Source organism: Platichthys flesus, chromosome 21 (genome assembly GCF_949316205.1).
Source record: "Platichthys flesus chromosome 21, fPlaFle2.1, whole genome shotgun sequence".
In the NCBI taxonomy this organism is placed as follows: Eukaryota; Metazoa; Chordata; class Actinopteri; order Pleuronectiformes; family Pleuronectidae; genus Platichthys; species Platichthys flesus.
Window position 1 is genome coordinate 18,653,890 of NC_084965.1, and position 72,089 is coordinate 18,725,978.

At 40.4% G+C, this 72,089-nt stretch overlaps 1 protein-coding gene across 5 annotated transcripts; it reads left to right on the forward strand.

Moving 5' to 3' along the window:
• The first annotated feature begins 15,051 nt into the window (after positions 1–15,051).
• LOC133932523 (polypyrimidine tract-binding protein 2-like) lies at positions 15,052–36,953 on the forward strand. Of its 5 annotated transcripts, none has more exons than XM_062379233.1 (14): positions 15,053–15,199; positions 16,565–16,592; positions 18,307–18,367; positions 24,095–24,267; positions 26,474–26,614; positions 28,196–28,351; positions 28,432–28,542; positions 28,666–28,864; positions 29,233–29,348; positions 31,317–31,350; positions 31,933–32,025; positions 32,303–32,519; positions 33,481–33,558; positions 33,722–36,953. In XM_062379233.1, the coding sequence occupies exons 1-14, from the start codon at positions 15,192–15,194 to the stop codon at positions 33,849–33,851; spliced, it is 1,545 nt and encodes a 514-aa protein (XP_062235217.1). In that variant the 5' UTR covers positions 15,053–15,191; the 3' UTR covers positions 33,852–36,953. The 5 variants fall into 5 exon arrangements, with proteins under 5 accessions (XP_062235219.1, XP_062235217.1, XP_062235216.1 ...); XM_062379232.1 differs by having other exon boundaries at positions 15,054–15,199; positions 28,666–28,876; XM_062379234.1 differs by having other exon boundaries at positions 15,054–15,199; positions 18,307–18,325; positions 28,666–28,876.
• Positions 36,954–72,089: the final 35,136 nt, after the last annotated feature.

Genomic DNA, 72,089 nt, shown 5'->3' on the forward strand with positions numbered 1-72,089 from the left:
CTGCTCAGCCCTGGAAGTCTTTACTTTAAAGATCCCCTTAAAGGATCTGGCTTTTTTCCTTTGTCAATATGAATGTTTTGGCCTGACAGTGAAAAGTACAATATTATAAATGTACTACAAAATGCCACTGCAATTTAGTTGAACATGAAAACTGAAAGATGTTTGCTGTACTAATAGTGTATAAATTACATGTACCCTCACACCGTCCAGTCATTTACAGTTGTGGTTTGTTGGGATTGACCCTTTACAAAATGATACTAGGTCGACCTCATTACATCTCAAAAACTATGGCTTGGTGCACACTAGAGGATTTTCACATCCACAGATTTATTAATGGATAATGTTTAATTTATTAAAGTTTAATATTGAAGGTACAAGAGCGCACACACCAGATGCTCTCAGAGTGGTGACTCGAGGGATGTGGAAGACACTTACAGTTATTGAAGTGACCTCAGAGCAAAAAAGCGGATTGAACGTATGCTTTGCCCTGAAACAAAAAAATATGAGGAAAATAAACTGGATAAAGGCATGGCTGAGAAGACGTAATCAGTATGGCTTACACAAACAAGTTTTTATTGATAGTCTCACACAGGGCTAGTGCAAGCTACTGCTACAAGCTAGAAAGCTGTGATCATTAGAGATGTCATTGCTTTATACATGCTCTGACCTTCTATTGCCGTAAATGGCTATGTATTTATATAGTGCTTTCCTAGTCTTGATGACCACTCAAAGCGCTTTACAGTACAGTTCTACATTCACCCCCCATTCACACACACATTCATACAGTGCATCTATTCGCAGCACTTAGTTAGGGGCCATAGAGATGCTGTTCCACTGTCCTCTGGTTATGGTGAAGTGCTGGGTAGAAAAACAACACATAGTGTCACATTTCTTAGTCATTGGCTATTGACTGTTTCTGGGCACAATTCTATTGTTTTTCTCATACAAAAGGTTTTATTAACAAATGCATACTCTAAAATGCACATACACCAGAAGGCATTGGACAAAAAACTTTTTTATCACAATGGCAGTGGATTCATTGTATTAAGGCAGCGTAATCTTATCTTACACTCCTCTGTTGTGGTACATCGGTGCAAAGGACCCTGTGGACTAACAAATGTCAGATTACACTGTGTCCAGTTCTGGTGTGAGTGGTTGTAGCTGTTTGGCCAAACAACAGTCCATACAATGAAGTCAGTTTTCAGTCAGGACATGTCGCAACACTGAGGGGTCGCATGTTGGGGTAATCAGTCAAAAGAATAAACTGAAAACGCAATAAAAACAAAAAAAAACGGTAGAATAAAAAGAGAATTAGGGGAAATAGTTTTGACAGAGAGCGAGAGAGAGAGGGGTGATGATGGGCCCCAGGGGACAGCAGACAGCTTGCAGCTCTCAGTTTCACCTCATCTTCTTAATCATAAGACACCCTGGGTAATGCTGCTGTGCCAATATTGTACGAATGGGCCCCATATCAGTGTGTGTGTGTGTGTGAGTGTTTGTCTCTGTATGTGTGTGTGTGTCGGGTGGGGTTATATTACTCTATAAGCCTCAGTGCTTGGGCGTCTCTGCCTGTCACAGACTGGAAAAGAGAGTGGGGGGACCTCTGAAAACAGGAGGCTTGAGAATTACGGAAATTGGATCAAATTTTGAAAAATGGCTCTCCATTCGAACACCGCGCACCCCAACTCACCTGCCCTCACTTTTCATTCACCGCCACTGACTGCTCGGTATTCAGTTCCGCTGGTAAACAATGTAATAAAAAAGAAAGAGCCAAGAGGAATATGAAATGCAGCAGCCGTCAGCCCAGCCACTCAAAAACACATGTTCACACACCAATGCACGTACAGTACATCACCAAATACTGTACGCTCTGAAAAACCAGTGACTACAGATGGATTCTATGCTTTCAGGTGAATTTCTATTGCCTTCCTAGTGAGATTAGATATTTGGAATCATTTCAATATGAATTTGAGGGGCTGGATATGTGCACAAACGTGGTTATCTGCCCATAAATATATATGAGAGGCGGTGGTCTAGTGGCAGAAACTTGGACTATGGGCAGAGAAGGTCTCTGGTTCGCCACGGAGAGAGAACAAAAGACGAACCTGGATTGATCTGTCCAAAAATCCAAGAGTCTCTCTACCCTGTCTAGTGCCCCCTGAGCAAGGCACCTTACTCCCCCAACATCTGCTCCCCGGGCACCGTACATGGTCGCTCACTGCTCTGTGTGTCCTGCACCAGATGGGTTAAAAGCAGAGGTATTTCCCTACCTGCATGAGTGTGCATTTGCATGTCTGTGCATGTGTTTGGGACTAATAAATGCATCTTAATCTTAATCTTGATAAAACTTATATGCCATATATAGGGAAAATGGAATGAAATTTAGTCTATTTCATTTTTTCTAATGTTGCATGTACAGTGGGCATTAATGAAAATTTTGTTTTATTTATTCAATTTAGTTGGGTTCAACCTTTCCTCACTTTTGCAAAGATAAATGCTAACAATTTACCGATACCTTTGTATATCCAAATGCGTCCTGAAGCATTTAGTGTCTGTATCCATAGATAACGCCAATTTCTAGTCAGCCTGCTTTCATTGGCTGATGTGGGTTTCTGGTCACTATTTCTTTTGTTTATCACACTAAAGATTGAATCAAAAACATCAAACCGTTGTAATTCAATGAATGCACACCTTTTTTTTTTTACAATGGCAGTGGATTTATTATGATGAGGCTGTCTTTATCTTTTCTTATTTCCCTCTCTCCTCTGTTGTGCTACATAGATGCAATGGACCTCATGGACCAAAAAAAATGTCACATTACAATCTGTCGTCTTCGAAAAAATATGGAGATCTAGGCATTACTTTGAAAATATGTGGCCCTTGCCTGAAACTAAATATGGAAACTTGGAATGAATACGTGGTCCTTAAGAACTGCAGTGAAGAAAAACGTTTTAAGGGATCCACCATGCTTCATGTAACTAGATAAACTGCTTTCCATCTGCCTCAAACATGCCTTATCATTTATGGTGTAACCAGAAATTAAATCATAAAGAAGAAAAATATGACATGCACAAAATGCATCGGTCAGATCTGCTCTGTGCAGTTATGTAGGTGTGGCAAACCGTCTTTCCCTTTTCTTTGATTCACAGGATTCATTTTGCTATGTACACATGTTTGTAACAACATTATCCTGTGGAATTCTCTTTTTTGAAATCCGCAAATTGGGACTTCTCCATATTCTTTTACTTTTTGTTCCTGTTCTTTCAAATCGACAAGACTGAATTGATTTTAATACTTGTAAGGATACAACTTAATCACCCTTGTCCTTCACACTTTTCTCTTAACACTAATCTTTCAATTTCATCTCAGCTATGTGGGATTTTCTTCTTTCTTTCTTTCTGTCTTCCAGCTGTGGGAAAACATTTTATTTTAAGTGTGCTGTGATGTCTTCCCAGCAGATCATAAAAGCATTAGAAGCAAAGATCACTTTTCATCACACATCGGGGAGAAGATCATCAGCAACATCAGAATCACTTTCGCTTTAATATAGTGTCGTTAACTAAACAGTCCCCCCCATAAACTGTTGAGATTCTTACAGTTTTGCACATTTTGTTTATTATATCGCATTGCACTAATTATCATTATGTAGCTATTATCCCATGATGAGCACCACTTTAGGTACACTGTTACATTTCTGTTTGATGGCTGGTCTCTAACCCAGGAGTCCCACAAGCAGCTGCAAATACTTAAGGCCAACATTTCAGTGAAAGAATCCAAAAACTGGGCATTTCAATAGAACCAGTTGATCAGACACCATTGAATAATTCACACACAGCGGTAGTGGTCAATTAGATGCTGGAGAACATGCTGAAAAACCACAGCACACTTATCATCTTATAGAGTTGTCACTTCAAACTCACTCTGGCAAGAAGCTACCCTCAAATTCTTTCCCCCAATACCTGCAACTTTGCACATTCCGTGTTTAATTAGAATGCCATTGTCCCAGCAGTGAATTGTTCCTTTAAAAAGGACATTACGTATTAACAATTTTATTATCTATGGCCATTTTCAAAGGAAATCCTTTAGGTAAACCTAGTCCTGGCAGTGGAAACTCCGCAGCAGACACACTCCTGGTGTGAACAACAGAAGTGCACAAGACTCAGCAGATCACCTACACAGTCTTCCCATGCTGCAAAAGCAACCAGAGCAGCCCGGGCGTTTACATGGTGAAAACAGACGTAAACTCAATAAGCTTTTTAGCTCTGGTTTTGGTCTCCATCAATTCTTATAGAAAAATATCGGACTCTTCAGTTGCTGAATGCTCCACTGGGTCCACCTACTGTGTCTACCTGCTGTCTGGTCGTGTACAGAAGGTTAATCACAGCTTCTTCACTGGAGACATGTCTACTGCTTGAAACACTGCAGCATCTTACTTGGAAGACGAGCTCAATGTTTGATTGAAAAAAAAAAAGAATCTGTACATTCGGATGTAATTTGGCACAGTTGTATAGTCTATTGATTTTTATCTTTATATTTTTAAGTAGAAATCAATTATTGTGTGGAGACAGAAGAAACTGTGAGGAAACATGAGGGTGTGCAGTCCTCCTCAGTACCCAGAGGCCCTGCATGCACTCACAATAAATGCAGCACTGCCCCCACAGCCCACTGGCCAGTGGATAGACCTACGTCCCCACTGACAGCCACTCTCTGTGAAGACAACTGAAGAATGATGTCTCCAATCGAGCACCAAATTGGAAACAGAGCAGGGGAGAATATTGAAGCTATTGCCTGGATAGAAACACATTGATTCAGTACAGTGAGGAGCTAAAAGAGACAGCTCTCTCTGAGTCTCTGTCCCCATGGAGAGACATGGCGACTTAAATGCAGTCACATTGGAAATCAATATGTGTTTATAATCACATGTGGAATGTGAGGTTGTTTTAATATGAAAGTCAGGACAGAAGGCTGGAGCCATAAGATGTAAGCGTGAGTCCATATGATGTTGTTTGTATAAATAAATGGTTATCCTATAACTGTTCTGATGATGTGGCATTATCACATGATGCCTCAGTGTCATGAGCTTTTTCTGAATGAGATTAATATGTTTTATTAACCTTAACTGATTGGATTCCACCATTGATTAAATTAATGCTAATTTTCAAGTTCAGAATTTTGTTTTTGGTGTCCTGCTATAGTAGGTTTACATGGTTGTATGTTAAAAAAACACATACATCCCTCAAAGCCCAGTCCGTTCTGATTGGTCTGCAACCACAGGCCTTAGGAAGGCACTGCCTATACAGTTTCCAGTTAATGGTATAAATATAACAAATGTTATCAGTTTAGCTCAATGACCATAAATAAAGATGGACAACATGACAGATTCCAAAACGGGATAAACCCCACCCCTCCATTTTACAATTACAAGTATACCTACATTTTTTCCATCATTTTAGGAGGTTCTTCTAACACTGGTGTACGTGTAATTTTAATGCTTCTTTCAGGCTTGATTTTATTAGATATTTGATTACCCGGCTGAAACATCCTGATTGACAGCTGAGAGAGACTTGTTATTGGTCGGACAGATTTATCAGCCTTCAAAATAGTGCACTCAACGTTCAGTACTGAGCAGACTCTGGTTCAAACTGATTGGACCAGCATCAGGTGGACACAGGTTGTCCGTCTTTACATTCAGTCACTGGTTTAGCTGCTTCCACTGTGGATATTAACACAGTTACTCCCTACAAACTAAAAGCTTCACCACAGTGTGTAATGGAGCAGGAATCTGATCCAGGATTGGGGAGAAATTATAATGTGCAACAAGATGATTTTCTCGCGATTACTTTTCTCAGGTAACATTTTTTACTTGTATATCCTAGGTAACATTATCTATATCTCTCTATATCCTGAACAAAACTAAACCATTTTGGAGCTAAAAATCCAAACTATAATATAAAGTGGCCATGTGTGAATAAATAAATGTCAGAAGCAAATCAAGTAGGTTGCATCTCATCCTCTTCGAGAAATAAACAGCAAAGAATGGATCTGAATGTGTTAGAATAAAAACATAACACATATCATGCATGACGGTGAAGATTTTAGCCAATCAGAGCAGAGCTGTGTTGTCACAGAGGTAGTTCCCATTGCTGCAGCTGGAGGAGAACATTGTGGTCTGACTGCAGCCGTCTCACTCCTGCTGTGATTTAAGGTCATGTTCCATGATGATGTTTTGCTGTGCTGGAAAAAAGTCTTACCAGCGTGCATTGTGTTCAGACCAGCATGAATCCCATGCAGCACTGTGCAGAGCCACATGGAGTCATACACACCTGTTGGTACAGTTCTACCCTGTTACTAACTTTGCTCTAAAATCTCTAGTCTGGAACCTGATCAATCTACAACATTACTAAATTCCCACATATGTTGGTTTACAGCTAATACAGTCTTTTAAATGTTTAGTTACTTAATAAGATGTTTTTTGTTTTGAGCTAGGAGCTGCCATCCCGTCTGGGCCATTAGTTAATTGATGAAGAACATTCTTCTGCACAGATGTTTGATGAAAGATTGAATTTTTCCGATTGGTGAATAAAAGGATTTCCTTGACGAGCCTCAGTTGTCCTTACATAAAAACACATGTTTCATACAACATAGATCTGTCGACAGAGAAGGAACCTGGCTCAATGTGCCTGTGAACAATCAAACCAAATAGCCTGAAGAGCAATAGAGACATCTCTTTATTATTCTCTCCTGATAACGAGTCTGGCTGAGTAGAGGTCATGTCAGGATTGTTATTATCTTCTTCAGAGTGAAGACTGTCTCCAGGCATATCTTATGTCAAGGACAGGAGGACAACTTGTGGCACAGAGAATTAATCATCTTAATATTAGATTAGGATGTTTCCCACAGAGTCCTCCACACCTCTTAACTTTGGTCAGACATAATATATGTTATACAATTACAATTACACAATTAATAAAATATTAAAAAGACTATATAAGTATTAGTCAAAAAGTCTGAATAATATGACAGTATTAAATAGCAGATGTCGTGAATTGGTCAGGTAATAGTTTATGGTAGAAATACCACTTATTAACAGATCTAACAGCAGTGTGTGTCCAGACTTAATTACATCACCTTGATGTTAACACATTTACAACTGGAATGACACTCGGAGGTCATAGGGTCCCATTATGAAACCACATTTAATTAACTAAATCCAATTCTTTCTCTGCAGCTCTGCTTAAGTGTACAAGTCACTGCACACTGCAGCCTGAAATTGTTAAGACATACCAAATGGTTGGTAAGCATCTTTGTGAGATTATTGTCCAGAATCATAAATACAGGGTGACGCCCACCACCATATATTGCCTCTTTCCTGTCAAAATGAATAAGTTTGCTGTGTCAGGAACTTGATCTAATAAAGTGGGGATGTCTGCAGCTTCTCTCATTCTGCAGCAGAAAGTACAGTTTTTTTGGGACAGGCATTCAAGCAAACAGGTCAGTCCCACGCCATTAGTTATTCAGCACAGTGTCAAAGCACACAGGATTCTGCAACTCACCACAATCCATGAATGTTTGTGATATTCCACTGAGCACATTTGCATAATATCAAATTGACATTCCTTCTACAGTTGTTGACGGCAAATGATGGATCGCTCAAATACATGTAGACATGGAGAAATGCACTTTGAAAAGAGCTTTTTGGAGTTGATGTTTCCCCCATCTCTCTAGTGGCATCTCCCAGAAGTCTCAGCTTCAAACTCTCCACCGGGAAGCAGGGAGAAAGGAGATTAAACATCATGTGAGTGAAGTCTTCAATGGCAGAGGGGACATGTTCTTTTAAGGATGCCTGGCACGTCAGCCAGTCCCCTGTGTCACTGGTGGCCACGGTGACATCCTGACATTTCTTGCCTTTTTAGGATGGCCAGCTTTTTAGGCACATTTAAACACACATACGCACATGCACGCACAGGCATGCATGCTGTCACTCTGAGAGAAAACTGAAAAGGACAAAATGAGAGAAATGTCAAGCTGGAGGGTCACTGTGAAACATGACAGGGAATACAGTCTCTTTAGTAAAAAGGGGAGCTGGCGCCATGATTTTAATAAATGGGTTCTCCAACCCTGCAGAAATATTCATTCTCAGACAAGATGACATTTTATCTTCCTGCTGGTTGCCATGACACAAATGACATTTGATGACATTACTGCTCTCTATTTAAATGTTTCAATTTCAAACGTGCAGGGCTAAATTACCAACCTGAATACCGACTGTGCATCAGCAGAGATGACTTACACTGTAGCCGACTGTGTGTGTGTGTGTGTGAGTGCTTGTATGTGAGTTCCCTGTCCTGTGGAAGCAACAGCGTGCGTATCAACTCACTCTCAAAACTAATGTGGCTGATTAAAAGTGAGGAAGATATTGGAGGCGACACCCACTGACATACACCTTGCACCTCCAGCAACACATCCAGTCCCTCGACCCGGCACCGAGGGAGACAGCCCGATGGGATCGCACTGCCCTTATCCTCACAGGACACTCCGTGGTGACATCACCTCTGACTGAGCCTGTCACAATCCCCCTGGTGAAACCTCTGTCAACAAGAGATGAAAGCTGTGTGTTTGTGTGTGAAATAGAGACAAACACAAAGATTCAGTATGCATAGATATCTCCCTATTTATAACCAGCATGATGATGTAATAGTTTTGTCCTAAAGACCCAATAACTGGGTTCCGGGCCATTTATTTGCAAACTCCTTAAGACTTTATTTGCCATAACTAACAAACGCTAGTGCTTTCATCTTGAATATAAAGCCACACAATAAAGGGCACATTAGTCTTGGTGAGAACAAAGCTTTAAGAAACAATTTATTGATATTAAAAGTGCAAAATGTATTATCTTATATCAAAAACTGTCCATTGTAGTTTTGTCTCTGGTAGAAAATGCAAAACCTACTGAACCAATGGGTGCAGCTCTAGGAAATCATTTTTAACAATTTTGTGACTTTTTCTAAAAATAACTCATACAGTTTGCTGAAAGGGAATACTTAGAGGATCTACGACACAATTGAATATGTTTGATTGAATTTAAGGGAACTGAGTGACAGAGGTAGGCGCTCTACTTGGTCTTGTTTTTATTATTAATGTTTTATCCAGATCAGAGGTTTTCAAAGTGGACAAACAATAATATTAGACCATCTCATAGAAACTGAACTGTTGATTGGTTGGGATCACATAACATAACAGAAGTCACACATTGGCAACCAGTCACTGAACAAAACCTAGAAAGAATACTAGAATATGTTCAAGTGAATGTGACTTTCTTTGTCTTGATAAACAAGTTTGCCTTTATCTGAATGATCTTGAAGAGACAGTTGTTACATTGAATTAAAATGCCGGACCAAGCAGTGACATTCAGACACAGACAAACTTACAGTTGAAGATGATTGTTTGTTTGTCATTCCCTTTTCAAGGTATGGATAGCTTAAAAGAGCAGAGGACAATCAGGTGGAGAATAGCGTATACATCAACATGAATATGCAAGAACAACAGTTCTTGCATATTGCTTACATTTGAATTCTGTAATATTTAAAGTTGAAACACTGGAACCCCTTTCAGACCTTACATTAACATTCAGCCTCAGTGATTCAATCAGAAGTGGTCAACAATTAGAACAGGTCTGAATGCACCAACATGCGATCACTCAGATCAGATTCGGAGGTGAACTTGGACGGATGTGACCACATTCTTTTTGCTGTGTGAATGCAAATGTTCAGCTACAGTTTCATATAGGATCCAACATATTATTATATGCTCTGTCTGTATATCTGTCTTTTATGTAGACCTTTTCTTGATGACCACTCAAAGCACTTAAACGTAAATACAGAACTTGGAAAGGGCAGTTTGGGGCCTCTCTGAACTCTGCATGCTGTCGCCCTCTCGAGCTGATACAGGCACACAAACATTGTCATCAGATACAGTACTTCTGTTTTCTCAGACTGTAGTAAAACAACCTAATTTGGTCTTTGCACACATTCATGCAGAAATATCATCTGTGAGACCTATACAATCCTTTTTGGGGTAACAAAAGTAACCATACTGACTTTAAAATTAAATTAAAATGTTTAAATCACCTTTCTTTCTTGCAGAGCCAACAATTGAATCATTGGGTCAAGTATAATAACTCTTGGCCTCTGGTATCATGCAGCTATTGAAACGATGATATAAGTGAGAACTGCAGTGATTAGTTTGTACAAATACTTATCCAGTGATTTCACAATAACCAGTGAAACAGTGTATCAGCTATGGTTTGTTTCTGTCATTGCCAAGCAAGACTCAGAGTTTACTTGCTTTACCAGTAGCACTGATATAAGATAAACTTAGTAGGAAAACAATAGTGACATGTTATTGGTCTATGATCTGCTCTTACACATGCAAATCAAATATTACCAGAGGGCAATTACCAAGAAGACCTGAGGGACCTTCTGCTGGGGCCTGAAAACTTCCTCAGACAAAAGTGCATTGAGAGAAGCTGTGCATTTGTGTGGGGAAGGATTTATTGTGGAGTAATGAACGACAATAATAACAAAATTGATTTATTCTATGAAATTGATGGTGTGTTAACACCTGCCATCAGTCAGGCAGAGGCATGTATGAGCATTTCTGATTTGATAGTAATGACTGGGAGAATAAAGATTTTGCTTTTGGTCCAGTGATTTTTGTTTTGAAAAGTATCAATCATGATGAGGAGCTCTTTTAAAGTAAAATTTGGTCTTGGAATCAATATCAATCAATGCTAATTATTTCGTAACTTCTTTAGTGGTGTCCGGGTCTACAGAGGACCAGATTGCAGCCTACTAGGACCAGATTGCATAACCTATTGCAGATGTCCACACCTGAAAGGATCAGGACGACAAGCAACGCATACACTGCTATGTACACAGATGCCAGAGAAACAAGTGGTAGTAGGTTTCAGGCTGCTCAGCTATCTTCAAGGTTAAATAAAATGAAGAGGTTAGATGACGAAATAATTGCAAAAGGTTTTGGAATGGATGACGAGAGTGAGGGTCCTTCTTGCCACAGTGGAGGGCAAAGGGGAAAATGGTAGAACTGTGCTGAGGAATGAGTGTGAAGGAGCTGGCAGGTGGGGCAGGGGCTCGAGGGAAACTGGAGACCAGTGGAGATGGGCTGGCTTTTGGATGATGAGCTCAGTGGTGAACATAACAGGTGGAGTGGGATAAGCACGGGGTATTCCTTAGGCACAGGAAAACAGACACTTGTTCAAGCAAAAACGCATGAAGTTGAACTCATGCTGTGTCTCAAACCGAATACTTCAGTCAGTACACTTGCATGTGGTACACAGTTTGGCGTGGTGTGTGAATTTCAACACAGTAGTGGAATCCCAATTAAAACCGCTGCTCAAATGACGATCGCATGAGACCACGACTGTCACAAAATGAAAGCTATATTCTTTGACTTGACTACTGTCAACATTTTGGACGTTGACTATAGTGAGTACATACCCCTGAGATATATTAAGTGCTCTTGTTGTTGAAACCTTTGAACCGTCCAACTTATCACCATAGGTTTACACAATAAGTGTGCATACCTTTATTTAGTCAAGTTACTTTCTATATCTCGAAATGTAATTTTATACTGCATGTTTACTGTGGCAGAATATTTGTGTTGAGTGCTGCCATTTTCACTCATTTGAAAAACCTATTTGTGGTCCCTTTGCTGCCATTATGTATCCAAGACGGGGACTCTTGAAGGCGAGAAGAGTCTTTTGTTTCCAGATACGTAAAGGGATGTGCTTGTGTCCAGCGTGAACACACATTCAAAATTGCAAGTGTTTGCAAACTGAGACACAGAATGATTACAATGTAAAATATATTATGTTGGCTTTACTTTAAATAAACGTATGAAAAATCATTGCCTCTTGATATAACACATAATCGTACACTGCGTTCTCAACCTGAGGGAATGTTGATGTTTTTGTGTTCATTTACAGCACATGTCCTGTCAAACTGATGAAGAGGTTTTTGTTTTTTGTTGTTGACTGCTTGCATGTGTTTTCTTAAATTACAGTGAATCGAGCTCTCAGGGCCACAGTAAGGATTCCTTTGTCAGAGGTAAAATATGTCTGTGCTGAGTCAAGAGCTTATTTCAGCAACCTATTCCTGTATTTAGCCCAAACACATTGTTTGTCTCCGTATCACATTTGACAGACTTGTTTTTTCATGCCCTTCCCTCTTGTTAATAACAATATGACTTGTATCAGTGGTGCAGTGGGCACCGGGCAGGATGTCAGTCCACTGTTATTTCCTGAGCAGCGTGCAGGACTGATAAACGGCGGTGATTTGCCGAGTGTTTGACAGTTTGCTTATTTCCCTTTGGCTCAGAGGGCCCCTCATCAGCTAATTTCAACATGGCAGCTTCAGAAGCGCAAGTCTTTGGGGAAATGTCATTTTTAATTAAATCCCAGGTCCTTTAAGATAAGCAGTTAGGCGTTAATTTTACCCAGGGTGTGACGTTGTCAGGAACCCAGGAGCATGACGTATGTCTGTCAAGATTAATCATTATGCAAACACCGTCCTGTTTTTCTCTTTTCTCTTGCTCGAAGGAGTCTCTAACTGCCCAGCGAAAAAGTCATCTGAATGGACAAAATGAGCAGCCCTTCGTGTTATTATGTTATTGTGTATGGCTTCCCTATAGTTTTTCATGATGTTAATCAACTTTTTTGTAACATTCTAAATGACCAGGAGACATTTAGTAAATCAAAGTGAATGAAATGATGTCATATAGATAATAAGGATAAACACATGCTGCAGTGTAAAATTACCTTTATACCCTGAGAACACCTTATATCATTCAGACACTTTAAAGCTGCAATAATCATAGACTATATATCAAGCCTTTGATACACAACTTTTGCAATCCCCTTCTAATGCACCACATGGGTCAAAAATGACCCGCATTTGTTTCCTATAGCTTTGGGTCAATGTATTTTATCACGTTCCAGGTATTCAATGAATATATTGTTTTTGATTATCAGAATTTTTTTTTCCTTTTGTATTTCTACATCAATTTTACACAGGTGGGTCAAAAATGACCTGTGCAGTATGTATTCACTGCAAAACACCTGTTATAAATTTCACACCGCTGCTTTAAAACATCCAATGCATGTACATCTTATTTTACAACCTTTTACTTGTGAGAAAGAGAATTATGCACAATACTAGCTAGTTGACATATTCGTAAATCAACCGCTAGATCTAAGAATATGCAGCCATTGTAGGTTCCCCACCATATTTGGAAAGAAACCAGTGAGGCCCAGCATAGTAGCACTTAATGACAGCGCTCAAAATATGAGGACATAAGAAGAAATATTTTCAAAATAATTTTACTTTACACACACACACATAGCTATATATATATATATGTCATCTTTGTGCTGAGTGCAACAGGCAGATCTCTTTCTCCCGTGTATCGGTGCTTACTCTAAATCTACAGTGTTGCCTAAAGAAATATAACTGAAACATCACTGCTTCCAGCGGCTGTAGCTGAGGGGGGAGGGCAAGATACTGAACCAGTTACCATGGCTTGGTTGCTCCTCTGATAAATGTTCTCCTTGTCCGTCTGTTTGGGTGGACGGCCTTGTCTTGGTAGGTTTGCGGTTGTGCCATATTCTTTATATTTTCTGATGATGGACTTTATGGTGCTCCATGAGATGTTCAAAGCTAGGGATATTTGGGGGATAGACCTAAGTAAGGTCTAACACAGAGTTTGCCAAATTTTTACTTTCTCTGTAAGCTCTGGATGCAGCCCTCCATTTTTTTACATAAACCGTTGTTTCTGAGATATTAGAGGAAAAATACTCTTTTTGCATTGAAATATTTCCAAATAATAATAAAATAAAGTACTTTGTGTATATAAATCATTAATTTAATATAAAAAAGCACAAAAACTCTCAATCTAGGACATATATCTATCATGTAAAACACTTACAACATGGTATTCGTTCGCACCACATGATATTTTCAAGTTCAGTGTAAATCTACAGGCACAGAATTAGCCACCTGAAGAAAACAAGCTAAGTCAGCACAAAAGGTCACTATGAAATTTATAAATCAAAATATGTATTTTAATAACTTTTTTCAGGTCATACCACATGATATCCAAATGTAGAAACTACACACTAGCTGTGAATTTATGGATGTCACACCACATGATGTTAAATAAAATGGACATCATCGGACAAAGTCTGTGTGTATACTATGATGGGAATATAAATGCAAATGCTTTGCAATTATTTGTACACAACTACAAAACAAATATGGCAGAAAATTTGAATACATTTTGAGTAATTTCAAAGAGGTTTTCACAACAGCAATCATGGCCGGACGGTCGCACCAAATTATATTCTGTCATTTTAGAAAACAGAAACATTGAAACACCGAATGTTTTTTGGGAAATTTAAAGTGTGTACATATACGGGACAGGTACTACATAAATATGGTATTTCTTAATGTATTTAAACCTCTTTTTTTTAACAGAAGAAAATGCAGTCCAACAGAAAATATAGGCTACTCGTCAATGACCCACCAATCGTTTAAAATTGATTTGCTGTGTGTTAATGGCGCTATTCGCTTGCTCGTTTGCAATTGAACAAATAGAAAGCCGAAAACATTTCTGCAGATGGAATCTACTGTTATCCAATGTCCAAACATCTTAACTGTGCATATATATAGACCAGGAAAAATTTCCCAGAAATTCTGAGGGGATTTTCCTCTGGTCCTCTTTTCCTTTGTGATCGATTTATTTAATTTGTATTGGAGATGGTTATGGATGGTCTGATGAATGGAGGCTTGTCTCGTATTCCCTGCATGTGTCCCTTACAAAGGAATGACACCGTATTTCCATAAGAAACCAACACAGCGGTTGCAATGGTGAACATCCAGTCAACAAACAGCTGATACCCTACACGTGTCGACCGGTCGCTGTTGCTCGATCGCCACCGCGGTCGTTCAGGGCTTCGGAACTCGTCGGTAATTTCCGACACTGCATCGTCTAGCCTCCATTTTGCTCTCGTGTGCGTGCCTGTGTTGTGTGTGTATGTGTGGTGCGCGCGCAGTGTAGGTGTAAACTGGAAGAGAACACAGGACGGGAAGCGGACGCGCTGTGAAAGCTCTACAGAAATGGACGGGTAATGTTTTGATCAGCGCCGTTACCTTCCTGCCGCTACAGAGGAAGCACCGAGTGCCCTCGACAGTGTGCATGCGTCGTTCAGTAGGAACGAGGACGAGTGTACGGGTGCGGATGCGAGGTTTCCATAGCCACGCGCTCTCTTCAGGGAACTGCTTAGCATGTTAGCATAACTTAGCCGACGCCCTGTGTCTGACTCGTTTTTTGCGCCGCAACGCAACCTCAATAGAGTCAATTAGCGTACAGAGTGACGTAAGGGGAAAACGTGTTGATAGTCGCTACTCTGCTTTAATTCGCCCCAATCGTATCTGACAGCTGCGTGCTAACGAAGCGGCTAGTGGCGTTTAGCTAGCCGCCATGCTAACGAACACACAGTGTTGTTGACCCTTTGTGTTGTAGCTAACGTAGCTCTGGATCACCGAGCGGGTCCTGGAGCTGTAACCAACGTCATTTCAGTCTCTTATGACGCCTTCGACCTCAGTACTGATTATATCATAACTGCTATAATGACGCGTGCGTGTGAACAAACACTTCTCCAACCCAACGTTAGCGAAACACTACAGGTGCCGTTTGTAATGAATGACACTGATCTGGCCACAGCAAATGTTATGTTCAGTACTCCAGGGTGTGTCAGTCCAAAGAATGAAGGATGGTCATGCATTGGTGTTGAATGAAGCATGACTTCAACAGTATTTGAGTGTGTGCCCATTGGACATGTTTTGGATGGAACCCAATAATATCACGAACCCACCCAGAACCCTCTGACACCCAAGAGTTTCATAATGAGTGGAAACCTAATTTTACAATTCTCAGTGTTTCCCATTAATGTATCTATTTGTGGCCACCACCACCACAATATTCCCATTATAAAATCTGACTTCATTACAGAGCTGCACCCCTGATCTCTCCCTCTCTCTTGCACACACGCTTAAACAGATTGACAACAGTCGTCTATTACAGTTGGGTTGTGTTTGGACTGTTGAAACATCAATGATGGACATGTTAATTTGTAAACAGCAGAGAGCTGAGATCCATGATCACCCGTGACTGTTGACAAATTCTAGTGTCAGGTGTGAAGTACCATATTTAGAGCTTTACACTTATGATTGGATCAATCAAAATGAATGTTATTGCAAAGCATGAAAAGGGGTTATGGAAAATAAGTAATAACATTAAGAAACACCATGGGTTCTTAGTGGGGCTGATAATGTTATGGGGCTTGTATGGGCACTCAACAAACATTTCTGTCAAATCAGTTAAATGCATAGACACTCAAATAGTGTCTTATCTTAATTTTGTGTATTTTATAGTTTTCCCATTTAAAATCCATTCATTGTGAATAATTAAAAAATATTTTGTCTTACAGCATCAGTGATGTTGCAGTTGGCGTGAAGGTGAGTCCTCTTATGTTTATTTTTTCAAGTGTTCAATATACAAGGGTCAAGTTTTTGCTTCAATCTGCTTCAGTTAAACAAAAATAGCTTGAGATTTGATAAAACCAGTTCAAAATGTTTTCATTCATTTGCTTAATAATTAGTTATACCTTTACGTTTGGACAATTCCCCTTGGGCAAAAAACGTCAATTTTTGTTTACATAATTGAACAGTAACTTAATATTACAGTTTGAGCTGATTACTTTTACATATTGAATTTATAGGACACCTGCTGACAAACACACAGATTTTATATATATATATACCGAAAATCTGAAAATGTTGAAAACCCCATGGCATTTGGGATTCTTATTTGGTCTAAGTTTCGGTTCTCAACCCTGTAGTTCACAGACTCACTCATGCCGTGTGCAGATCACTGACGGTGCTCCTCGAATTCTCTAAGCACTAAACTGCATTTGTCATTACCATCAGTAACTACAGCTGTCGCTGAATACATCAGGACTGACATTTTAGATATTGACACTTGTCTTGCTTAAATGAATAAAATAAACCACTACATCTGAATTGATCAAATTTTTGGCTTCATTTGTTGGTCTGATGGTTTTATCAGATCTAAGGTACATTTTACATAACAGGAGAACTAAAAATCCAACATGGATTTGGGGCTTAGCTCGAGGGTAATGCTGTGTTTTAGACCTTTTGAAGCACGGCTTATGTCTATGAAATAAATATGTAGAGACAAGCCATTTGGATTAGACCATATTTCTATTTAAATTCCCTTCCTGAACTTTGTAACATTGTAACACTAGAACAACCAGATTTCTTGTAAACATATGTTTTGAGCTTTCATAGCATTAGAGTGGCTTTAATGAAATGGGTTGGGTTTATGTCCCTTCTGATCACTGAACAAACCTGTTTCCTTGTTTAAATGCATTGTTCTGTCTAAATAACCGGATTTGTTGAGTTCAGGTTGCATTGTAGTCGGTACAGAACAAAGTTAAAGTCCCCCCTCAAAGGGAAACGCAACAGCAGTAAAATATTGATTCCTGATGTGGTGGTATTTGCTGCCCCTTTTATTTCATCAGTATTTCAATGTCAGAAACTAAAACACAGCTGCTGGGTGAGACATCATGTCTTGGTTCCTTGTAGCTCATGCACTGTGTGCTCACATTTTGACCTAAGTCAGACAACTTTATTACCCTTTCAATTTATTTGTGTCAGGCTGCTGTAGCAGGGGCCTACAACATCTAGTTTATCGTAACCATAAAGAATGTTAGTGACAGAAGAACAATTGGTTCAAATTCAGTCAGACAGAAGCAAGGAGAGGGTGTATAGAGCTATTATAAAGTTGTGTGGGTAATGGGTCCCTAGCCAGTTTCCTCGTCATCCCATCAGTCAGGTTTAAGACCACAAGGCGCCGGTCAGGTCCAGTGAGCCTTTTGGGACCTAGTATAGCTCAGGATGAAATGACACGTCTTGACATCTTAAATTCAGCAAGATAAAACCCACACCAGTAGAGGAGGAGCCAGTCCACTCTTCTACTGCTTTATGTCCCTTTCCACCTACTCTCCAAGCCTCCCTTTGTTCATTTAAACTGTCATCAGAGAGCTGTTTTATTGTTGTCTTTGAGGGCCTGTCTGGAAAATGGAAATAGTTTTTCCCAATTATTTCACACTGTGTCTGACTGTCCGTCTTTGTGATTTTTCTTCCACAGAGAGGTTCAGATGAGCTAAGTATGTACAACAGTCCCAACTCTGGCATGAGCAGTAGCAGTGGTGAGTTCGTTCCGAACGACCCATGAATAGGGAGGGGTTTGTGAGAATTTTCACAAAGCCATTTGATAAGATGGCATTAAGAAGAATCAAAGGATTAATAGGTGTTTGAAAAGTGAAACAGGCTGCGTCAGTTGTACTGTTCTCACATGGGAGCTTTTAAGCGTGTGAATAGCATCACGCTCCTAGTAGGTGGGCACCCACACACACACCACATCATGTGACTAGAACAGACTAGGAGGATAGCACTGCATTTTAATGTCTCCGCACGGTTCAGATTACATCAGAAGCATCTCAAAGGAAACTGCTGAACTAAAGATGACTGAAAGAGCTGTTCATGTCGCTACAAAGAGAAGACGTGTAAAGTTAGAATATTAAACACTCTGCTATCAAAATACAGTGTTAAAAGCATACAGAGGTGTTTTGGGAGATTATCGCTTAAATCAAATTCCCAGTCTACTAATGCTACTACCTGCCACAACCAAGCTAATGTCGCCCTAGGGAACTGCCTAATAAAGGGAGATAATGATGCTCAGGCTGCCTCTGTGTTTGGAAGCTTTAGAATATCAACCATCGTCTTAGATGGAGGCCACATCTTTCATTCAGTTCATTGTTATGATAGTTTCATGTGGCCTTTCACATTATACATGAGTAGGTCAGGTGTTGTGCATGGAGAGTGTTAAAATTTGCTAATAGTGTGAAATATTAAAGAAGAAATTGTCATTAGTGCACATGTGGCCTCATCATTTTGACCACATGTCTGTTGAGGCTTGGTAAAGTTGATCAAATCCATTACTTGACACATTCATTAAGCTCCATTCATCTTTACTGTGACACAAACAGCCACATTTCTCTTTTAAGTCACTGTCTCAACCCATAAGAAACCATGATTGTCACTTGTATCTTACTAATTTGTCCAATAGGGAATCTTCAATACATGAGCATCAACATAAAAGAACATTAGTGTTGTATCTTACACCAGTTGGTGCCCTTAACCTTATGGGTGATCTTAAAAATAGAAAAAGACACATGTTCCACTCCAGACATTTAAAGTTAAAGTAGCTTTATTGTCAATTTCTTAACATGTTCAGAACATACAAGGAATAGATACAACGTTTCCCACTCTCCCACAGTGAGACATATAAAGTGCACAGGCACAACAGATAACACAAGACATTTCCTAATACTAAGTAAACATACAAAGTTTTTTAAGTACAGCAGCATAAGGTTCTCTAACCTTTAATCTGTAATGACACAAAGCTCTGCCATAGGGCTGCTCTAATAATCGAAATTTAATCGTGATTTCGATTATTGGGTCAAACGATCTCGAAACTACTATAATCGAGTTGAAGCAAATATTTTTGACATCTTTCGTTGAAAGAGAGGCGCATGCGCAATTCAGTCATTCCCCCAAAGCATGCAACACAGCCATGCTGATTGCCACTCCCTCTCATTCAGAAGTGAAGGAGGTGAGTTGTGCGTGTTGTGACCGGCGACATTTAAAAAAAAAAACGCGAGTAAAATGGCAGAGGGAAGGCAGCCCCGTTTGATGGATAAAAAGGGCAGAAAAACTAAACTTAAATGGGAGCACTTCGGATACGAAGAAGCGGACAAGGGGCAGCGCCACACAGTGTAGCGGCGGCACAGAGCAGCGTCTATTCTCAAGCGCTTCCGTCTGACGGTTCACACCAGACCGACAGTTCTCCGCTTGTTGTTTTATGTAACCCGTTCGGGGGGTAAATGATGATGGTCCTCATAGCCATCCCCCACCCCTATCCGTCTCTCTCTGTCTGTCTGTTTGTGTGCTTGTAGTGGGGGGGCAGAAGGGGACATTTAATAATGAGAGTTACATAGTGTTTTTTTGGAGAGTGTTAGGGTTGCCATTATTAAGGGTTTGATTAACCGGGCACCCATATCCTGATTTCACGGAGGAATAAGACACGCAGCCGTCATCAGTGTTTACCTGAACCGGAAGTGATTCACTTTATTGCGCGCGCACCAGTCATTCAAAGAATAAAGCATAGACTTCAGAATAAGGGCACATATTAATAATCGTTTGAATAATCGTGATTTCAATATTGTCGAAAATAATCGTGGTTATGATTTTTTTTCCATAATCGAGCAGCCCTAGTCTGCCACCTGAGTGTGCATGTATGCAGTCACATGACTTGGAGTTTGATTGCATGGCAGCTGATTCTGAGTTGGACCTGGTCAGACTGGTTCATAATTTAACATCATTCCATGAAAGGATTCATGAAGAGCAAGGTATCAAGCTATTCAATATAGGTTCAGCAAACAAAAACAAAAAATTCTGTTGTGACCAGAATTTGCTTTTAAAACAACACCAATCCTCCTGGGAAATCTCCACAGTTTGCCTGTGGATCTAGTCTGTCACTGCGTCTTTTTCCTCTTGGTTTAAAACCAGATGACTTGATGATGTTGAGGTCAATGCTCTGTAAGGGCCACACCACCTCACTGAAAATATATTATTTAATGAATGATATACTTCAAAATGAATTAGAGTCTATATGAACAGTATGTGAGCAGTCAACATCTGCCATTATGCACTCAGGGAAAAATATTCAAACACGTTAATTGACAAAGCCCTGTTGTGCAGTTGGGTGCTTAAACAGATTGAGAATAATTCAGTCTCCAGGTTTATTAGGCTATCCAGGTTTATTTATTATTATTGCACTAAAAATGGTGAGCATAAATGTCATCATTTGGAGTTATCTTCACATCACCTTCTCTGCTACCACAATGGTATCTATTCTACGTGTGTCGCATATACTGCAGCCCTGCAGTATATGATCTGTTTGAATGTACATTTTGTATTAGAATATGGCCAATTACACTAATCAAACTGATGGAATTAGCAATAGGAGTTTTCTTCCACTGCAGTGAGGGAAATAATGGTCGGCTGTTTGCAGCGGGCAACGCTTATTGAAAGCTCTGGTTATTTACTCCACTGTTAAGACGGGTTACAAATGTTTTACAATGAACTAGGGCTGCTCGTTTATGGAAAAAATCACGATTATTTTAGACAATATGGAAATCACGATTATTCAAACGATTATTAATGTGCCCTTATTCTGAAGTCTATGCTTTATTCTTTGAATGACTGGACCGGAAGTACCAGTCACTTCCGGTAAATTTGAAATGTCCCCATCTGCTCCCCCCCACTACAAGCACACAGACAGAGAGAGAAAGAGAGGGGTGGGGGATGGCTATGAGGACCATCATCATTTACCCCCGAACCCCGACATTGAACGGCCGCTACATTGTAGCCGAAGTGTTCCCATACATGAGAACTTTTCTACACCTTTTGTGGATCAAACAGGGCTGCCCTCCCTCTGCCATTTTCTACTCGTGCTGTTTTTTGAATACCGCCAGTCACCACTTAACAGTTGCTTGAGAGTGAGTGCCTGTCAGCTGGGCCGCGTTGAATACTTGGGGGGAAGGACTGAATTGCGCATTTGCGTCTCTTTAAAAAAAAATGCCAAATAATCATTTCAACTTGATTATTGTAGTTTGGAGATCGTTTGACCCAATAATCATAATCGCGATTACATTTCGATTAATCAAGCAGCCCTACAATGAACTGTCTTGAGGGTTGGTTTATGGTCTCTTAGATGTAGTTTATATGATGTGCTGTCCAACCACGTCAGTCATCAAATGCGTTTATGGTTCGTTGTGCAATGGCAATCTGGCAATGTGAAAGGCCAGCCGTCATGGAGAGAGGAGGGGTATTCATATTGTTAATAATTGGGTTTTATTGTCAGACTCTTTCATAGGAGATTTAACATGGAATGACACTTGGTTGCTGTCATGAAAAATATCACAAATTTGCTGTTGAACAAATTCATAGGAAAAAAAGAGAGCTCGTACCTCCGCTCAGGTCGCCAGTCAATTTCTTATACACAAGTCTTGACACATCAGCCATCTTGGCAACGCCGCCGGATAGTTATTTACGGCTAACAAGACCTGGCCCTTATCTAAATGAATAGGAAGGAAGCCAAATCTCCTACTACTCTCAATGGTCACTGTTAAATGAATATAAAGGATTATATCTTCCATCAGAAATTGGGTGACTCCATTGTCAGTTGTTTTGCAATCGCTTAAGCGGTTTGTCTTTTTATTTTGCTGATATAATGATCTATCTGCTCCAAAATTTATTCTACTATGAAAATTAACCTAAATCCTTGCACTTATGTGAAATAATTATTATTCAGTTAATCCTGATTCTACTTGCACACCGCTCTCTCGCAGACATGAACCAACTCAGGTGACCTCTCTGACCTTGTACCGTTTAAACATTCATTTATTTGTAACCACTGCCAGATTATAAACACTGATCACTACATAATGATCATAATGATAAAATATTACTTCATAGTTGCGCGCATTTATTATTTTATCCCCCCCCTTTCTCTCCGCACTCTCCCTTCCCCTCTCTCTCCGCACACTCATAAACATGGTGTCATCAGACACGTTTAAACTCAGACTGGGTAAAAAACAACAACATTGTTGAATTGACATCGGATCACAAGTGGTCACAGCTCTTCCATAATTGCATTCGCTGATGCTAGCGCACATATCTCAAAACACGAAACATGCCAATGTCAAGACCCTGCAATGTTCTAGTTAAACCCAACAGCTCCTACAACAAGCAGACATTTGGAAACGGTGTAGAAACTCCCTTTTAACAGGAAGAAACCTTCCACAGAACCAGACATGTGGTGCAAGGGCATCTGCCTCGACAAGTTGGGTTGAGAAGAGAGACATAAGGACAGATTCAGTATCACCTGTCAATCATGAAGCGTCATCCTGTTGTTAGATTATTAAATAATAAACTAAAACCAAACCTTGAGATTTCACACATTTTTGTAAAAAACATATTTGACAAGTGAATTTGATGTGTATTTTCACTCTTTAGTTTGGCCCATGTTTATGACCTATACTCCAGCCAAAGTGAAGCCAATAAAGACGTTTGGAGAGCTATTATGAATTCAATCTTTATATGCAGTCTATAGGCTGAACCAAATGTTTGGAAGCTTTGGCCTTTGCAATGGAAGTTGACTTCCAAATCAGTTTTCAATCAATCAAATTTTATTGGTATAGCCCATATTCACAAATCACAATTAGTTTCTTAGGGATTTAACAAAGTGTGACATCCTCTGCCCTTAACCCTCAACAAGAGTAAGGAAAAACAAAAAAACTTTTAACAGGGGAGAAACTTAGAAACCTCAGAGAGCCACATGTGAGGGATCCCTCTCCTGGGACGGACAGAAGTGCAATAGATGCAACTTGAATGTTTTCAAATACTGTGATTTAAAGAAAAATCACCCTTCCATATAATGCAGCAGTATTTCCCACATAAATCATTAAGTCTATGGTGGTAGCGGGGGTGCCCACCCATGTAGATCGCTCTCGTGCTGCAGATTCCAGGTGAAAGTTATACAGATTGCAAGAGAAGTTATTGCACGAGAGACAGCTGCATTGCATGCTACTTGTGAGTATGCACAGAACTACCACTGAAACATGAGGTCTGACTGTCTGCGTGGTATGACAGCGTGGGCAGGCTGCAAATAGCTGACAATTTTCTTATCTAACTTAGCTGAACCTAACGTCACCTAGCTGGACAGTTGCATGTGTGGAAAACCATTTTTAACTGGCTATCATTATACGGATTAGTGCAGTTAATCTGTGCTTGTTTAACTTGAATTGTAGATGGGGCTTCCAATGGCAGTGACAGTAAAAAGCTCAGGGTGGAGGAGGCCCCTCCATCCCGTGTGCTCCACATCAGGAAGCTGCCCAACGAGGCCTCAGAGACAGAAGTCATCGCCCTTGGCTTGCCTTTTGGCAAAGTCACCAACATCCTCACACTAAAGGGAAAGAACCAGGTGAGTGGGAGACATGGCTAGCAAGACTCAACCGTTTTAACAAACCTCAACTTCTATAGCTCTTTAAATGTATGTAATTTCTGTGTTTCTGAATTTAGAGAAAATTCACCATCACACATACAAAATTAGGAACCCTGGAAGTTCCCTTTTAAACACAGTTCAGTCTAAATGTTGGAATCCTTCAGCGGCTTAACACACTTGCGGTATTCCAGGTTTCAAAGTTCAAAGTTGTCCCACCATTTTTGCAGAGGTTCCAAATTTTCAGTTTGCTTTTCTTTCTCCTTCTGTCCAGTTTGTCACAGACCAGTTTCTTGTGGTCTGGTCTTGACACTGGTGCTCATGTGAAGCAGCTTTCTCGTTCTCTTTTTCTAATGTTTTAGCTCATTATCCTGCTGCAACATTAACTTCTGACCAAACACTGTTTTTTTACTTATTTATATCTTTTTTCAAGACTTAATTTACTTCCATTGCGACAGCAAAACTGAAATAACATCATAGATAAAGTCATTGAGGCTGAGCCAAGGCAGGTGGCGTACAATGTTTAAAAATCTATATGATAGTATTGTTCATTCCCTGGAGGACAGTGGTCATATTTTAGTCATCTTGACCTGTCGAGAACCATGTGTCAGTTGACATATTGCTGTACCACACAAGTGTGTTAGGACACAGTCCTGTTATCTCAAACAGCATCTGAAACATGCACACAGCTCGAACAAAAGCCGGCCTACAGCCCATTGTCAGCCTGCTGAGGTGGCCAGTAGGACACACTTGGCATTTGTCCGCCAGTTATCTGTCAAATATACCTACTTTGTTCTCAAACAGTGTCTGCTACTCCTGATCGATTGATCGACACTAGGGCTGAACGATTTGGGGAAATAATCTAATTGCGATTTTTTCCCCCCAAAATTGCGATTGCGATTTAATATGCGATTTTTTTCTCCCGAAAAAAACATGATGAATGATTTAAATATGACCAACACAATATTAGATACATTTACTGTACAATATTCTTTACAACATTTTTATTTAACTGCTCATTACAGTAACAAGAAAAACAAATCAGTGTGCATTTAAGTAATTTAATCAAAGTCATTGTAAGTATAAACACAAGGATTGCACTTTTTTTTTATTGTAGGTGTCTTACTGCTCCCAAGTCCGTAACATTTCCAGTGTTGGGAAGGATACTTTGAAAACGTATTCCGTTACAGAATACATGCCCAACCAATTTGAGTAACGTATTCTGAATACTTTGATTACTTCCACATTGAATTAATTTTTCTAAAAAGTGTTGGAAAGCGGCGTTGTTATAGTCAGTGGAGCAGCAGCAGTTTAAGCTCTGTGTCCGCAGATTGCGGCGGGCCAGCTGGATGCGCTGGAAGGGCAGCTTGCGGATCAGCAGCTCCGCAGATCCCCGTTCATGTCCGGGTGGTCGTGCAGCGGTATGAAGGCGCCGGGCTTCAGCAGGAACACCCCCATGCTGAACACCTCCGTCTCGCAGATGTGCATGTATGTGACCGGGGGGCTCTGGAGCCCCGCCGCCCCGGAGCACGGCTTGCTTTTCGGCGGAGTGATTTTCAGGTTCGCCGCCCGCACCGCGGTCAGCAGCGGCATAAGCTCGCTCTGTGAGTCCGCCACGTCGGCCGAAGACTTTAGAACCCTGTAGGTGATGCTGCGGCACTCTTGCTGCGGGTGAGGACAGCAGCCCAGTGCCCTACTCTCTTTCGCACATTTTAATCGCGCACGCTGCGATTAGAAAATTGCGTTTTATCAAATCGTGATTTTCGCAAATGCAATTAATCGTTCAGCCCTAATCGACACAGGCCTCATCTCTACGTGTAAGACTGTTCGGTCTGTGCTGGTCTGATAACATTTCTGACAGGAGACTCACACAGTAAAAGACGACCGGAACTGTATATCTGTCCTGAATCAGCTGTGATTATAATTATGCAGTGGCTTGATATCTCTAAAACAGTGAACGTAGCATAACAATGAGTGTCTGTCTGTCTCCGCATCGGTGCAGGGTCATTAACGCCCGCATCCCGATGCATTAGGTGTTAAGTCTGTTTTTTTATCTTCTTATCTCAATTACTTGACGATTATCAATAACGGGTGTAGTGGTTTTTAGGTGATCACTGTTACATATACAGATAAGTTACCTGTTTATTGGTTACTATGTTGGTGAATTACTTGTTTTCTTTACTTCCAGGCATTCTTGGAGATGGGGACAGAGGAGGCAGCCATCACTATGATTAACTACTATACCACAGTAACTCCTCATATCCGCAATATCCCCATCTTTATTCAGTACTCCAATCACAAGGAACTCAAAACCGATGCTGGAAATCAGGTAGGGCTCCAACTAATGATTCATTTCTTCATTCATTAATCTGCTAAAAATAGTTCCTGAATAATCGATGAGTTATTTATTCTGTGTGATTAAAAAGAAAAATTTACATAATAACGTTCCAGAATCCAAAGTGATGTCTTCAAATAGCAAAAAGTTAATGACATTCAGCTACCCATAATGTTATAAATAGCTATGACAACTATAACCATAGCATGGGGATTTTAGCTTGAAAACTGAACTTGTACATAGTTGCAAAGTAGCCCAATAATTTTCTTTTAGATTGACTAATCGGTTAATCGACTAATAATTGACTGTTACTCGTGCCTCCTTTTTCTGTGGCTGAGCAGTATTGTTTTCTGTGGCTGAGCAGTACTGTTTTCGGCTGCCTTACTAGTTAATTACTAGAAATTTGGAGATCTGAAACTCAAATGATAGTGATGTTGTATATGTCTCATAACTAGGGGTGAACGATTTGGGAAAATAATCTAATTGCGATTTTTTTTTTTTTTATCCTCTTTTTTTCCCCCCAAAAAAACATAATGAATGATTTAAAAATGACCAACACAATATTAGATACATTTACTGTACAATATTCTTTCCCACATTTTAATTTAATGGCTCATTACAGAACCAGGAACAACGAATCAGTGTGCATTTAAGTAATTTAATCAAAGTCATTGTAAGTATAAACACAAGGCATGCACTTTTTATAACCTGTGTGCAAAATTTACCATCTTGAGAATTTTTTTTTTTAAATTATAGGTGTCTTATTGATCCCAAGTCAGTAACATTTCCAGTGTTGGGAAGGATACTTTCAAAACGTATTCCGTTAAAGAATACAGAATACATGCCCAAAAATGTAATCTGTAACGTAATCCGTATCATTAACTAATCTGAGGAACGTATTCTGAATACTTGGATTACTTCCACATTGAATTGCATTTTATGAGTGCTGGAAAGCGGCGTTGTTATAGTCAGTGGAGCAGCAGCAGCAGTTTAAGCTCTGTGTCCGCGGATGCGGCGGGCCAGCTGGATGCGCTGGAAGGGCAGCATGCGGATCAGTAGCTCCGTAGATTCCCGTTCATGTCCGGGTGGACGTGCAGCGGTATGGAGGCGCCGGGCCTCAGCAGGAACACCCCCATGCTGAACACCTCCGTCTCGCAGATATGCATGTAGATGAGCGGGGGGGGCTCTGGAGCCCCGCCCCCCCGGAGCACGGCTTGCTTTTCTGGGGAGCGATTTTCAGGTCCGGCGCCCGTTCTCGCTCAGCAGCGGGATGAGCTCGCTCTGTGAGTCCGCCACATCGGCCGAAAACTTTAGGACCCTGTAGGTGATGCAGGCTTGCTTCGCTATCTTCTCGATCAGAGGAGTTTTGTGGTCCCGCGGCATTCTTGCTGCGGGTGAGGACAGCAGCCCAGAGCTCTACTCTCTTTCGCACGTTTTAATCACGCACGTTGCAATTAGAAAAACGCGTTTTATCATATCGCGATTTTATCGCAAATGCAATTAATCGTTTAGCCCTACTCATAACCGGTTTAGACAAAGTTGTCAGTGCTTGTTACGCTGTCTGTGCATTAACAGCGGACCCAGGCAGTGCTGCAGGCAGTGTCAGCAGTCCAGTCTGGTGGCTCTCCGAGCTCAGACGTTCAGGAGGCCCTCGCAGCAGCCTCCAGTCCCGTGCTGCGCATCATCATCGACAACATGTTCTACCCAGTAACGCTGGATGTGCTGCAACAGGTAAGAAACCCTATTTCTGACCTTTCTCGCATGTTCAAGAATATTCATTGTGAAAAATTTTCTTTTCTTTTCGTCTGCAGATTTTCTCCAAGTTTGGCACAGTTATGAAGATAATCACATTTACCAAGAACAATCAGTTCCAGGCCCTTCTACAGTTCAGTGATCCTGTTAACGCACAGCAAGCAAAACTGGTGAGACATTACATACCTTGTGCTCCTACTGGTCATGTTATGCAGCTTTGTTACTTATCAACTACAGTCCAGATGTAACTGGTTAACATTAGGAAAACTATGATGTTTTTTCTCCCCCGCCAGGCATTGGATGGTCAGAACATATACAACTCGTGCTGCACACTGCGTATCGACTTCTCCAAGTTGGTTAACCTAAATGTCAAGTACAACAATGATAAGAGTCGTGACTACACACGACCTGAGCTTCCCGCTGGTGACGGACAGCCCAGCCTCGACTCCACGGTGGCCGCTGCGTATAGTAAAGATTCCAATTCTCTCCTCGGTAAGATCCCAGGTATATTACAACTTTTATATTTTTTCTTTTTTTTATATTCATTATTGTTTCAACTTATGGTCGTGACCATGAAATGTGATTAGATTTGGCATGGTATGTAGTAAATCATTTGACTTGTCATTGGCCAGTAGTCATTGGCCAGGTTTGAATAATTTGTAAACACAGTATAGCTTTTAAATACTTACCTTAATTGAATTGAGTAGTGGCTGCTGTTCAAGTTCAGTCCTAATTGAAAATATTACATATTAAATAATAAATCAAATAAAAGCTGTTAAACCTTAGTTTGTGATGTCATTTAGTGGCTTAGTGGAAGTGCTGCGCTCCATTCCATGATTTTTGTGTCTGTTTCCTGTCAGGAGCCCTGAGCCCTCTGAGCGCTGCAGCCGCGGCTGCTGCTGCTGCAGGGAGGGTGGCCCTGGCTGGACAGACAGGGTCCAGTGGGGTCCTGCTGGTCAGCAACCTCAATGAGGAGGTCAGTAACACACATCCAAACACACCAGTCAGATGGAGCATATAAGGCTTGAACTCCACCACTTCTTCCCACCACCTTCATTCCTCTGTTTTGATTAATTTATTGGCTGGTTATAGCCAGTGCTCTTCTGTGCTACCATTTCCATTTTTATTGTCTTGTGTCTGCCATTCAGGTCCTTTGAGAATGGGTGGATTTTGTACTTATTTGACCTTATGGCTCAACATGGATCTGTTAAACTAAACAGCATATTTTGGCTAATTTGTGCAGTGTCAGCTTCAGGTTTAGTTTTAAGTAAGTTGAGTATAAAGCAATATCAAAGCAGAGGGCAACATCTCTTTATTGAGATTATGTGAAAATGAGAGGGTGGCTTTCTTCACCCATTTCCAAAATGTCCCTTTTCTTGTCGGGCAGATAATATTTAGTCCATGTCCCTAGAAAATCCTATGTTCTGTCATTGACACTGAGAGATTTTTTGAAAGAGCTGTGAGTTTGTGTGCTGTTGTATTTATGGTCTCAGCTCTGATATTCACCAATCACTGAACTGCTCTGACCTATGTCCCACTCCTTTTAACAAAGAGATGGACTGGACCTCTAGTTTTTTCCAGTTAGTTTTATATGAAGCAAGAATTTTTGTCTAACCTTTCCTTTGCTGTATTTTCTAGTGTCCTTTACATGACCAGGGCCTTCCTGTTGCTTATGTTCCTTTTTGGTCAGGACTCTCTATGTCCTCGTAAGAGAGGGAGATTTGTTGTTTCTGTCACAACACCCAAAGCCCTCCCCTCTCTCCTGCGATGTTCTGCCCTTCCTTTCTCTTGTCAAACTGTATCTAACTCAGCTAACTGTCTCTCTTCTCTTTTTCTCTGTAAGCTCTCTTCATCTCTCCTCAGCTCATATGAAAGCTCATATGAAATCATTTTGTGATCTCTTAACCCGTTCTCACTTTTGGGAACAAATACCTGCCTCTCTGAAATGCTTGCTCACTGTCTTTCCTCCCTTTTCCTATGCGTTTTTTTTTTTTTTTTAGAACTGTGAATTAGATAGCATCTAATCTGTCTCCTAATGTATCTGTCTCTTTTCCTCATCAGTCTATTCTCTGGCTGTGAATGAATGTGTCATCCTGAAGCCTTTGACAGTATCTCAAACATTCAAACTCAACCTGCGACCTGTGTTAAGATACTGTGCTTAAGCTTTCTTTTAGCTTCTCTGACTTGTGTGAACACCAGCTTTAAGTCAAGTGGCCTTCACATCAACTCTTGCATGCCCAATTTTACTGCAGAACCCCCCCCCCCCCCCCCCCCCCCTCAGCTTCTCATGTTCTCGTACCACTCTCCCTCACTGAAAGATTGGAGATCTTCAGATTTCTTACCTGCTGCATGTTGTTTTTATCCCATGGTTATGACTTTATTGCAGATTTTTATTATGATTTTGACTGAATGTACCTTTACCCCATGCTTGTCCAGGGTGACCTACATTCGGCGCAAGTTATTTGCTTTATTTTGACTAAAGAAAACATTGATCCAAGCCATTATCTCTTACCAAACTGCTTGCATTATTCCAGTGTACTGACCTATATTTTATTTTTTGTCCCTCCCCCCTCCTCACTTTTTAATTTGTTTTATTTTTTACCCCATTTTTACCCCCCTTCTCCCCTCCATTCGTCCTGCCCCTCTCTCCCTGTGATGGGGGCTGGGTGTAATTTTTTTAACCCCTCGAATCACAACCTCTTCCTCCCACGGTATCCCTACCCCTCTCAAAACCCCCCCCCCACATGACTCCTCTTCTGCCCGCCTGCTCCCCTCCTCCATGACCCACCACCTCCATCACTCTCCGGGGGGGAAACAAAAACCACCATTCCTTCTACCTACCTCCGTTCTGGATCGATCTGTCCATATCTACCTCCGCTCCGCTCCGACTCTTCTACCTCTCTACCTGTCTCACGCTGCTTGTTGCTCTTCTCTCCCTCTAAAGATGGTTACGCCCCAAAGTCTGTTTACCCTCTTCGGTATGTTATCGTTAGCGCTCTCTCTCTCTCTCTCTCTCTCTCGCTCTCGCTCTCGCTCTCGCTCTCTCTCTCTCTCTCTCTCTCTCTCTCTCTCTCTCTCTCTCTCTCTCTCTCTACCACCTCTTTTTTGCTCTATTTCCATTCTATCTTGGACACATTTGTCATTATTATTATGATTATTGTTACAATCCTATTTACATTACATTTATTTGCACACAGTAGCCTGGTAATTGTAATACCTTGTTCCCCCCTGTTTGTTGGTTTGGGCTAATCTTCATGATAAAGTTATTCGTTAATGCACGGTTAAGTCATTTTTTTTGCATGATGTTTTTATTTAAAGCCATCTGATACAGCTTGATAACTTATCTGTTTAGAGGGTGTCTCTTCTCCTTCTTTACCTGTTCTTTCTACACACCTCTCACTCTGAAGTCTTCTTTAAATTTCTTGTGTGCATTCTATTCTCTCTTCTTTGCTTCTAGTCTTGAAATGTCCTTGTCTCCAGTACAAAATGTTTTGAGAAGTCTAACTGTCTGCTTTCTCTCCACCTCACCTCCTCTCCTCATGCCTGCGGCTTTAATGCAGGAGTGTATGGTGATGTCCAGAGGGTAAAAATACTCTACAATAAGAAGGACAGCGCTCTCATTCAGATGTCAGACGCCAACCAGGCCCAGCTAGGTAAGAGGATGTCATATCCAACCAAATTCACTGATTCAGAGTTGTCATCACCCTGTGGCACCAGCTAAGTGAATTTGTACAACGCTTTTCACTGTAACAGCACAATTTTTAGTTTTTCGGCCTATGGGTCTTAGGTTTCTGCAACAGGACTGGTCCAGAATCATATGATATAAACACAAACACTGTCTCATTTGAATATTGGTCTAGTTTCAACTGTGTATTTATTTACATATTAACAGCTTCGTCTTCATTGACCTTTTCTTTGACATTGTTAAAGCAATGAGCCACCTGAACGGTCAGAAGGTGTATGGGAAGATCATCCGAGTGACCCTGTCCAAGCATCAGACGGTGGCGCTTCCCCGTGATGGCCTGGATGACCAGGGCCTGACCAAGGACTTTGCCAATTCTCCACTCCATCGCTTTAAGAAACCAGGATCCAAAAACTTCCAGAACATCTTTCCGCCCTCTGCCACCCTCCACCTCTCCAACATCCCGTAAGTACCACGGCAGTCAGCACGGGATCCCTCAGATCTGTAGGGAGGTGGCTTGAGGAGACGGTGTCCTAAACATCCCTCATAACACCCAGAGGTGGAGGGTGTTGTTAATACAGGTCCACTAGGGAACTACAGTATTTTTTTAATTGCACAATGGCAAGATAAAGGAACAGACGAATAAGATCTGTCTCTCTTCAAATAGCTGTAATTCCCATCTCAACTCCATATCCTCCTTGAAAGTCCGGTCGGCTGCTAGTACAGATGATTGTGATGAAACGGACCCAGACAAAGCATTAGACAATGGTGGCATGGTTTTTGTTTGTCATGAAAAACCTGGATTTTGGAGAGGGGCATACGTTTTAACGTAGCAAAACTAGAATTGCGCTCTGTAGAAAGCACATGCCTCCGCCAATCAAGGCAAATGTACGGCTTCCTTTGTGGCCCATTTCCCATCTATTCACCAAGTGTCATAGAGATTCTGTTACCGTTCTTGAGAAAGAATAAATGTGCAGCTGTTAAGAAAGATTTTACTCATTTAAGAAAATAATTGATCATAATGTAGTGGTCAGTGTTGATAATGTCGTGGTAATTGATGTTAAAACTGTAGCGGGTCAGAGATGTCAGCTGAGTCAATGTCGTGTGTAAGTCAACAGGCGCCAGAAAGGACAGCCAGCAAGCATTCGATGAATGAATGGCTATATATAATTTAATATAAAATGTAGTAAGTGCCAGTTTCGTGGGTTCATTTATACATTTGAGGCACACAATGACTTGGCTCTAAGAATTCCTCTTTCCCATGGAAGATTGGTTCTTAAAAGGTTTGCAGGTTGAACCATCTCTGAACCAGCAGCAGCCCAGCACTAGCACTCGGTCCACTCTGGTGTAAAAGGGGTACGAGTGTGTCTTGACATATGTGAACTTCCTCCTAAGTGGAATCTGAATGCAATCTTCATTTTAACAGACAAGATGTGACGGAGGATGACCTGCGACTGCTCTTCTCCAACGCTGGAGGCACTGTGAAAGCATTCAAGTTTTTCCAGTAAGTAGAAGTCACGCAATGCATCACCATCCCTTTACTGCCTGCGAATAATGTTCTATCTCGGAACAATTTCAGATTCTAGCTTGAGTTGGAAGAAATGTGGTGTTTCCCCCTCACAAGGTTTGTTTCCTGCAGTTGTCAATCATTCTGTTCTATTTTGCAGGGATCGTAAAATGGCTTTGATTCAGATGTCAACAGTGGAGGAGGCCATCCAGGCTTTGATTGACCTTCACAACTACAACATGGGAGGCAACCAGCACCTGAGAGTGTCCTTCTCCAAATCCACCATTTGAGAGAGGGACCCACAAACTGCTGAGAGTAGAGTGGTTCACCGTCTCTGAGCCGGTCAGAAATCTTTCAGACTGTCTGGACATTGGGGGGGAGGGGCACATTATTGAAATAGTTTTGTTGTTGGGGTTTTGTTGATCCTGTCATTCCTTGAGAGACACTGGAACCTCTGACATGCATCCTTTTTTAAAAAGAGAACAATTAAGTGTGTTTCAAATACTGGATCATCCCAGCTATTAACTGTACCTCTGTATTATTGAATATTGACATGATTGATTGTCCCCCTGTATGATAGTTTGGTGTAGATTAATGTTTAATTCTTGATTTAGTTAAACGATTCAGTACTCATGTGCCTTACTTGACATTATCAACTGTTTAATGGACATCTTCATTAACACCCTCCTTTGCTTTTGAGGCACATTGGTATTGCATATTATTTTTGGGGGTTGGTGTGAATGCAAGCTGTTTTTTACGTAGACGTTATTGCAGTTTTTTTAAAAGCTATGCTACCAACAGGCCAAGCTTTTTTTGTTTTGTGTCAGAGTTTTAGATTCTTAACATTTTTTATTAGTTTAGAAGCAGAAGAGAGGAATGTACCTGAGGCAACACTTCAGAGTTTTTACAAAGCCTGCTACAGGCAGTTTAACTTGAATTCCATTATTCCAGGGATTTTCAAAGTCTGAGAGTGAGTCTCCTCTCAGCCAAAAGAAACAACGCCTGCATACCACACTGAACTCTACTGGCTTAGGTTTCTCCCAGACAAGTTTGTAAATATCTCGCTATGGATATTTCACATAGTAATGATCTCCTTTTGTTAATGTAATAACTTATATCATGTATTTTCACTTCCATTCACTTACCCTCCCCCATGGGATGGTCCACCTCCCACTTTGAAAACCCCTGCATTATTCCACAAGTATGTTCGGTCTAAGATATCCCCCGCAGTTTGGACTTGCCAGCTCACACTCAAGATGAACCATCTTAATGTAGCTCATGGCTGAGTATTTCTTTATCTGTGTTTTTGAAGCCTATCCTGCTTTTTCCACATCAGTGAGGTGTAATTGTCAGTGGCAATGGTTTTTCTAAGCATGTTTATTGACAATAGGATCTGGCATCACTCTGATTTCATTGTCATTTGACAGTTTACTAGCGAGGGCTACTCGGTTGGACCAAAGTTTCTGTGCCTTCAGTGTTGCTTTAAATCTTTAGAAAACTAGCTTTTCAGAACAAAGAAATGTTGCATTTCAGGAAGAAGAAAAATCATGTGTCAAGATAAATCCCACTTCTTTCTTTTGATACAAGAATTCCTCTAGACATGAGATGTTTTCTCAGAAATAATAGTTATGTATATTTTTCCCTCCAGGTCAGATTTTATACAGTTCATCGTGTAAGATTTGGTATAGTTCTGAGGCACAATTAAAGGATGAATTGTTTTCTAACAAGGGGAGGTGCGACTTGGTTTCCTGCTTTTTGAGTTTTCCTTCTCATGGTCTCTTGTGTACACTGCATTATCTCTGTAGCATGTCTAATAAAACTCTTCTGTAGCTCTGCATTCTACTCCTCTGTCTCTCCTCTCTTCTGTCCGTTCCGCTCACTCCTGAAACTAGCTCAGTCCCAGGGTGGGAAGGAAGCCAAACTCCATTTTGGAGCCACTTGACAAACAAGCTCTAATAAACAGATTGAGCCCTCTGATGGTTCTAATTCACAGGACAAAGAGGTGTGTTTTCTTGATGCATTTCCCACCCTGCCAACTGACACAATCTATTCCTCTGATGTCTTGCTCTTCTCTCTGCTGGTAGATTCCTATTTTCTAATCAGTCTTGAAGGGCCTCTGCTCTCCTGACAATCTCTCTGATATATCTACTTGCTCTCACACCTTTTAGCAAATGCTTAAATGGCCTCATTTGTCGGTTTTCCAAACCTTCTGAACGTTATGCTAATGCCGGCTTTGGAGCATCTTTAGAGTAACTTGGCTACAGACGTGAGCGTTGGATGGAATTAGTAAAGTCAGGGAACGCCTCCTTGTAGTGCTGGATGCAGCTTTGGTCTTTTAACAGAGCACTCCAGCCCTAAATACTTTGAATAGGGTGACATGTATTGCTGAGCGCCGTCATGGTTCTGACGGTTGGTTTGGCTTGTGTTGTGAGTGGTAGAAGTTAAAACAAAGTTCAAGGGGCAGCACATGTACCAGCCAATCAAATCACATACATGCTAAATGCATTGACTTGTCATGGTGGCAAAACCAGTTTATACATGCATACGTTAGTGAAAACTAAAAACTCTGTTTTTATATAATGCTTTTCTAGTCTTGATGGCCACTCAATGCACTTTACATTACAGTTTTGCCATCCACTTGTACAGTGCTTTCTCTATCAAACATCAGGAGCAATTTGGGGGCATCATCCTGGCATGCGGAATAGGGGAGATGGGGATCGAACAGCTGAACATGTTTCCCTGTTCATAAAACACAAATACTGTAAGGATTTCAATATTTTAACTATAGTCTCTGACTGTACTCTTAACAATAAAGATATAAGCAGTTTGAGCCAGATAAGGCCTTCACACAAATGATTTATAAATAACCCTTGCTGCATAGTGTTAATAATAATCTTTTAATTGTTCTAAATTCTAACTTATGTTATTAAAGCATAATTCCAGTAATTGAAGGAAGTGTCCCATCTGGGGAAGTTCGGAGTGACATTGTTGGTACGTTATTTTGGTTAAGTTGTTTTGAATGTCTGTACAAACAGAATGTACAGCCGATATAGCAGGTACACAATAATACCTTTTCTCCAACAACAACAGTTTGGCCCTCATGGCATCAGCTGTGTCAAAGCCTTTGGAGTGTCTCCTGTTCACTTCCTTATTCCAATGCCAAGAGGATGGACTACGCGTGCACACTTTCGAGGAGGAAGAACCAAGACCTACTGTTATAAAATCTTACAGACGCCGGCTGTTCGATGTGTTCTGATGGGTCTGGTGTTCTGATGCGACTCGAGGCTTCCCCAGGGCTGCTAGAGTTCTGGGGTAGTGTGTTGGATGCCCATTGCTTTGCTGATTGAAACCTTTCATTGTTTTCTAAATAAATACTTGATTGAACAAACCGAGTTCGGCTCATCTTCCCATGTTTAGGATAAACCAACACGCCGACAATACACTCTTCAATCCAGAAAGCACCTTTCAACATATATTCAGGTGACTTATCCACACAGACACAATCCTGTTGATTTCATTCTTGTAAATGGAAGAAATAGATCAACTTTCTACTCCAAACATCCCAAGAATATGTTGTAAATCTTTGCTACTCCAAACATCCCAAGAATATGTTGTAAATCTTTGCTAGAGTTTGTTCCATCACTCAACGTTCCAACCATTTTCTAAAGCCAAATGAAACTGTGAACAAGGGGAGTCAAGGACTGTACAGCCTCCATGTCCATACTATATGAAATGTAACAATATTCATTTATGAATCTGCCATCATGCAGGATTCTCCAGAATGTGGTTGAAAGGAGGCAAATGGACAATAGTACACTCGTATGTAAACAGCAGTTAGGCCTGAACCCCTGATGATTACAGTCAACCACTGAGGTTCAATTTGTGTCTATTCATGACTGAAATGATAAAGTTGCTGCCGATGTGTTGATGTAAACTGACATTGCTTTAGGGACCAGGCCCATCGGCATGACTTTGCGATGATGGACGCCCTGTCAGGCATTGTCTGATGAAGATGACGCTCCACAGCCAGGCCCTGGGACCAAGCAGATGACCTGATCCATCATCACGCAGACACGCCGCTCCTCACTACCAATGCAAGGTGCTTTGATTTTGCAAGCTTTCAATGAAAGTGCACCGTGTCCTGGATCCTACTCCTTAAACAAAGATATGATGTATCAAGGCAGAAGGGCAGAGCCAATCAATAACTAGTCTGGCCAATACATCACCAGGGCAGGACACTGTGGTCCTGCTCTCCATCACTCTGATCACAGACGATGGGACAAAGGCTTTTCTCATGTCTAACCCCCTTATAGGTTTCCCCTGGCTTCCTTACTGTTATAATGTTTGTATATAACTAGCTTTTTGTTTGCACTTTGACCTACTGTATGTTTCCACTTCCTATTTATCATATGGCATCTACGCATGAATGTGTTATTCTTGAGAATGGCCAAACATTTCCAGCGTTTTCTGCCGGATTATATTCTGAACCAGGACAGTGACTCCCCCTGTGAAAGTGCTGTGAGCATCCACTTACCACTCAGCTAGTCCAACACTGTCAGTTTTCAGTCCACATCCACCCTAATCCTGGTGTTTCAGGTGGTCATCCAGTGGGGGGAAGTGACTACAGTAAGTACAATTTACATTTTATACCAACCTGCTCTAGCTGTCTACTCATTTTTATTTTATGTCACAGAAGTAATCTGGTATAGCCAGGTGAGAAAATATTGAGGGTCACTAGATGAAACCTGAAGGTTACCTAAGTAACCTCCAGGTTGTAATCCTATAGCCCAAAAGGTCTTGTTCACCTGCTTCCACTCTAATACTGAATATAGTCTGATGTGATCAAAACATGCTCTCGAGTTAAAGCAGCTTATTTTTAAGGGATTTCTCAACGGTTTGTGGACATCTGTCCTCAATCGACATAAGAGATGACTGAGTGAATAATGCAAATTGTAGTATGAAGAACTATTCACGTTTTTTTTTTTTTTTTGTCCAGAGTGCATTATGTATATACAATGTGTATGTAGACGTTACTATTACATTGTTTGGTTATCGTTGGCCTCCGCCAACCAAAGAATCAGGAAGTATTCAAATCCTTTTCTTCATTGGAAGGGCCCACCCTGGCTGTTTCCCTGGTTTCCAGTCTTTATGCCAAGCTAAACTTACCAAAGTAGCTAGTAGCTTCATATATAGAGTAATTCATAGACATGGAATTGATCTTGGCACAGGACAAATCAGTATGCAACCGCAACGTCAAAACAGAAATAAACATGCAGTAAATTAAATCTGCAGTCACTGACAGATAGTGGAATTTTACTGCAAGACTAAATGAGAACTTCCACTGAGCAGGCCCACGTACACCAGCAAGTGTCAGCCTCACAAATAGGCAGGCAGGTGGGAAATTATAGGATGCATTCCTATTTCTTCATTCTGCATAGATCAGAAATAACAATGCTGGTGCATCGCACTCATTTGAAAAAGTTTAGTAAATGGGCAACAAAGTGGATTGTAAATGGTAACAGCAAACACATTTGAATACATTTGGCCTCATGAGCTTCATGCTACAGTATGAGTTGAGTTGAGTGGATGTGACTTCCTCTTCACTGTCTCTCTATTTCTGTGCACGTAAAAGGAAAATGTATTCTGCTTCCCCACAGAGAATGAATCAAATCAGCCAACAGTTTCCTGTCAGTGTCTGACATCCTGAAATATGAAAGTTAACACTGAAAATGCAGAGTATTTTCTTCTTTGTGAAACCGCTCTGTGTTCACACGTAGAGACTTCATTCTCAGCGTTTGCATACCGTTCTCTGTACGCCCTAATCATGCAGCAGGCACAGAGCTACTTAAGACAGAACTAGGTGTTGGAGGCAGCTGATACTTGTGTCATATTCATTTTATTAAAGGATGGAGATGTAACAGTGCCCCAATTTAATTGTTTTTTTTGATCGAAAAGTATTATGTCATTTGTATGAAGTGATTGCACCAATGTATCTGTTAATTTTAAAATGAGACATTAATGAGAAAAAATGAGACACAAAGAAACAAGCGTCCTAGTTACCAGAACACCTTGAGCCTAAAAGCCTTGATTTGGGGAAGCAGGGCTCACCCAGGCGGTTAAGAGTAGGGGAGGAGAAGTGTTAACTTGGATTGGGGATGTTGCCAGTCAGTGGAAGGAACACTTTAAGGAAATCCTGAATCTGAAGAATCGGTTGAAGCCTAGCCTGTACGCCTGACACAGGTAAATGGTTTTGTATTTATATAGCGCTTTTCTAGTCTAGATGACCACTCAAAGCTCTTTACAGTACAGTTTTACATTCACCCATTCACACACACATTCATACAGTGCATCTAATCACAGCACTTGTTTATTCTATGGGGGGCCATTTGGTGTTCAGCATCTTGCACAAGGACACTTCAGCATGCAGATGGATCAAACTGGGGATCGAACTGCCGACCTTCAGGTTGGAGGACGACCACTTGACCCCCTTAGCCACAGCCGTCACTGAGATAGTCAAGGCGCTCCTCAGCTTCAAGTCACTAAGAGTAGATGAGATTTGCCCTGAGATGCCGAAGGCTCTAGACATTGTTAGGCTATCCTTGCTAACACGCCCCTTTGATGTCACATGGAGGTTGGGGGAAGTGCCTTTGGACTGGGAGAACAGTTTAGTTGCCATTTAAAAAAAAAAGAAGAAGCTTAGCCTCTTGCGGAACCTTATGCTGTGATGCTACAAAGGTGCATCCAAACCCTGGATTCAGGAGGGGAAAAATGGTGTCCCTCAACTCTACCCTTTGATGACCCACTCAGGGGTTACAGGAGTATGCCTATCCAGTATACATGTGGTATGTGGTTTGTGGACTATGGCCAGGTCCATGAGGGATCTTGTGGGCAATACAGCAGGGATGTTGGTTCCAGGGTCGTTTCTATGAGTCATATACATTCTCAAGTCAAACTTGTTCCTACTGGCAATCAGCCTCTGATAGGGTGATCCCTGTTTTTCCACTACTGTTCATTTCAGGCAACCTTTACTATCGAAAGAGCCATTTCGCCCCCTCTTCCCCCAAATTAAATCTTTCTGGAGCCGCACAACATATTTGATAACACAGGTTATAAAGTTATATATATATAGTTATACAATATATATAAAAACTATAGTTTGTTGCATTTATCAAATAATAAAACGACAATAAAAAAAACTGTTTTTTAACTGCTATTTTTACTTGTTAGAAAATAGGAAAACACCAAACTCTTATGAATTGGAGAACAAAATACATGTGTGGGCCTACTTTGGAATAAATTAAACACAGAACTCAGCTTTTTTGCTCATCTCCAGCTTGGTACTTTTCAGCAGATGCTGTGCGCTTGCTCTGGAAATATCTTTCAACATTATATTTCTAATTGTTTGCTAATTCCTCGCAGGTCAGACTGGACGCCGACACAGAAACTGCAGATCGGTACAAACCACCTGCAGCTTCTGCTCTGATCAAGAAGCTTAGGCGCTGATCTCTGATCAGCTGAGACCAGAGAAACTCGTTGTTTTCACTGTTTCCACTGTTGAGAAGCTGCCGGTCAGTCACTGAGAGGCTGCTCCACGTGAACAAGCTCCGATCTCACTGTGTCTCTCTGAGCGAGTGAGCGGGGCTCAGGGCGGGGGGCGGAGCCCTGGCTCTGTGTGTGTGTCGGCTATCTGGGAGCGCGCACACAAACACATATTCACCCGCTCCTGGTATTTTATGATGGCCTGATACGATGATTATTTAAAAAATGAATGTGAACTCACGTTCATCATATGAAAGAACTGATTTTACCGTTCGCGAAAAATATGCGCAACATGCACTGCACAGGGAGCCACTGCAGAGGGGCTGAAAAGCCGCATGCGGCTCCGGAGCCGCAGGTTGCCGACCGCTGTGTTGGCTCTATCAGACCATGATCATCAGAATGCACTGGTGCTGGGTGCAGCCAGGTGTGAAGTGGCTGGGGTGAGGGTCAGCACTTCCAAATGTGTCAAGTGGGACAATGTTGAGTTGTAAAGAATCCAGTGGGCGGATCCTTCTCGGGCTGACCAATTTACGAATTCATTGCGTGCCCATGATGTAGCAAACAAGCAAGATTTCTCATTTGTTTCTCTAAAAAAGAAATAGCTGATAATGTTTTAGTTTTTTTCAACTAATTTAAGAACACTAACAAATGTTCTGTTCATTTCAAGAATGCTAAAGTTAAAAACAAATATGGCAGCAATTTGATTAGCATAATGGCTGCAGCAGGCTCCAATGCTCCATGCTCCAATCTTGAAACTAGAGAAGCAGGTTCTGGATTATTTTATAAAGAAATTGATGATTCCGTCAGTTAACTGAATGTTTGCTCATAAAGGAGAGGCACAAACTAGGATTATGCTTCTCTAACTCCTCCCACTGTAGAAAACTGAACCTGACATGACCCGGACTTGGTCGCTGCCATCTGCTAGTGATGTCATTAGGAGCCTGAGTGCAGTAGTGATCATTGAGGGCCCGCCGACACAGGCCTTACCAATCGCAAGGCAGTCTCAGCATCAATCATGATGCCTCACCCTCAAAGTACACAAGCACACATATTTGCCAAAAATGTGTACTTGTGTACTTTGAGCTTTTAGTGTATTTGTTAATAATGAGGAGTTGGGGTTTAAAGACCTATACTGTAGCCAGCCAGTGGCAATCCAGATGTTTTGCCTTCATTTTTGTAAGCTGTCACGTCATTGTGTAAATCTCTGAAGACCTTTTCCGATGAATGTAATGTTGTCCCAAAAGATTCCTATTGCATTTATTGTCACTCAAACATGGCAACACTGATGTGGTGCAAGTAAGAGAAGAATGTGTTTGGTTACCAAAGGACTGAACTGTGAACCTCCTCACACGTCCACCCTTTTCCTCAAAAAACGAATTAAACCCAAATATCCCTCATGCTTCATACACCCTGCAGGGATTGTTGAATTCTCCATAGTCTATAAAGCCACAACTCCAGAATGAAAGGAAGTAAGTACAGTGTGGGAACACACAAGCTGCTCTGTGGATCATCATGACATTTTAACACAAAATTCAATGGAGTTTTAGCCTAGTACATAGGTGCTCATCATCCTGGGGGATATGAACCCTTCGTCTCGGTCTCAAAATTTTTGCCATTTACAGAGCTAACTTTTATCATCAGTTTATTAACCCTGTTCCATTCATTGATATTGGGAGTGCTACTCCACACTTCAAATCCCACCCAGCAGAGTGGTTTATCTGCTCCGGCCTCTGCTGGAAGGAAATGACTCAGTGTCCAAAACATAATTTACCACCTATGTAGATCAAAAGAGTGGAGACTTTATAGATCTAGATGACCTGTTAACTCGACATAAACAACACGTTTTAATCACTTTAACAGATCGATGAGTGTTAAATTAATAACAATTTGCATTTATTAAAGTTGGATTTGCATCTTTCGCATGACAAATGGAATATCTGTTGCGATTAGGTCTGCCCACCACACTCACACTAAAGGAGCCAAACTTAAAACTGATTGCTCTCTTTTATGTTCCCATCGATCTCCATTATCAAATCAACAGAATAAGATGTCCACTAGACATAACATCAGTGGATTTCCATCAGTACATGCCACATTACTAATAGGATTTGTCACAGATGGGAAAATATAATGGTCTTTCTTCACACATTCTGGCACCATTAAACTGCCAATGCCATTTTTTGTGTGAGACACCCCACCTTCTGAGGTAAACATTTTATTACATGGTAATTTAAGACATGGTTCGTTCATCTCAAGTGTCGCCTCTGGACATACAAATCAAAAAGAGGCCCACTGATATTTTCACTCCTCATCTTCCAAAGCCCACACATTATCCTTTTTTATAATCTGTACTTTATTTGCATTTTTCACCCCTGAGGTGAGGAGAGAAATCCTGCAATAGCCATGGAAAGCCACAGCCGCCTGCTTTTATGTGTCTTGCTTCACTGAGGAACTGGGAGATTTATCACTTCTTTATGTCACAGTGCTTTTTATGACTTACATTGATCATCAAGGTGTACCACCATTATCGTGAGGAGTACATTATCACCCGGACAATTTCACCCTCCCCCACTGCCACAGGACATGGATAGGAAGACGTCTGATTCACATCTCCTTCTCTGTCTGATTTCAGCTGCTCCACAGTGAACATCTCTGATAAAGACGCTTAACAGTCCGAAGTCATGCAGAGAAATAAAGTCAAGCTCTGCAAGGTTGAAGGTTTGTGTACTTTCTTAAGGATCATTGCAACCTAGTGTAAGCTATTTTATTTCCGTGGCTTTATTATGGAAGGTTGGTGTGTAGTTCCTGTCATAAGCAGGGTGTTGGTTGGGACTCTTGTTTTGAAGGGGTTCTAATGGAAGTGGGGTCGAAAGGGGAGAAAAGGTTTGAAGAGGGAAGGAAAGTAAATGGGGGTGTTGTTCTGATTCAATAACCATCTCTCGTGTCCTTTTTCTTCACCAGAACGACGGGGGGAGGCCCAGGGAATGCAGCTCTCCTCTATCACCCCGTCAGCTAACTTTGCAAAGGCTGAACTGAGATGAGACACAGAGGATTTTCCATTTGCATCACCAGCTTGTCTCGCCCAACGTCACATCATTAGCCGCCCTTAGACCATACAACTTACTGCAGATTGGCTGCCCGCATTGTCGGTCTTCAAATTTAGCCTTGATGATATGCAGCACCTGATTTGGGACACAGCTACTGTCTCATACAAACACCTACCTGTTGCATATCGGTCATAATGAGCTGCCTGCATGACATTAGGTTTTTTTTCTGATGGGAGGACAATTTCACTTTGTTTATTGTATTGATTTGAGGAGGCTTAGCGTCTCCTCATTGCTCCACATACAGTAGCTCTAATATTTTCACCTGCCAACATTTTTTATCTCTCAAGTGGAGCCGAAATTTTACTGAATGTTTAAGTTACATGTTTCAGAAACATTGTGATATAATCACCATCTTTACATTAACTTTTAAAATAACTACAGCCTTTCAGAGGTTTATGGTATAAATGCTGCATTTCCTTGTTTAAGTAATCATATGTGCTCAAATAAATAGCAGTACTATATAGTATAAAGATGCATCTTCAGCACCTGCAAATATTTCCCAGTACAAATCTTTTAAAAACCAATTAATGGATTCAGTCACCAGAAACACTGGAGTGCTTTTATATTGAAACAGGTAGCCTAAAGGAAATCCTGCAAACATTTATGTTCCTGACATATTCAACAGATAAACATCGAAATTGTGCTGAAAGATCATATTCTCTGTGAACACAGACAAAATCTGCGATTGCATTCAGCTAACAAAGGCTGAAATGAAAAGCAAGTGGTTGAGCAGCTATTCTGCAACCGGGGTTCACTGGACGCTCGGTATGCATCTGAAGATACGTCCCTAACATCAACTGGTGATCGCTTACATCATCTGGTGATTGGCTTCTTAACTAGAACTGAAGTCCTTCAAACACACAAGGGATATTTTCCAATTTGTCATGTTCTCAAATGATTTAAGCAGAAATGATTCATTCAAAAGCACTTTTTATAGTAATTCCTGCACACCTGTTATTCGTTGGTAAAATCCTTATTACATAATTTGTTTGTGGTGGGCACTGTAGAATTTCATTCATGTCTAAATGCTAGCAGTTGAGCAGACACACCGTCCTCTCATTTAATACAATAGAACATTGCCCGCTCTAAACTTGCCTGTCTGGAATGGCCTGTGGTTTCTATTTAAATCTGTGAAAGTGATCTGCTGTAAATGAGCAGGTCAAGTAAAGACCAGCTGCAGGACAATCATCAGCATGGACATCAGACTCAAAAATAGCTGAAGTGATGTTTTCATTGGTGTGGACCTAACCTAACATGTCAAAACGTCTTCTGTGAAAAAGGCCCATTATGCCAGAACTGCGTGTCAGATGTTTCAATAACATTGACTTTGCATATCTAACCCTTTTTATTTTCTTTCGCTACTGTTAAGGAAACTCAACACTTCCTACACAAATGGTTATTTAAATTTTAGATATTATTATTATTATTATTATTCAGGTCTTCGAGCAAAGATAGGGATTGTGCTTAATGAGCAACTTATATGTTTTTCTGACCATTTCCAGTGCAGGAGCTTGGAGAGTTCACTGAAAAACGTATAAGGAATTCCAGTCCTACCTAATTTGTATCTAAACTTTGTTAGGGACCGCCTTTTTCGGTAGCACTGTTTGGGCTGAGCCATTAATCCAATACCAAGACTCAACAGGCCTTCTCATCAAGGCTCAAATGTGTACCCTTCCACCACTTTTATTTCCCAATTATCTTTTCTCCAAACAAACTCATCATCAAACCCAACATGCTTTTGTCTGATGTATACGCGTGCGTGTGTGTTTGTGTTAGAGGTTGCCGGGCAGCGGAAAGGGAGAGGTCATGGTGGTAATGGGAAGCTCAGAGGGAGAATGACAGGAGTGTGCATGTATACATAATCTATTAATTAAAGAAGAGGCAGCAAAACGAATGAGGAACCTTTCCTGTGTGCTATCTACACCCCCCAAGCCCCACCAAACCTCTCGCCCCTTCCCCCGCACCAATGCTGCTCCTCACCCACCCGCGCTCACCAGGTACGAAGAAAAAACACACAGCCAGACATTTATTGAGAGATTAAAACCAAATCTTCCAGATTGCCAGATAAAAAGGTAATTTACAATATTAAACTGACTTTTATCTATATGCAAATTGCTCCCCCTCCCACAACCTATTTGAATAATTTATATGAGGTTTTTTGTGGGGAGGGGGAAGGAAAGTGAAGTGAGTGTTTCTTCCCCATGTCAAAAATAGTCCAGTTATGCAGTAAAGGTGACTATTAACTTCATCTCCCGTTTGCCTTCATCTTTCATTTCATTTTTTTCCGAGGTTTTATATCTTTCAGTTACACCAATAGCTCTACTTCCAGGTATTGCAGCGGAGGGGGCTAACATTCACAGTTTATAGCTCCAGTGTCTGCTGGCTGCCATCCAGCCTCATCTCATCCCTGTCCTCCCTGTTAATCCATTGCTCTCTGCACCTGAAGGGTCCCGACCATCCTGTACAGCCTGGAAAAAACTGGCTGTGGTTTAGCCACTGTGGAGATAAGCACATGTTGAGCACTGTGTTTAGTGTGTGTTCAAATATCTTAATGGACACCTGTCATGAAGAAACAAATTCTACATATTTGAGGTTTAAGAAAAGAATACTTTCAATACAGTATTGATTCATTGGTGTCAAGCCCACTTACAGAATCAAAAGTAATGGTTTGACTCCATACATTCCCATGGAGTTACTAATTACTAATTCCAGAGATTTCTGCTTGGCTCTCATATCTCAAAGTACTCTCATTTTATCAACTTTCCACTTAGCATGTGTTTAGCATAGGGCCCAAGGAGGCGCAATGTTTATGGAGAGAAATGTGAAGTATGATGAAAGCCAGGGAGGAAGCACAGTACCTGTTGCCTTTTTAAAATGTCTGTGTTCTTTACAAAAACCCAGACCACACAGTTTATCCACCAAGAATCAAAGTAAAAAACTTTTCAGTAAAATAAATTCATCTCTGCTGGGTCCATAATGTGAGAAGAAAAAAAAAGAGTATTTAATATAAAATAATCTTAACTAGCCAAAAAATAAACACTAAAAGAGTGGAAAAACTGGAAAGACAAGAATAAGAGTAAGGAAGCTTACAAGAGGCTCAGGAGATCAAGGCAGGAACGCAGGATAGGACGGCACCATGGAATATCGACAAGAACGACAAGAGGAACCAGAACAAGGACAGAAGTAACACATGAGGATTTGGGAATACAATCACAGACAGGAAGTGAAGACAGAAACAACACACAAGGAACAGAGACTACAAAATAAAGCAGGAAACAAACAGAGAGTGCAAACATGAAACCAACTCAAACATAAACAACAGAGATCTACCAGCTTAACAGAAAACACTTTTACAATTTAGACAGCAAAATCCAAACTGCCAGATCGTTACAGTTGGTTCTCTTTGGATCTACTTACATATGTGAACCAACATTTTCTGTGATGAAGTTTAACAAATCCAGATCCTCTCTCACTGATGATCACCTGTCAGCTGTCCTTCGCATATCCACTTCAGATATTCAACCTGACTTCAGTGCACTTGTTCAAGTCCAAAACAGACTAGATTTCTTTCACTTAACAAGAAACAAAAACAGAAAACCAGGAAATGGGGTGATTAAACTGTATGCAAATAGTAATAGCGCTTTGTATAAAGTTAATTTAAAGCTGATCTTTGGAATACTGCAAAAAAATTGCATATTTTGTTCACAACTGTTCTTGTAAATGTTGATTAAAGTGTGATATAATGTTGGCGTTATAACTTTGCCTCCCTCACTTTTTCATTGTCTAACCATAACATTTACTCTTACCTGTAGAAGCTTATCAAATTAATATGAGTAGAATTGAGTTCAGCTTATTGGTCCGGCCCTCCACAACTGTCCATGTTTCTCATGTGGCCCCTCGGGAAAATGAATTGCCCACCCCTGATTTAGAGGGTACAGGAGCTTCGATTTCACTTGTGCAGCAAAGAAAGAGCTTAAGAATAAACTCTTACTGCTCAGTACAGAAACAAAAACGTCCCTATGGTTAAATATGATGATCACATTTCACTTCTTTACAAATGAAAGCACTCTCTGGTGAACATGGGATTAATTTGACTGGAATTTTTTGACAGGGAAACATTTCCTGTTCAATATTGAACTGGATCATCTGTCTCAAGTTGAGGAAATAAAACTCGGAAAAAGATCAACGTGATCAAATTTGTATGTGTAATGAGTCCCCAGAAAACCAAAGGCAGCATTGGGATTGTATTTACAGGCCTGGTGATGTGTTCAGTAGATTACAAGAAAATAAAACAGCTGTCAGCCGAAGGCGAACATGATGTTTTCCCACGGCCAGAATGAATGTACTTTATCACTGTACCCCGTGACCACTGTATGAAAAGACAGCAGCTATTATATGCATAACAAGCTGCAACATGTTCTTCATCCCATGCATTCATGTAGCAGCTCAAAGCAGATAATGATCTCACTGCCAGGAGAGACTGGTTTTATTCCTCTCAGACTAAAAGAAGCAAGAAAGTGGGAGGAGCAGTACAGCCAGATGGTTACACAGCCAACATGGTGGATGGTTCGGTTCTCTCTTTCTTCTCTCCCCCCTCTCCACTAGAGGTGTCTTCTTTGAAGGGGAGTTATTTCTCTCCATAGTCATCTCTACTGCTCGTTGTGGGAGCTGTTGAGTTTCTCTATAATCTTCTATAATATGTTCATATAATACATTTGCTTATGTTATGACCCATCCTTGGGAATGGCAATCTCAAACATTTTCATTTAAAAGGTCTGTTAAGTCAGTGATACCAAATCATATAACCCATACTGATCCACCGGTGGATCACTGATGAAAGTATTGCAATATTTCAAAATTTGCAGTATTACAAAAGGTGTTAAAAACAGGTGTGTTGAGCTGCTGGTAATGAAAAATAACGATTTCTTATGTTTGGTCATTTAACTGGACACGTTGACTTCTTTTCAAGTGGTCACAACGCAAAATGCAATGCGTGTGTCAGTTAGATCAGCAAAAACTAGACAAGTCTTCACAAAGAAGAAGAAAAGTGGAAGCTATTACCTGAGCAAATTTCTCCCTGGCTTGAATCCAATAGAAAATTGAGTTTTTTTCAAAGCAGCCGGTAAAGCAACATAACCCTTTAAGCAAAGAGCATCTGAAAAGACTCATCTGTGAAGAATGGCAAAAAAACTCAGATTTGTGCAAAAGTGGCATCATCTATGCCCAGGAGGTTTCAATCTGTCCTAAAGTATACATGCAGACAAACAACACATTAAATAATGTGATGTAAAAATAGCGATAAAAAAATTGAACCTTGCTAATGAAAGGTTTACTGATGTCTGTTGCTGTCTCCTTCCTCGTTCTTTGGCTTTTGTCAACAATTACATTGTATGAAATGCAGAGGATTTATAATTACTCAACATTTTTGTGATACTGGCTCAGTTTCATTGTGTACTGTAGACTTGATTATTAGTATACTTCACATCTTGTGGGAAACACAAGTCAGGGTACAGACAACACTGCGATCAAACCTGAAGCCGATGATGAAAAATGGGTGTGAAACCCATCTAGTGCGGACGGTGTCTCCCAACGCAGAATTAAAAAGGGTTTAAAGCAGACATATTGTCTCTGTCTGTCTTATCACCTCAACCTTGGTTTTCTAATTGAATCATTAAAAAAGAAACCAAATCTAACCAAGCCTCCTCTCACTGGGATGATCAAGCAGGGAGAAGATGCTGCGCACAGTTCATTTCATTGCTCTGTGTGAAACTCATGAACACCAGGGTGATGTTTCAATTCCCATTATTGCCCAGAGACTGTCTGTGATCATGTGTGAGTCACACTCCCTGTAATGAGGCTACAGCAGACTCTTAGAGGTTAGCTGAGGTGCCATCTCGACACCAGTGGCTAATTGACGATTATGTACAGTACAAGGTCTGGGCAAAATCATTCATTTTAATGGGGTGATTATTGGCAGGAAAGATGTGCGGCCGAGAAGCCCTTACAGTGGCCTCTGAGGGACAGTCTGACACCAGAGGGGTTTACATCAGTGAGTGAGGTGAGTTCACCATGGTGATCTAATCTCCTGGCAGGAACTATCAGGGGAATGAAAACAAGTTTAATTTCCTGTGTCGTAGAGCCAGGATATGTACCTTGCTGTAGAGAGGTGTTATAGAGGCCAACAAGAAAAAAAGACAAGAAAGAAACAGCAGCCACGCAGGCAGACGCCGCTGATATTATCACGTTTGAATATTTCTCTCCATCTAACCGCACTGCTGTTCTAATTGGATCCATAGTGACAATATGGAGGATATCTGCTGCTTTATTATCTATCTATTGAGCGTTGCATGCACAGCACCGTGTGCTCCAGGCTATCCAGGAAATCTTATTATTCTGTGGCATGCGACAAACAAAGATGTGATTTCACAGCATAAGCAGGATTGAAAAAAAAAGTTCCGCATAGACTTCTGACCATTACAGAGATGTGAAACATTGCCAGTGTGTCTTTCCTCATTAGGGCTTTACATTCTGTTCAACCATCTCAGTTGATGGGGTTCAGACTTCTGGAGGACTGATACCAGTCAGTTATAATGAAATGTGATACATATATTTCTACATATTAAGGTGTTCTTGTGTCAAATCAACATAAAAACTGTCTCATTAAAATGGTCAAGGCTGAAACATCCCCTAAAGGACCAATAAATAAAACAAACAAAAAGTTGAGTTTGAGTAAGGAGTTAATTAAAATTCTTCATTCTTCGCCTTTTTTAAGAGAACGTCAACTTATGCTGCTCTGAAGACTAAAAACAGGTAGTAACATTTTTACTGTCTACTAGTTGTAGTACTAAACTAATAATGTATGCTGTTGACGAATATTATAGCGTAAATCTTGAAGATTGTTATTTCTTTTTATAAATGAGTAGGTTACAGCGGTTATGGATTCTGTTGTCCCCTGATGACACTATTGTAATATTTATATATTTGCAGTATTATGAACTTGCTGTCTGTTCTGGAGAAAACTACTCCAAACAAAACATGTCCATCTTAACATTAAATGCATTTAACTGGCAAAACACGAGTTGACTTTTATAATGAAGCAGGAAATACTATGCGTTTGTCAGCGATCTCGGCATTTACTGCCATCGTTTATCAGAAATAACTCTACAAAACAAGACAACCCACATTTTAGATCAAGGCTCTGTTTTTTGGCAGTGGAGCAGTTTGAAATGTTGCAGGGAATAATGAAACAAGAAGCAGCTGCAGGCAACAGGCTGCACACCTCCAACTTCTGAGAAAGGTAACCAACTCCCTGAGTCCCTTCACTCTTCTCAGACCCATACAGTGTACAGCATAGAATAAGACTATAGTCTGAGCCCTGAACTTACTGAAGCACTGCAATATTGAACCCAAAATGGTGGATTGGAAACAGCAACAAACAAATGCATGAAGACGTCTGTGTCTGTAGCATATATGTGTTCATGTCCACAGTCATTTGTAACTCTAGCCTGCTCTTTACAGTGTTTTCTCTTCACCTTGGTGGTTCAAAGATGTCTTCCCCACTGGCTAAATGAGTGCTATAATGATTTTACCATTACCTCCTTCTACCCTCTAGCATCCCCTGGTCTGGCCTCATGAACCTCTTCATCGCTTCACTCTGTGCGGCATGTTGTCCCTGAAGCTAAGTGTTCACAATGGTACTTTTTATTTGCTCTCCCCTGGTAAACTAATCCACCGCATTGCATTATAGTTCCACTCTCACAAGAATGTGCCTGTTCTCTAGTTTTTCAGGATTAACACAAGTCAAATGTTTGGAAGGTAAGGCTCCTAACCATGTACCTGGATTTCCAAAAGACGATCAATGATTGTAACAATCTGACTCTCTGTTTGCAGCATCTTACATTTTCACATGTGTGTGCCTAGGGTTAGAGATATGCACATTAATAAAACTGTGTGAAGCCAGATGATTCACGTGTCCTCCTTAATATAGTAAAATCCTATAGTTTTAGGCCCTGAAACAAAACAATCGCAACATTGCTTTTGTGTTTTCAGGCTTTTCTTTCTCACACAATAGGGTAAAATGGTAAATGGCTTGAATTTATATAAAGTGCTTTTGTAGTCTTGATGACCACTCAAAGTGCTTTACAGTACAGTTTGTCATTCAACCAATAATCACACACATTCTATGGGCAGCACTGTTTTTCTATAAAGGGCAACTCAGGGTTCAGCATCTTGCCCAAGGACACTTCGGCATGCAGAAGGGGAAGGCTGGGATCAAACTGCCGACCTTCTGGTTGGAGGACGTCCACTCTACCCCCCAGCCACCGCCGCCCCCTAACGTGTGTATATACAACATTTCTTATCACTGAACGGAATAATTTATCTAACGTAGAGGTACAATCCTGTAGAACAGGAATGTGGATAATGACCTTTATTATTTGCCAGTGGCTCCTGTTATATGCTATTATCGTAAATAGTTTTGTATTTATATAGAGCTTTTCTAGTATTGATGACCACTCAAAGCGCTTTACAGTACAGTTTTACATCACCCATTCTCACACACATTCATACAGTGCATCTTTTCGCAGCACTTTGTTATTTTATGGGGGTTACTCAGGGTTCAGCATCTTCCCCAAGGACACTTCGGCATGCAGATGTGTCAGACTTGGGATCGAACTGCCGACCTTCAGGTTGGAGGACGACCACTCTACCCCTTAGCCACAGCTGCCCTGATTTACAGATATTACAGTTTTTCTACCTTTGCCTTTTCGTATTGTTATCAACACCATTTCCACGTTTTCAAAACACTTAACATTCTCACTTTATCAGTTAAAGGTAACCAGCAGCAAAACTCAGCAACAACGTTCAGATCATTGAAATACGTTGCATTTTGACAGATAGCTGTTCATTCACATGTTTGCAGTCTTGTTACCATCTATTTATAGTGATGCTGATGTAAATCTACAGCCACATGCAGAGGACAGGATGGACAGTTTAAATATGATGATAATATTGCTATGTGGTTCACACTTCCTGAAGTTTGGGATCAGCTTAGGCTTTCCACCGCTCACAAGGCTTTAAACACTTGTGTTTCTGTTTCCGCGCTCGTGTGGTGATGCTTTAGCAAGGTCTCCTCGGCAATAGAATCCAAAATGTTGGCCTAATTGGCACTGGTCAATAAGTTTATTTCAGGCACATGCTTGGGTGCCTTTATTATAACTCAGAGGGGTCTTGTATTCTCTAAGGGCCTTTGTGAGAAATTAAATGAAGAATACATTGTGCTAATGAAGCAGCAAAGGCAATATTATACATCAAGATCAATCAGAGGGAGAGTCTGTCATTTTTACGCTGCATGTTGTGACTTGATTTTAAATTTCCTGCTGCACAGGATGTAGCCTCTACAAATCAACATAAAAATACAACATATTTTGCTCTGTTATACATTTGTTCTCATTAAGCATTCTGAGCAAACCGTGGGAAAGGCTGGCGTCTGGTCAGATAGACATTAGTCATGTGGACACAGCATGCTCTGGAAGACTTTAAATGAATATTACATGAATTATTCCTGTTGTTTTCTCTGAGTGTAGCTCCTATAATGGAACCACAGCTCTCCTCAAGATATTTCCCTTCAAAATGTATGGAAAAACAATTACATACTTAGCTGAAACCAGACTGATGTGATGTTAGTGGCTGTTGGTCCAAGACAGGAAACAGATGCTTTCTTTACAGAAGGATGAGGTGCAGGAGTTGCAGTTAATGCTTGAGATGAGAGAAACAGAGAGACAGAGGAAAAGGAATCCGTTCAAGAAGAAGAAAATCTGTCACTGTGAAGTTTGTTTAATTCATGACAAGTTTTTTTACTGTCTGGGCTCAGTCTCACTTTATTCAGGGTCCTTGGACTGATGGGTTGATATTTGCTTTCTGCATATATATATATATATAAAAAATAAGTATAATAGGTGACCTGACATCATTCATTGTCGAAGCCAATTCAGAAAGTCCTTTTCACACGAAATCTGTGGTTTCTGAATATAAATAATTTATTGAACAGATTTTGTAAAGGTTTTCAAAATCCATTACATTTTAAACATTTCTTTAAATTGACAAACCCTACACCTTAATACCTGTACTGCTTTTTAAAGTCAAGTGGCCACCACTGCCTCTACCAGAGTTAATTTTCAGTGACTAATATTAATAGGGTGTATACCCATATTCCATTTCCCAAGACTGAGGTGTCATAATAGTAATATTAGTTGATATAAATGTGAGGTGAGCAGGTCTTTATGCAAACATAAACGCATTTTCCACCCATTTATAATTCATCGTAGAATAAACATAATAATACATTAATTGTATTGTGTGTATAAAATGTAAAATCTGAAAACATGTTCAGGTTGATTAAGCATCAAGTGACAATTTCTTGAATGCTGATGATAGTTCCACCAAAAGTGCACAGGGGTTTTTATTCAGCAGCAGAAGATTATTTTTGATTGCTCTGAGGAGAAGCCCCACATCAGAGAAACGATCGAACCGTAAAACCCTTAACACGCATGTTGTTCTGAGAGTACATGAGGTTGGCAGTTTTCTTTCATGGAACCGCAAGAGTGCATGAGGCTTTAAAGGAGAAGCCAAAAAGGAGAAGTCCGGGACAATTCCTGAATCAAGAGAAATGATGATTGACAGCTGAGAGTCTCACGATTGGTTCAGCACACCAAGGACCTTGATACATCAGGACCTTGATACATTGAGTTGGAGCTTCCTCTGATGACATTCACTTATGTCAAGTCGAACAAAAGGGTAAATTATAGAAACCCTAACAATTAAAATAAGATATTTAAACTGTACTTAGTAGAGAACAAAGGGATTTGGCTCTGCACTGAGACTTTAATAGTAAGTGAGTGTTGGCTCATTGTGAAGATCCTCATTATACAGAAGGTTAGACTACAGAGCAGAATACACAGTGAGTGTGGGATGTGTGAATATCCCAATGTTCCATTAAAAATTATAAATCACATCCGTATACGGAGGCACAAAGGTGTGGAAAACACAATCATTAAATATGTATCTGTTGGAAATCCATTCAGTTGGAAATCAAAGACTTTGAGAAGAAACAAAAAGTTTTTTTTGGTTGTTATGTATTTTCTTTTAAATAACACCAGCGTGTCTGCACAGTCTGATTCATTTAATCTGGCCCTCCTGCAGGGAGCATGTTCCCCAGAGACACCGTCTGGGTTTGTTGGCTAATTGGGATGATTTAACCAGAGAAATCTGTATGGGGGAAAGAGTCTGCCTTGCTGGAAGGAAACCAAACATTTACATGCTCATTATCATCGTCAGCGCAAAAAAAAAAGAAACGTGGCCATCACAGGGTAATGGAAGTGTTGCTTGAGAACAGCGCACATCTTTGACATGTTCTTTCACCAATCAATGTCCACATCAGTTTCTATTTAAAGCTCTGTTGATATTTTGTACAGCATAATTAAATTCACCCATATCCATGCTGGGAATTAGAGAACAAAAATAACAAAGAATTAGAGGTTTCCCCAAGGATCAGCTTTTTGCAAGCTTACAGAGAGAGCTTTAACACAGTAGTGAGATAAGGGGACACTCAAATTCATCTTGTGTTTATTGTGAGTGACATTTACATACTACACAGTCTTTTAAAGTACACTTCTACACACATTGAAGGACAAACTGGACATTCAACAGCAGCTTTGAAACAATGTCTATAGACTGATCATAAACCGCAATCCAATAATTAACACAATACTCTATTAATACCTGGCTAAGTGGCTATACCGTAAATAGGAATATGTATGTTTTGCAACAACAACAAAATGAAACAGACAAGCCAACATTCTCTGTAGTTAATAAAAACATATCTATATATATATATATATATACATAATATATGTAATAATTGCAAGATTATTACCTCATTGCTTTGCATCCTTCAAACAGCAGTGTTTGTTTTTTGACTCCTCCCAAAACAAATGGACATGGTGAGCAGACTGAGGTTTTTAAGACAGGAGATGATTGAAAACTAACACTTATGTCCACAGAAGCATCAAAATCAACGGAAATTTAAAGTTCCTTGTAGGGGCCTTAAATAATAACACTTGAGCGATTTCATTCACTGCAGCAACATCCTGAAGGCTACAACTATATGAAGCTTTTTCAAAAAGAAAAGGGCTGAAGGCAACAAGGTGAAGTTGGAGGAGCTGGAGGAGGAAAAAAGTCTCCTGTTGATGTTACAGCTGATGAGTCAGGACGTGAGAGCAAGCTCAGGCTGCTGAAGAAGACTGGCAAGAAAAATAAACATTTCTAGATCATGATCTTAAGCTGTAGAGACAGACCAACAATTGTTAAAAATTATAACAAGTACAGAGATAGGACAAAAGAAAGATTGAAAGACCAACAAGAGCACAACAGAGGAAGGGATGATGGAAGATAAATGTTTATTATATTATGTTAAACTGCAATATGTGATGAATATCACCATAATGCTGACTGATGCATTGCATACTGCATTGAACAGTGGCTGTAGCTGGCATTCTTTGTTTGTGCTGTGTTGTGTGACTCAGTCCTGATAGAATAATGAGCATAATTCAGCTCCTACAGGACGGAGTTATGCATTAATGATTTAGCTTTTGTTTAATCTCCCATTGTTTGGTATGATGGGTAAATCTATCTATAAAAAAAATTATACTAAATGGATGTTAATTATCTAATTATCGTAATAAATATTGGATATTTGATTTGGGCTGGAAAAAGCTGATTGCATTTCTGAAATCAGAAAGACAGGAGAGAGGAGAAGGGAACAGGGGGAGGTGAGAAAGATACAGGAGAGGTGAAGAGGAAGAGAGCATCACAGACTGAACACATACACAGTTAACACAGCTTATCATTCTTAATCACACCGTGGACGAAGGAACTATGAGACGGAGGATCAATTTTAACTGAACGAAGCAATGGCAACATACAGTCTAGGCTATGGCTGCTTCATCAATGTCAAGCCTCTTGCTTTAGCCTAGGGTTTTCCCCTGCTGCTGAGAATAAATATAATAACATTAAATGCAAACTCAGATTGTACTAACTTACTTTATAATCATGCTGTAAATCTCTGCCTCCGCCCCTGACCGGAGAATCAGAGACTTATTGTCATTTCACTCCGAAATATATGTTTAAAAAAAGGAAAATATTGAACAAGATAAAGGGACAAATGACTAAATTGGTATTTTAATGAAAAGAAATCACCAAGGGGGGAATCTACGGTGGCCCTGAGAGCTCAACGAACAGCAACTTAAGAAAACACATGCAAGTTGACAAAACACAAGCAAAGTAAGAAAACATCTTCATCAATTTCACAACACAACGCATTACAGAAACGCGCAGCAAATAGATAAAAACGCTGCAAATAGAGGCGAAACAACAACGGAAGTGTTTCCAGAGGACAGCTAAAAGTGATGGACACTGCTGCCACATGAGACACAAAAACGTCCAATACATCATACAAATTCGGTTCCACACAGGGGTCGGCCACCCGCGGCTCTGGAGCTTAATGCGGCTCTTCAGCCCCTCAGCAGTGGCTGTACAGTACAGGGTTGTGCATATGTTTCGCGAACACTGAACTTAACAAATCAGTTTTCATATTATTAACTTGAACGTAAAGATCAACGTGAGTGAACATCACGTTAATTTTTTTAATCATCACCGTATCAGGCCATCATGAAATACCAGGAGCGGGCAAGTGCGTGTGTGTCTGTGGTTGTGTGTGTAGCGAGCGCGCCGGTCCCAGGTCCCGGGGCTCCGACCCCGCCCACTCACTCAGAAGAGGGGGCAAAATGTCTCTTTTGATAGTAAAGGTTTCCTACCCCTGCACACTATGGACAATACATTGCCTCACAAACAGGGGCTTGCTTGTTAGGGCTGTTTATTCAGTTTAACAGGAGAAGACGGCATGTCTCTAGATCGGACCATCTTCCTTGCTCGGGGCTCATTGTGGGTCTCTCCGAGTGAGGGGGCGGGGTCGGAGCCCCAGTAGCCGGCGCTGGTGCGCTCATAGATATATATGTTAAAGGCTAGATGTCTCGGCCAACTGAGTCGAACATCCGCACATGGCGGCCATCTTGCCACAGTCAGCTCGCTCACCCATAACATTGTGTTGTAGTGGTAAGAACTTTTTAAATAACCATAACTTGCTACATTTTCAACCGATTTTTAAACGATTTGGTTTGTTTTAAACGTCGTGAATAATTATGTTATTTTCTAAAAAATAGAATAATGTTCTACATAGGTACAGGATTTCCCTTTACAAGTTTACATCAAGATTTTGTATAGTTTATTTTATTTACCAACACAATGTTATGGGAGCTGACTGTGGCAAGATGGCCGCCATGTGCGGACGTTCGACTCCGTTGGCTAGCAACGAGGACGAGACATCTAGCCTTTATATATATATCTATGGGTGTGCTCGCTACACACACACACACACACACACACGCACTCGCCCACTCCTGGTATTTCATGATGGCCTGATACGATGATGATTTAAAAAAAGTTTACGTGACGTTCACTTACGTTGATCGTTACGTTCACATTAATAATATGAAAACTGATTCGTTAAGTTCAGTGTTCGCGAAACATATGCACAACACTGTACTGTACAGCCACTGCAGAGGGCTGAAGAGCAGCGTTCGGCTCCAGAGCCGCGGGTGACCAACCCCTGTGTGGAACCGAATTTGTATGGTGTATTGGGACTTTTTGTGTCTGCTATTGCAGCAGTGTCCATCACTTTTAGCTGTCCTCTGGAAACACTTCTGTTGTCGTTTCGCCTCTATTTGAAGCGCGTTTCTCAACTTGCAGCACGTTTGTCTATTTGCTGCTCATTTCTGTAATGTGTTGTGTTGTGTTGTGAAATTGATGAAGATGTTTTATTACTTTGCTTGTATTTTGTCAACATGTGTTTTCTTAAGTTGCTGTTCGTTGAGCTCTCAGGTCCACTGTAGGATTCAGCTTTTTGACCTATTGAAATAAGAGGCATCTTGTATTCTGTCTCCAAACCTATCTCAGGTAACTGATACTTGGAAGAGACATTTTTGTGCAGTGAATGATCCACAATCCACTGGGCGCTAAACTGGAAGTTAAAAAAAAAAGTACAAGAACATGCAGGCAGCGCACAGACATTTATATCCAGGTAAACTAATACAACATGAACGCGTGCTGTGGATGTTGATGGACTACCATTTAATCTTCTGCTATATAGTTTAGGCTAAAGTAAACGGTATATATGTAAACTTCAAATTCATATGATGTACCATAATAATTTGTTCAGAAATTCATTTCTGAGCTCAAAAAATGAATAAATACATAAAATCAAACAAGCAAGCTGTAGTACAAATATATTTCGACCTCAAATCATTTTTCACTTATTTGCATAGTGTCCTGATTCACACTGGAACACCCTTTTACTGACAGCTCCAGTAAAACATTAAATTCTGTATTTTATGTTCAGGAAAACCCGGTAAGATTCTGATGGAGCTAACGTATTTACCTTGTGTTCTCTTTAAAAAAGATTAGTTGCTTTTGTTTTCTTGCCAACACGGCTTATAGAACATTCACCTCACTTCAAATATTAACACCCTTGCCCTACTGTGGTGAGACCATTTTTCTACTTTATCTGGAACACTAAACCAACATTTCCTTGGAAGCAATATATTAAAATAAAGATTACAAACACACGCACAGAAAAAAACTTTTCTGGATATTTTTATTTCGTTTTTTAAAACTTGTATCAGTGAATTTTGGATTTAGTCTCTGAAACAGACACTTCACTTCCTTAAAATACAGAGCCACAGAGAAGCATTACTCCTAATGCCATCATGTTAGAGCAATCATATTTGATCAATACCCTTCTAATCCCCATCACTACAGACAAAGTAATCAACCCCCTCAGCCAGATGGTGGCATTTAATAACAAAACAATTTCTCCCTCAGATCCAGTGGGATGGATTATAGCTCACCACAAATCCATCACATGCATCCGTTTCACTGTGTCCGTTTGCAGCACGCTCATTTCTTATCGCAAAGCTTCTCTTATTTCTCTTTTCTTTACCTTTACAAAAGGCTGAGGACATAAGAGATTCCTCAAGCAGCACATCCATTTCATGAGTCCGGTCAGTCAGTACAGATGTTGCTGCTTTATTCTTTGTCAAATGTTAGATTCCACCTTTTTCATGAACACATAACGAGTAGTCTCAAACGTTTCCTTTTGTATTTCCTTTTATTATATAAAAATAATAATTTGAAATGATCCCTTTACTACAGGGTTGGGTTTGTTATTGATGTAGGACTTAGGTATGCGTATTATATGGTTTGCTCTTTTTTTATAAAGTTTACCCGACAGTCACATTTGTCAGTTAAATGGATCAGAAAATGTACTTAGATGCCAACTGTTGATCAGATGAGTGTCTCGGCAGCTTGTGTCTGACACACTGAGCAGGGCTGCCAGCTCTGTGTGGAGGACGCTATGCTTTCCTCCCTCCAGATGGGCGAGAGGCTCTTGATAGCAACAAACTCTGACCTTGAGAGCAATCTTGGCAGGCCACTTTCTCATGTTGAGCAAAACGTGGATGATTTATCTCTCAGAAGAGCAAAACATCTACTATTTGCATTGAGTGGCTGGACGATGGCCAGACAGAGTAAATGTTATGTGGCCGTGGAGGGGGCAGCTGGAGGCCCAGATGAATTGGACCGAATGGGAAGCTGGACTCTGATGAAGATAGCACATGGGATAACAAGGCAGCTCACTACACTCAGACACACTGGTGGTGGATACCGATCTCTGTGGTGCCCAGCCAAAACATAATCAGGGTTCATACACATTTTGACCAATGGATTTCCATGACTTTTCTATGACTTTTCAATAACTTAAAACCAAATTTCCATGACCGAACATTTTGTGAGATCTCGGTTTATACGCAAAAAAGTGACAAAATGTAGTATTTAAACTAAAAATGAGAATTCCAAGGCATACAGTATACCTTAAATGACACAAATCCAAGTATGTCTGCTTATATTTTGAGCGTATTTCTTTAAAAGCATAGGTTTTTCATGAATGTAGGAACCCTGATATTGATAATACCGTTTGAGAACAGAAAGCAAAACTCTGTGACTTAGGCATCAACCCTTCCCTGTGCAACTGGATACTGGACTTCCTATCCAACAGACCCCAGTCTGTTAGGTTAAAGAACCACACCTCCTCAACCCTCATCCTGAACACCGGCGTGCCACAGGGCTGTGTGCTAAGTCCTCTCCTCTACTCCCTCTTCACGTATGACTGCACACCGGTACATGGTTCTAATACCATTGTCAAGTTTGCAGACAATACTACGGTGATTGGCCTCATCAGCAACAACGATGAGTCATCCTACAGAGAAGAGGTCCAGTACCTGGCGGAGTGGTGCTCCGACAACAACCTGGCTGTCAAAACCAACAAGACCAAAGAGCTCATTGTGGACTTCAGGAAGAAAGGTGGCACACACATTTCTTACTGTACATATCTGATTTATTTACATTCCACTTTAAATATGCACAATACTCTGCACTTTTACTGCCTTTTTTTGCACTTCTGGTAAGATGCTAAACTGCATTTCGTTGTATAAGTACTTGTACTGTGCAATGACAATAAAGTTGAATCTGATCTAATGTCGCTGTAGTAGAGCTTTCAATCAATGTATCTTAAACCTATGACCTCAAACTTCTAAATCTTAAGGATTTCAACATTATCTGAAGACGACAACATAATGTGAAAAAAAACACTGCACATTTACTTTTTCTAATTTGCTGTCTAGACAGCTGAGGGGAAGTTTAGCCTTTAAGGCACCTGAAACAAGTGGTTAATTGTTTGGGAATGATTTTTCTAATGCTAATAAGAACTCAACATTACTTTAATTTATGATATCCGTCAATCCAACTTAACCTCCTCCCGACACTATTTTCCACATATCATATTTGGGATTTGAACATACACTCCTGATCAAAATCTTAAGACCAGTTAAAAAATTGCATGAATTTGCATTTTGCACTGTTGAATCTTAGGAAGGTTCTAAGTAGAGTTTCAAAATGCAAAAAGAATAAATGGGAACAAGAGCCCAAAAGTTGTGAGCAGGCAATTTATTGAAAACAACAATTTAACTAAAGTAGGCTGCTCATCAGCTGATCAAAAGTTTAAGACCACAGCTAAAAAAAAAAAAAAAACTCCTAAAACAGAAATTAAAGTGTCAAAAACTGACTCAGTAATGAGTCGCTCCACCATTATCGTTGATCACTTCAAAAATTCGTTTTGGCATGCTTGATGCAAGTGTTTCCAAAAGGCTAGTGCGAATGTTGCGCCAAGTGGTGAAGATGGCTTCACGAAGGGCATCCACTGTCTGGAACTCAGGTCCATTTTTGTAAACTTCCCTTGCCATCCATCCCCAAATGTTCTCAATTGGATTAAGATCAGGGGAACACGCAGGATGGTCCAAAAGAGTGATGTTATTCTCCTGGAAAAAAGTCTTGGTCAGACGGGCATTGTGAATTGGAGCGTTGTCCTGCTGAAAAACCCAGTCGTTACCACACAGACGAGGGCCCTCAGTCATGAGGGATGCCCGCTGCAACATCTCCACATAGCCAGCTGCTGTTTGACGCCCCTGCACAACCTGGAGCTCCATTGTTCCATTGAAACATAAATGTTGTGCATATGATTCTGCAAAATTAAATATAAAAGTAAGTTAATGATATACAGTTGTCTAGACAATGGACATAGCATCATTGACAGATAGATGATTATCCTGTCTGCAACAATAAACTACATCTATGATTCTACTTTGTAAAACTAGCTATATTAATTGTGTGATGGTCAAAATTATTTTCTACATTTTAAGCTACAATCTGGTGGCTATAGCTCTGTAATAACACTGGGTGGTTATCAGAAGCTTGTAGTGCACAGCTAAACAAACCTTAACACTGATCTGTTGTTTACATTTTGTTTCTAAAGGAAGTAAATGGTAGTTGACACTGACTTGAAAGCTGCTGTTCATTTCCGCTAAAGGAAGGGTAACTTTTAGTTGTTTTATTGTTATTTCATAGTCGGGTGAATCTGAAGAGTATTTGGCTCTTGTATCTGACTGGGATACAATCATTGTGAATGGCCGCTGAACTGTGACAGTCACTGTCTGGTTGAGTCGGTGAGAAAAGCAGCAAGTGATAATGAGGAAACAATTTAATGAAAAATAACAAAAGCTGATCTATTTAACTGACAGTTACAGTCCCCTTAATTAATCAAGGTTCAAAATACTGTCAGGAAAGAAATTATGAGAGTGAAGGCAAGAAATTCTGAGACACATATTTTGTTCATGGACACATTGAATTAATTTTTTTAATTTATTAGAACTGACCTGTTTTCATCAGGACTGCCTATCACTTCTCTTGTTGTTCCCTTAATTATGACTGAATGTGTCATTACAAAAAGTTGAGAGGTAAAATGTATGCCGAATCACTTATATACACCACTTAAGATCATGTCAAGAAACTCAATCTCAGATGTTAGAAATCCTTCTGAAGGCTATGCACATGATGCCAACATGCATTGAAGTCACAATTGGTTGCTCCTCTCTGATTTAAAGTCATATTAAAGATGTGCAATTGCCTGCACCAACATGTAACAGTAATGTATAGAAGCAACCAGTCTGCCCTGTATGTTACGAACAACAATCAACCTAGATGGCATTGACATAAGCCATGTGTGTCCTGTTAAAAGGAAGAAGAAGGAATGTGTTGAAATGGTAAATAAGATTTCCAGTCCCTGCTGAAATCAACAATCACCAGTAGAACCGGAATGATTAAAGGCATATTGTTTTAAGAGTCTTGAAAATATCCTCCTTAATTTGAAAATCACATTTAAATAATGTTAAATAACAAAGAGTGTGTATAAAATGAAATATAAGTTGTGATGGACCAAACCATATGCAATGGGTCATGAATTTTAGGACTAGAGCAAAGAAATATTGAAAATTACTTTTATTAAACTTAAAAACAAGGTTTTAGCAATGAGTTCACAACAGATCACATGTAGATGTGGAATGATCAGTGAATCACTTTAGTTTTATTATTCTCATGCAACATCAAACACCGGCTCCCCAAGTCCATTGTCAATAGGGTTTTGTTTTCTACCTTCACATTTGACCCATATAAGTGTACTAGCAGTAAATGTGCCAGACCCCGTTGTCATGGTAACATTAATACGACCTATAGGAGAGTATTGGCTGCACCATTATCATTACTGTAACAAAAATAAGGTAGGGTCATGGTTAGGTGAGGTTTAGGGGCAAAAATACTCATGGTTTTGGATTATATCATGATCTGGGTTAAAATATGTATTTTCTTTACGGAAGCGGACCTTTACAATCATGGTTAGAATAAGGTAGTTGACCAATCATGAACTGATAAAGAAAAAAACCTTTCCTGGTGTGACACAGAAAATGAAACAGACGTCTCCTGTTTGACAGTCCTGTGTTTTGTCAACACATCCTTCCACGTACAATGACAATTTACACTCTGTTACAATTGTAGCAAACACATACATTGAGCTCCCTTTAAATGTATATTCATCAAGTATACTTAAATGTCGAAGTCACCCTTGGACGTATTCAAGTAACAAAAAGTTAGCAAAAGTGTGTATATGCTGCTGTGTGGCTCACCACATGCTTGTGTTGTGTGTATATCTGTAATTAGTGCATAATCACCAGTTAGGGTGTTTGACAGGAGAAAAGGTGAGTCTGAGAGACCTTTATCAGCAGGGCATCTGCAAATGAGAAGTCTTCACAATTAACTAGCGTCTTCTTCATCCCAGCTTCGCCAAGTACCGCAGGATTTACTTCACCTTTTTTTTTTACAACGCATTGAAACAAGTCAACAGGCAGAAAATCTCAATTCACTCTCTCAGCCGCCGTAATCGTCCCACATAAAGCCCATCAACTCTGACCTGCTGTTAAATCAAGACACCTGCAGATCTTCTCATTAGAAATAAGAACAAAACAGGTTTCTTTGGTTTGTAAACATGAAGAACAAAAACTTTACAGAGCTTTTGAGTTCTGGTTCAGAACATTGTAAGCTCTGCTGGACAATGACTCAGTGAATGAACTATTGGAGTTATTAGGTCAGTGAGGACATCTATGCTGCTTACCTTTGAGTGTGTGAAGAACTGCAGAAAAAAGTTTTGGGAGCTTTGGAAATTTACCTCAATTTTCGGACTGATAGTGAGTTAGCGGTTTGATTGCGGCAGTGGCTGAGGGGTAGAGTGGAAGTTCTCTAACCAGAAAGTCGGTGGTTTGATCTCAGTCTTCCCCATCTGCATGAAGGCAAAATGCTGAACCCCTCATAGAAAAAGTGCTGTCCTCAGATGCACTATGTGAATGTGTGTGCAAACTGTCCTGTAAACCGCTTTGAGAGTTAATTAACTAGAAAAGCTCTATATGAATACAGATCACTTATCAGTGCCCACTACAATATTTCTCCAGCTAACCTAGCTCAAGTTATCACTACACCACAAGCTTCTTTTACAAAAAAATTCACAAAGATATGCCCATTAATGTCACCACTTTGCAAAGGTTTGACCATGTCAGAAATTTGATGTGTTCATAGTTGGCCATACCGAAAGGTGGAGTGGAAAGTCATCGGTCATGGAGAGGAAGGGATGTGATGTTGCGTAAAAAGAGGGGATCATGATGTATAGTTTTTTGCAGTATCTCCAGGAAGACAGTCATTGTGTTGCACATAAAAAAATATAACATATACAGGTTGTTTTGTGACTGGGGAGCAAGAAGGAGAAGAACATTTCCTGGATACTTGCTAACCTTCTCATAGTTGGTTAGTGGATGCTATGCCTGTTGGAATCAGTCTAAATCCCACTTCAGCGTGCCAAATTAAACATTTTTGTTAAACTCTCAGCATCATTTTGTGTTAAGAGTAGAGAGGCATTTGCGCTTGTAGAACGACCTGCAACATATATCCACTAAAAGCAGCTCTCTGTGAAGCATTTGTTAGTAGGAGGGAAATGTGAATTTTCAAAGCTCGACTCCCACATGCACGGGGGATGATTTATTCTCTTTGTCTGCTTGGCCCTGCAGATACTGGGAGGGGACAGTATCTAGGAGTCTTCAAGGAAGAGAGATTCCTTTTGTGACTTTATCATAGATTTACCAAAAAGTGTGACGCCATGTTCCAGAGGTAGCACATTTGTTCTGTTTGCTTTATCTGTATTTCAGATGTGGCATCTTTTGTTCTACAGAGGAAGGGAAGATGGATTGATCTGCCAAGAGGGAGAATAGAGGGAACTCAATGCAACGTCCCTCAGCTGTTAGAGAAACAGATCCTTTCCTTCCATGAATAGAGAAGAATACATTTGTGGGAAGATTATAGAGGAATGGGCATTTCTTTGATACAACGCTCGTATTCATTATAGCACCTGGCATTCATTTACTGTAATACAGTGGGCACACATTCAGACCCACATGCTGAAAAGTTTTAGAAATCGCTTTAAACTTTTTTCTACACAAGTATTTGTTCATCCATGCAGATTGGTTTATATTCTCTCAAGGATAAAGTTCTTCATTCTAAACACCAGTGTGGAAATGTAGTAATTAAACCCCAACGAATATAAACCAACAAACCTGAAACCTGGGATTTCTTGTATTTAACATGAAGTTGTAGAAGTTGAATTTTGGCCATATCTGAGAGAGTTGCCAAAATGTAGTTTGGAGCTGATAAAAAAATGTTTCTGCACAAATCTGAATCATCCTCAGTTAATACTGCATGTTTAAAGCTACAGTCTTACACTTCAGTGTTTTCCCTCTTATTTGTTCTAGCAGCGGGGGCCAACCCCCATAATTATTAATAAACTAATACATAGACAAATAAATAAATAATAACATCAATATTGATGTCATTATTTTGACGCTCTCCACATCATTGCACCAAGGCTTGTTGTGAGTCTGGTGGCCTCGCTGGCAGAGCATCCAGGCGCATTAACAAGAGCCTCGGCTCCCCTGCTCTTTTCTAATCACTCACAAATACAATATTTATGTTCCAGGACAAACGGGACATCAGCTCTTCTGCAACAATGAAGTCAAAACACTGTTACGTCATAATATGCAGGAGGAACTTTTCTCCTGTCGGCAGGAGTGTGTGCGTGTATGACGTTTTTTATCAAAATGTTTAAATACGTCTCAAACTCTTGAGCGAATCAAACAATCACAAAGTAAAATTCATTACTGTGCTCAGGTCAGTGGGGAGGTGAGGAGGGAGGACATGCAGCAGGGATGATAGAGCACTGTTCAAGAATACAGGATTCATATTCTGGATCTGCCCTGATCCTGAAGCAGCGGCTGCAATCATTTTGCGTGTAGGAGAAAACCTGGACTTGCTATGTAAGTACGAGCTAAGAACCCAAAGTGCAGACACATGACAAAGGCAGGTATACAGGTGCAGTGAAGATAATTTAATGTGAACTACAATGGCACTCAGTGAAGCGCACACCTCTGCCAAGGTCCTTCAGTCCCCTGAAATTCAAATCACGTCGATTTAAATGTATATCACTGTAAAGAGTTCAGTCCGTCCACACATAGACATTTTAGCGAATGATCACAAGCTTGCAATAGCATCTTAAATGATTCTTCAAAAACACAATATTCCATCCTTGCCATCCTTCTATTTTGCAGTGTTCCATATAAACATGAAATCAGGGCTCAAAGGTGAAATGTCACCGGCTAAGCCATAATGAACACTCTAGCATCTGCGGCCCTCAATGTGGTAAATGGGGTTTTTAGTTTATTGCTGTTGCTTCCTGCTGCTCTTGATGGCTCGGAGGACAGAGCTGCTTCGAGTTTACCCTCAGCGCTCCCTGCGCCAACGTGGCCACAGCTGTAGGAGAGCTGAGATGGTGAACGTGTGATTCTATTTTCATGAAGAGAGGAGGGGGAGATAATCCCTGCAGTACTTCATACCCCTGCAGGGAGAGATGGATCAACCAGCATGACACACATCATCTCCAGCGCTCCCTTTCTGTTGCATTTCCCATCAGCCACTATGGCCTGATCTCCTCACTCTCTCCAATGGTGAGAGGAACAAATCATTGTGTAATTCACTACCGTCTCCAGTAGATCTGTGTTCTTATTGAACATAAAAGGTTACTATATTGTGCCGATTCCTGCATTTATAGCTACTTGATTAAGTGATTTCTGAGATTAAGTCACAAATCTAGATTTTGTTTATCAGAAATAACAAAACAGACATTTCAGAGGCTCTCAACACATCTACCGGTACTTCAAACGGGATTTGTGCTTTTCTCAGTCTTAACCTATTTTTCCTTGATCTTCAGGATCACCTGGGGCCGGTATTTCAAAACTTGTAATCCAGATCAGAATGATCCGGATAACCAAATCCCCCTGTCCTCAGCCACGGATCAACCTGATCTATCCCGGTATTTCAAAACTTTGCTGGATTGGATCAGAGTGATCCTGATACCGGCAGATTGGGATGTCCAAATCCGTCCCGCCCCCTGGATCACAGACAGGAAACAGGAAATGGAGCCAACATTTTACAGAAAAAGGAGAAGCTAGCTCAACTATTGTCTCTGAATTAAAGTATAATCTTAGCCAGTGTTGATGCGTCCTTAGACTAGATGAAAGGCAATCATTATATTGAGTTAACCAATTATGTAAATCAGCACAAAGTTGAAAACGAGCTCGGCGATCTCTAATTAAGCAGAGTTCGCGCTAATGCGAGCTAACGCTGCTCCATTGACTCCTGTGTTAAGGAGCTAACAAGCTAGTAAATAGGCTAGCGTCTGTATGTCGCGGTCCACAGTCCATTTGAATGCATTCACTCGCAAGGCATTGTGTGTAGATTTTAAAATGTGTTATACATATCTTTTTAGGAAACAGTTGTTAACAAAGGGGACAGCCCTAAAACCTTAATATTAGATTTTCTTTACAGATGTCTGTGGGAAGAGACTTGCACAGACTTGCTCCAAATGGCATTACTTTTTGAGCTTTGGCTATGAAAATTAAGCGTGTGTGCTGAATGTATATGAATAAAAACATTTGACAGAGTTTCAGTGGAGGCCTTTATCAGTGGGTAACTTAACCAAAAAAACTGTTACTTAAATAAGGCATTCATATTCAAACTTAAACATACAAATCGAAGTTTTGTTAAACAAAAGCACCAGTTTAATAAATCACATTGTTTTTCCTTCATAATTCCTTGTTAATTGGAGTTTGTAATGTCACTTACACGCAGTAGTGTAATGTTTATTCTGTGTTGCACTTCTGTCGCCGATTTGTTAAAGCATTGCAGTGAACAGCGTGCATGTTTGCAGAAAAAAAAAAGGAACGTGAAAAGGAAATAAACATTGATCAAACAGCAGTGAAGCTTAGTTGTATTAAACAAAGAACTTTGGGAGCAGTTACACTTCAACTGTTCAAATCTTAACATGTAATCTCCCTCAAATCCACCTCTGAGGTGGGATCAGGGTGATCCTGCTTTTTAGGATCAAACTGATCCAGATTTCCCACTTAAGTTTTGAAATACTCACCAGCAGCTTTTAATCCGGATCAAAGGCAGGATTGGATTGCCAAATCTGAATCTGAATCTTCAGGATCAGATTTGCTTTGAAATACCCGTTTTTAGGATCTGATCAGGATTTAATCCAATCCAGGTGGATTAATCCTGTCGGATCATTTTGAAATACCGGCCCCTGGTGTTTACCTCAATGCAATAGGTTGACTCAATGGGATTTAATGAAGCCACTTCACCCACTATCTTTCACCTTGAGTCTGCCCAGCCCCTCCTCTCTGAGAGACCTGATTCTACTCACCTGATGTCACTGTCCCTGATCCACCTGCTGTTCTGACCCCATGCACATATTTGGAAAAACATTAGAGCAACATCACAGACATCACAGAATGAATCGTCAACACATACCTGCTGTAAAATAATTCAACACACAACTCAAAACCAGATTATCTACCGAATCTAAAAGATCATCAAAATTCTAATAATAATCAAATGACCAAATGTTTAAATAAAGGGAGGCAGGGCCTAGTGAGAAAAGGGGGAGATATATACACTTTTTACGACTTTCCACGGGAACACGGGACAGATCCAGAATGTGTTGGCAAGTATATTCAAAGCAGCGGTCTTAACACAAACTTGTACCTGGTAGTCGTACTTGAAAGTGATTATATCAAGATATTTTGGGCTCATTTTATCATAATTGTTACTTCCTTTATAGATATCAAATCAGAGTCAGACAAATTGTTCAAACTATATCCTCTTCTTAATTGTAGATTTGGCAAGATAATGAACTGTCTTGAGACTTTAATGATTAAGAATTTGTAAAACAGCATAAGACCACACACAAGTCGTAGAGCTTTAGTCAACGATTACTTTCTTGCTAACTGCAGCTACAATCTGCTTAATATAACAGGTAAAAAGATATACATTGTCAAATTGTCACATTTTACTTTGAATGTGTTTAGTTTAATGGACTTTTTAAGTCAAATAATTTCAAAATAAAGCATCAATAAATACATTTAATTTCTATTTAAACAATAAAATTAGATTTTTTTTCCACAAGGATGATTGTGAATCTAATGAAGTTGTTGAATGGCAACAGAAAGCCTCACCTGAGGTGTTCCAGCAGCATAGCTGGGAGCGGAGCAGGATGAGTGGAGTGTGGAGCAGCCGCAGGCTCCAGCAGAGCTCAGTGCAAGCTCGAGTTCTTGTGGAGTTTTCTCCTGCAGGGTTTCCCACCAGCTCAGGGGTCATTGACACCACAGCATTGACTGCAGCACTTTCCACAGTACATTGGCCATCTCCACTCCAGTACACCCGCTCTCCTCTGTGCATTACACACACTGACACACACACAGACCCACACACACACACACACACACACACACACACACTCACACAAACTGCATGAAATAAAGCTACTACTTTACTAAGCCCCAACCATAACCTTAAAACTGGTCTTCATTGTAATTTAATGATTTATATTATAGATATTGGCGTTTTCTATTATAAGGGAGGCAAGTCCCCAACAAATTTAAATCCTACCACCACGGCAAAAGAGGTGAAATTGATTTAAGGTCAGTGTAGTGTCCCTGACAAAGAGTTTTGTGAATAAATGTTTACTACAGCTTCAGCACAGCACATCTGTTTAGCAGAACTGAAATTAGTTGGAAGTGGAAATGTGTTTATTTATCAAGGAAACAATTTAGAAGCATATCAACAAAACACCCGGCTGTGGTTCCAGAGGTGGCGCCAACCCCATCCACAGACCACATTCTCCACATTACACATGTCGAAGACACATTACACATGTCAACTTTAGTACAGTCTCCATATATTTGGTTAAGTCCATCGAAAACCATTCTCAGTCCTCACATTCATCGTAATGGTTGATGGAAGCTATAGGAAGCATGAGTGAGCACAGCTCTGTCCAGTGAGTAAATCTGCAAAGATGAGAGGAGAAACCTGGGGAGCTCAGTGGGAAGGTGAGGAGTGTTGTGATGACCAGTGAGGTAATTGACAAGCCATGGTGGAAGCGGTGTTGGATATGTAAGGCTAAAGCTACCGAAAAATTTCAAGGAAGAGCGGAATTCCTCAGAAACTCTCAATGTCTCAATGTCTGAAGTGCTATTTGAAACTGAACGAAATCCTTTATGTTTAAATGGGGATCGTGCATATAGCAACTGTGAGATTTAACGTCCAAGTTAGGTTAACAAAAAACTAAATTCATACATTCACTGACAATTTCAGTTGTTTCTGACAAGTGCCTCA

Excerpts from the sequence above, each read along its gene's own strand:
- LOC133932523 (XM_062379232.1), top strand. Across the intron at positions 26,615-28,195 it reads AAACCGATGCTGGAAATCAG|CGGACCCAGGCAGTGCTGCA; the intron begins GTAGGGCTCCAA and ends GTGCATTAACAG. Across the intron at positions 32,026-32,302 it reads CGCCAACCAGGCCCAGCTAG|CAATGAGCCACCTGAACGGT; the intron begins GTAAGAGGATGT and ends ACATTGTTAAAG.